The sequence below is a fragment of the Sycon ciliatum genome, chromosome 10, assembly GCF_964019385.1.
Source record: "Sycon ciliatum chromosome 10, ocSycCili1.1, whole genome shotgun sequence".
In the NCBI taxonomy this organism is placed as follows: Eukaryota; Metazoa; Porifera; class Calcarea; order Leucosolenida; family Sycettidae; genus Sycon; species Sycon ciliatum.
The window spans coordinates 5,819,673-5,891,761 of record NC_088652.1 but is presented as its reverse complement, the minus strand read 5'-3'; the positions used below and the strand labels follow the sequence as shown (position 1 = coordinate 5,891,761).

Sequence of the window (72,089 nt, the reverse complement as noted above, 5' to 3'; positions counted from 1 at the left end):
ATGACGATTCCGCTAATGTCCACCGCGTCCCCTAATGTCGAAAATCGATCGTCGCCATTTTTCTGCTGTGTCCGCGAGCTGCACTCAAAACTCGATGACGCAATGTATGCGCAAACACCATGCGCACTGCACGCGCTGAGCTCCCTACTATAGTGCTGCTGAGTATTCCAGGACTATCCAGCCCCAAGCCCTCCCTGTGTTTAAATCTGCAATAAGCAACATTCATTTCTCACGGACACTACCCTATGGGACCTGCTTGCATCTTGCCTATTCATGTACATGTATGCGTCACAATCTTGACACGGGTTCTGCAGTTCTCTGTCCTGGACCCTCACTGCTGGCCTGGGGGCGCAGTGGGGGGAAATGATGTGTCAAACTGTACTGGGCAGCTGTTATTGGCTTTCCTCTAACAGGTCCACACGCTATTGCTTGGAGCGAGCACGGACGCATCTATCTACGTGCAATGGCAAACTACATGCCGGTACAGTACATGGCTTTACGCTCCGGTGACTACCACCTGATTAGCTATGCTGATGGAGAGCTACTCGCAAGGAACGCAGTGTCATCTGAATTGCGCAACCTGCTGCTAGCTGCACCCGTGGATGGTGCAGTCACGCAAACCATTGTCGCATCCGTTGTTTATCAAGCATGATTCACCAATCGTACCTACAAGTAGCTATTGCTTGAATGTGCCACTACTAGAATGGACATGGGACATTGAGGATGGGCAGCTGCTCCTTTGCACACACTACCGGTCAAGGTTCCTGTTCACGGCAGGCTAACCTTTGACCAGTCTCACGTTCGTAGTTATTGTGCTTCACGTCACACATCCTGCGCATAGCAGACGACCTGCTCCATGGTCTTTCTTTGTCACGCTCCATTGACAGCCTAGGACATCTGCAGGTTGAGTCGTGCACGCCAGGTCCTCTGCAGATACCAATGTATGCTAAATCAACACCAAGACTTAGAGTGGGCGAGCAAAAAAGAAGAAAACGGGTAAAAGTAAAAGCGCAGGGCTAGTACTTTGTACGGAATCAAACCAACAGTCACACCAACATTACATGTATTGTGACAAGCGGTGACAGGAACGAATGTAAGCAGCCTGATCTTTTCCGTCCATTTCTGTTGGTACAAAAAACCCAAGCAGGTGATTATAAGCTGTCGACTAGGAAGCTAACCAGAGATGTACTAAAATGTGTACTGTCTACAGTTGTACTAGCAGGTGACAAACAAAGCGGATCACGGAGTGTTGATCACACTGCCTAGTATCACGGACATCGCGAGAAATCCTCACTACGTGCATGTCGCTCGAGTCTCTTTCCAAACCTTGCTACTTTCAACGTCAGGTGCAGGTTACTTCTCTGACCATATGGACGAGTGAACAAGTTTGCAGACATTTCGAACCGAGATACGGATGGCTACATCACAGTCACAGCCGTGGCTGTACATCGTGATTTTAATCTACCTCAATTCTTGGTGTGCGCGAGCGAGCGCCGCGCAACAGGACGGTAAGACATTTTTCTATTAATATTGTATATGTTTCAATGAGTTTGTTGGTAGCCTCAGCAATAACCACTTTGTGTTATACCACATCATCAGGAAAAGGCTACAGAAATAGGAGTGCTAGTTTAAGTACACATCCGTCTAAAAATAGGATATCTTGAGTGCCGCGGACCACCAGCCTGTATGTACTTGCAGAAAGCATGAATGATGGCTAATGATAAAAAAACATTAAAATAATAATGGTTTCTAGTTTAGTTTTTATCAGTTCTGGACGCTGAGCCACACACCCGATAGGTACTCGCCCTGAACATTTGTTGTAACCTCTGTTTTTTTATGAACTTGCCCTGTACGCTAATGAGACGCGGACTGCCATTCTGGTTAGCATTTTTGAACCTCTCTGGACTGCATGCATTGTCGCTTTGTTCAAACTCGTCTGCTTTACCACTCTGAAGTATGCCTCGCGAAGCTTCATTCCGCACAAAATCACTTGTTGGCAGGCAACTCGCCAGCACTCAATCCATCCAGATATTCCAGCGCATCATGTTCTATTTGCGTTCCGTATACAGTCTGTTGTCACATCTTATCAAAGATCCGTCCACTCGAATGAGCAATGCATTCTCACACTTAAATGCAGTGGTTGTTTGAAAACTTCATTTTTAATTTTCGTTATATCCATGTATGCAGTCTATGAACAAGCGTTTCGGAGTTAGCAATTTTAGCATCGCAGACATGAGGAGAAGCTATGCGGCACCCATTACTTATTGACTACGCATGAACTTAACAACATACGAGAGAGATAAGTGTGGGATACAAATGTAAAAGAAAACAGTGTTCAGAAGAGTTTTCCAGACACTTCCATCAGTGAACGTACCTATAAAAGGGTGGAATACTCAGTGAACCATTTATAATGGGACAGATAGCAGCGCAAACCTAAAAGAAAATAGCACTAAATGGGAATTACAGCGAAAAGCATGATGTTATCATAATCGTGAGAATGAGGTTGAAGTCTCCACGGGAGCTGTTCGTATGATGCAGGTATAGATAGAGAAAGGAACAGACATAGAGAGCGAGAGAGACCGACACTACAGAGACAGACCGAAAAGGAAATGAGACAAAGACAGACCAAGAGACAGAAAGAGAGAGAGCGATAAGTGAATGAGAGAGGTGGGAGAGAGAGAGAAAGAGTTGGCGAAATACACGTATAGAAAGAGAAAGAGGTGGGGAGGTATAAGTACATGTATAGAGAGAGAAAGTGTTCTGTAGGCATATAGCCGCATATGACTATGCACAATAGGAAAGAGCGCGGAAGGTAGTCAGGGGTCTATGGCAAGACATCCAACTCAAGCTGGTGGGGATAATGCTGTGCTAAGGCTGCTCATGTGCGACGATGACGCGACGGCATGGCCGGCAGGGGGCACATGGCTGCATCTTCACGTAGACCATCACCAGACATCAGTCTATACAACAGGCGGAGAGCAGAGGCCTTTTGCTGAACAGTACGGCTGGGAAGTTTGGTACCTGGGCCGATGACATTAGGGGCGCGGAACTGGACAGCATCAAGCATGGCCAGGCGTGAGGGTGGTAATCCCATCCCATCGACGAAAGTAGGGGGCGGGGAGGGGGTGGGGGGTGGGGCATATTCCACCATTGGATGGACAAATCCTTTGCAGACAGTCATCCTTAATCATCAGGCAATCTTCTTCTTGGATATCTTCACACGGAGCTTGATTAAGGAGAAGGAGGTTCAAGACTCCAATGCAGCTGTAATTTTGTTGATCAAGTTAACATTACGGTAAGACACACGCCTGTGCACACACTCTCCCTACGCTGCAAAGGCACTGTGGCACAGAGCTTCCCTTCTCCCCACCACCATCAGTTCGCGCCTGGCGCCTAGTCAATCCATGTTTAGTGGTATCTGCCATAGCAGGCTGGTACATCAGGTAGCGCATGGGGAATTGTAGATGACACAGCAATGACATAGCCCGATAAAGACGCACGTTTCGTCCCCGCTGATCCAATCAGGAAATCTTCTTACTGGATGTCTTCACACGGACCTGGACTTGGGACAATAAAGTTGAAGACTCCAATTCAAATGTACTTATGTTGATGAATATGGTGATAAATACACACCGGTCAATATGGCGGTGATTACACGCCTGCCCACACGCCCTCTCTACGCTGCAAAGTTACTCTGGCACAGCTCACCTTCTCCACCAATATCACTTCACGCCTGGCGCCTAGTCGATGAATAGTTAATGGTACTCAATATAGTAGACAGTAAATGATATGTCTACAGTTAGCAAAAAGACATTCATTATAAACCAATCTGAAGAGAAGGAAAACACAACTGAAAAGGCAAAACACATGAAGCACGGAAGTATCTCCCAAGCCAAGCAAGCATGACGTTATGGTGCGAGGTCATACAACTGTGGTACAAATCTAGTACGGGAGTACATGAACTACAGGTCAAATATGGCATGGGGGAATCACGCCCCTTCGAGATAATGCTGAGAAAACAAATCCAGTATTATCTATCAAATCCAAACAAAAAAGAATAAGTATGGCAAGCAACGGCCTAAATCACACGGCGGAACAGACATAGCATGCCACACAAGGATACAGAAAGATACGATATGAGAACAATCCTCAAGAACATGTACACGATGTGTCCAGAACAAATCAAGATGCATAAGACTGTCCACTGGTGGAGGAAATGTTCAAACGAGAGGGTGGTTGGTGTGCTCGTGTGCTGCGACGCAGAGGGGGAGGCATTGCAGGAGCAACGACAACAGACGGCTGTGGTGAAACACATGGTGCTGGTGACGGCACGGGTGGAGAGAACGGACGAAGAAAACGGCGATTTCTCCAATAAACTCGACCACTAGCCAACTTGACGAAATAGTCACGGTGCTGCCCAATGGCCACAATCACGCCACGGGTTGTCCAACGCTTCGTCTTCGGATACTGGACGTCCACAGGAGTGCCGATACGGAGAATGGGAAGAGAGCGGTGGGTGGGAGTACTGGCTGAAACAGGTGTCGAGGGTGGTGACTGTTCTTCACGTTCACTAGTGACGGTCGACCACGAGGAATCAAACTGCGTCCACTCAGCAATGACGAAAGACCGAAGTGGATGCCCGAGAAGATGCTTAGCTGGGCTCTTGCCAGACGGACTGGGCGTATTCCGCCACTCCAGTAGACCACAACGAAATGCATCTGTGTCGAGATTGCCATTTGACGAGGTCTTGAGCAGCAAGCGCTTCATAGCTTTCACTGCGGCTTCCGCATGTCCATTACTTTGGGGATAATGCGGGGAAGAGGATACGCGTTGCACTTGCCAACGGCTACAGAAGTCGGCAAACTTCTTCGATGCAAACTGGGGGCCACCGTCGGTGCACAGTACAGCAGGCACACCCAGATCGGCGAACCAACGACGACAAGCGAGAATGACATCGTGTGATGACGTGGTCCTGCCGGTTCGAACAACGCACGGCCAACCAGTCAGACGGTCGACATATACAAGAAACTCATAGCCTTGGCAAGAGAAAAGATCAGCGGACACAAACTCGAACGGCAGAGTAGGATGACGGTCATTCATCAGTGGTTTGGCTCACTGCGACGACTGGAATTCTCGACACGCGGAACAGGCACGGACAAGGGTGTCTATGTCGGCGGTGAGACCAGGCCAGTACACGAGCTGTCGGGCGCGAGCCTTAGTGCGGACGAGACCTTGATGCGAGGCATGAAAGGTTAGCAAGAACGCGTTGACGCATAGCCAAGGGAACTAGAATGCGTCGGCCTTTCATGACGATGCCCTGGTCCACTGACAGGTGTTCACGTCCATTCCAGAAGGGTTGGAGTGGAGCATCCAAATCACGCTGACGAGCGGGAAAACAATGCAGAACGCACTGGAAAAGAGACTGATATGCAGGATCAGCTGAGGCGGCTGCTCGAAGTTCAACAAACTTCAGGTTGGGGTGAGGACCATCATCACGTAGCATGCACAAACGGATGCTGCGGCAATGAAGAGCAGGGGCTTCGCCGAGTTCATCATCTGAAGACGGGATGCCGACGGGATTGCAAGACAGGGCATCAGCAAACGCGTGATCAGAGCCTTTCGCCAGGAAGCGTGCACTTGAAACGACTGCAGCTTCAGGCGAAGACGAAGAAGGTGAGGATTCTCGATCTGATCTAGAGAATACGCGTTGATAATCGGGATAAACGGACGGTGATCAGTGATCAGATCAAATAGGGTGCCTGATAAGTACAACTTGCACTTGTGCACGGCCCAAACGACGGCGAGCATCTCGAGCTCAACAACAGCATAGCGAGAGTCGGCGTCAGAGAGGTAGCGGGAGCCACACTGGATGATTCGCCACTTATCGTCCTGCTTCTGCCACAGAACGAAGCCGAGATCACGTAGTGCAGGGGCATCAGTCTCCAGACGGAGGTCGTGTCCATGCTGGTAGAAGGCCAGGATATGAGGAGACAGCAGAGTAGACTTGGTCTTCTTGAACGCAACAGTGTGGTTGGCATCCCAGACAAATTCACGGGTCGTCTTCAACAGACCACGAAGCCGAGTGGTGCAGGCGGCGAGGTGTGGTGAGAACTCGCTACACTGGTTCACCAGGCCAAGAAACGAACGCAAATCAGTGCGGTTCGCAGGAATGTCAAAATCGCGAATAGCCGCTGCCTTGTCATCGTCAACAACCCAGCCGTCTCGACTGAAAATGTAGCCACAGAAATGGAGGTGGCGTGACGCAAAGGTGAATTTGGACGGGCTCAGAGTAATGCCATGCTGTCGAGCACACAGCAGGATGTCACGAACATGGATGACATGGGAGGCAAAGTCGTCATCATAGGCCAGGCAATCATCTACAACCTTGGCGAAATTCGGGATGGCATCGAACGCAGCATCAGTGCGGCAGTTGAAAACATCCCCCGCGGAAATCAGGCCTTGACGGTTGCGTAGGAAACGATACCTGCCGTATGGGGTGATGAATGTGGTCATTGGACATGCCTGCTCACTCAGTGGGATTTGCCAGTATCCGTGCCTTGCGTCAAGCTTGGTGAGGAACTGTGCCGATCCAATACCAGAAACCACATCGCGAGCAGTGCGAACAGGGTGGGCTGGTGTCAGGACTTGGTCATTCAGTTGTTTGAAATCGACGGTGAGGCATTTCTCGGAGGTACCTTTCTTGTCGACGAGCACAATTGGGTGACACCATTCACTAGGCCCACTGACAGGCTCGATTATGCCATCGACAACCCTTGTTGTGACTTGACCTGGTCACGAAACGAGTACGGAATCAGGCGTGCGGTATGGACACATGACGGCTTAGCATCTGGCTGAAGTTGGATGTCCATCGGATGACCTGCCATCGCCTTCAAGCCAATGTCGGAAAACACGTCCGAGAACTCCTGCAGTAGCTCATCGCGAACACGAGCGATATCAGCAGAGATAGGATTGACAACATGCTTTGATACAGCACGGAACTTAGGTGGCGCCGCAGCATTAGCAGCAGGGTACTGTGCAGGCCAATCTGACGGGAGGAGCTGGAGTGCACTCAAGGACGAACGTGATAGAAGAGCATCGTCCAGACCCTTGTACACGTGGATTACGGTACTGTGTTGTACTTCGCCAACCGGAAGTGAAGCATGAATACTGCGGACGTTCTGCAACTGCTCTCCAGATGCCGCTAGGACGCACTCTGGGTCATGGTCGAGGTCCTCGGGAAACCCACAAGCAGTTCGAGATGATGCTCGCCAATGGCATCGACGTCACTGCCAGTATCAGGGACCCAGGGTAACGTGACTGCCTCATCCGCAGTGGCCAAACGGTGGACACACGCACTGTAGGCTGCACAGCAAGACGAGTACGCTGCAACTTCAGTTGGCCCACATGCTTAACGTTCCGGTCCGATTGTGACGACGACCTACACATAGCGAGAAAGTGGCCAGTCTTGCCACAGCCATTACATTTCTTGCCGCTGGCAGGGCAACTAGACTTTGTGTGCGGGCTCCAGCCGCAATTGGGGCACTTCTTGTGTGTGTCGCTTCCTGACGAGGGAGCGGATGGAGATGGCAGTACAGGTGCAGACATCTTGCTGCCAGGCTGTCCCTGTCGGGATTGTTGCTTACTGCGTTGGCACGCAGTCCGCCGCACAGCATTGAGCTGGCTGGTGGACGGGATACTGCTGCTCGTCGTGGTAGCCGCTTCCTCGGCCCGGCAAATTGTGACTGCATCGTTCAGGGTCAAGTCCTTGGCAGACAATAGCTTGTGCCGGGTAGCGTCGTCACCAATTCCAATGACAATCCTGTCACGCAGGGTGTAAGCACGCACACGTGTCAGGTTTGTGCGACAGGTACTACATGTGTGTGCTGAACATTGTGAGCACAAAACAACGTCCGGAAAATCACAACTAGTGTGTAATTCTTTCAACGAAGTGTAAAAAGAATCGAAAGACTCGCCTTTCGATTGACACCTGTCGTAAAATGCGATACGATCCAGGAGTGGGTTGCGCTGCCGTCGCAAATATTCCTTGACTGCAGAAATCACATCGTCCGCATCGGGATTCGGTGGAGTCACGATTATACCCTCGCGGAGAAATCTGCGTAGCTCCTCATCTAGAGCTTGCCGCAGCGAGGACACTCTGGTCTCACGGCTCTGGGCTGACAGGTGCTGGCACTCATAATAGTCTCGCCACATTTCCTCCCATGCCGTGAAGTCGGCTAATGTCGAGGACGACAGTAAAATCGGTCGTTCCGCAGAGACAGGCTTTAGAGCTGGTGATGTGGTGTTGGGTTGCACGGGTTGTTGTGTTGGTTGTGTCAGTCGTTGTATAGTTTGTTGGAACAGGTCAGCCATTTTACATTCCCTCTCCTAAGAGGACTTCATTTGTGCCGCCAACATCGCGGTCAGGGAAACAATGTCAGGAGCAGGGTCTGAGTCGGACATCGTGGTCGTAACCTACGCAAATGCTGGTATCACGAACAAACTACAAAAAAATCGGCCAGTGCGCAACACAACGAGGTGCAAACACAAAGCACGAGAAACTAAACACACAGGTGAGTTCTACAAGGAACAAACAGTTCACTGCGCCATGATATGTCTACAGTTAGCAAGAAGACATTTATTATAAAACCAATCTGAAGAGAAGGAAAACACAACTGAAGAGGCAAAACACATGAAGCACGGAAGTATCTCCCAAGCCAACCAAGCACGCCGTTATGGTACGAGGTCATACAACTGTGGTACAAATCTAGTACGGGAGTACATGAACTACAGGTCAAATATGGCATGGGGGAATCCATATACATCAGTAGATAACACAGCAACGACATACTAGTAGCTCGATTGTAAAGCACGTTTCGTCCCCGCTTGACTCATGAGGCAATCTTCTTCTTGAAAGTCTTCGCATGGGGCCTGAAGTGGGAGAATGATACCTCACTGCAGCTGTACTTATGTTGATTATCATCTTGGCGATGGGCCTATGGAAGAACGACCGCGTCTTGCACTACATCGGTATGACGGACATGAACATGGGGCAGCTGACCCAGCAGTTTCCTGATGTAAAGGTGAATCATATAGCGCAATGAGGTCAGTAAGAACCCGCTACGCAGGCACACAATGTGACAGCTTAGCAATGCGGCTGGTCAACCATGGGCCAGCTATCCAGGCCTCTTTTATGGGCAAATTAACACAATCGATTAAAATTCAATAAAGCATACGCTGGAGAAGAAATCAGAAAATGCGTGTGTAAAATAGAGATTTTCATACCCAACCCCAACAAACCTGGGCCAGCTGTCCCTTGTCATCGGGCAATCTACCACGGCTGGTATGAACCCACAAGTTCTCAAGTGTGAAAGGCCTTCTCGATTGTGACATGTTGTTCGTTTCAATGCAGTTGTATCTCGACCCCGCCGTGCCGCTGATGTTTACGATGTGTTAAATTATACTTATAAAAACCTCCATTGATTGTCGTGTAGGGTTAGAAGTTTCTATACTTCATACACACCTGTATAAAAAAACTGCCGGCTATAAAAAACCTGTATAAAAAACCTGCCGGCTATAAAAAAACTGTATAAAAAACCTCTTTTTAGGGGTAGATGAGAACAAGAGATAAGAGTATTCACGAAAACAGTACAAACATATGCAGAGCAAGATCAGAAGAGCACAAATTGAACCGAAAAGGTTAAATAGTCCACTCAAGAATGGTAAGATGAGATACACATACATATGATCAAAAGGAGAGAATTGAGCTACTCACTCAGAGCTTGCGTGGGTCCATTGTGGTCATCCCATCAGCAAAATATTCTTTGATGAGCAGCCAATCGCCATCAGACAAACACTCCTTGCGGCATACAGGAGCCTCGCGGCCTCCTTTTTTCTTGTCCTTGAGGACGGCATCGAGGAGCTTGTTGGCCTAGACAAACACGCCACGCTTCAAATCGAAGCCCGGTCACGGTCATTGACTTCTCTCTGCAAGGCTCCTCTTGCAGCTATTAGACTGGCCCGTTTATATTCCTTCTCGTAATGAGTTCTCACGGAGCAGTAAAACCTTTCGAGGATTTCCGCCAGTACCTTGTCTTCCTTTCTTCTTCAGGAACGGACGCAAAACGTCCAGTAGACGTTGAAGAAGCCATTACACGCGTAAACCAAAATAAACAACACGAGGAGAAAGTTGAAACACGAGGAGTAATTTCGAGCATGCGCCGAAATAGGTACGAAAATCCAAAACGAAAATCGGTTTTATAAGTATAATTTAAATAAAATACATACTTCGTCCTCGTGTTTACTCGAATTATAAAAAACATCCACAAAACCCTCGGCTTCGCCTCGGGTTTTGTGTCCGTTTTTACTTCTCGTAAACACCTCGGACTCAGTATGTATTTTATAAGTATATGCTACATGCGCTACGTGCGATTTGCTGTGTACGCTGTATTTTTATGTTGTACGTGTAAGCTTTTCTGATATATGAAAAGGCGACGAGGGTACAATAACTTTATTAATGCGATTAATAGTATAAGTGAAGCGGACATTACAAAATGATGAATGAGAATACATGTATCTAAAAAGGTTGTTCCTAATCGATTTTCTTGAGACTATCATCAGGGAAAATCGTCTCACAATAGAGGCAATACGGAGAAACAAACTACTTATAGGTTATCGGATAGTGGGAAGTATACAAGGTGAGGTGTGAAAAAAACTAAAGTGGGACAGAAAATATATGCTGCCATTTTCACGCTATAACTGCAAGACGGTTTTAGTGTTAGTTATTAGTTGATCGAAGTGAAAAATACTGTTGAAGAGTAAATAGTTGTCCTCGTGCCGTGTGGTCGTTCGTTCCTGACAATTTAGAGAATCAGAAGGGTTCACAACATTTGACGACTACGCCAGGATTGAAGCAAGCATGGCAGAGGAACAAACTAATTTGGAAGTCAGCTTTATAGCCAAGGAAATTCGGTACGGATTTGAAGGCGATAGGTTGATGGAACACGTGGAGAAGAGGCTCCGAGAGTGCGAGGAGCGTTAAGAGTGCATAGTACAGATGGCAGAATCTCTATTCTAAGTCCGGTAGGCAGTGCTGACGAAATTGGACCATAGCAGAAAACGTTAAAACTCCGGTATAGGGCGAAGACAGGGAGAATCGTGTGGTAACTTCTAGAACATGAACGTGCGGATGTCCTTGCGCTAACGGTTGCAATTTTGTCTTTCTTTACTTTTATCATCTCATTCTATTTCATTTTCAGGAAAGAATCTATAAGAATTATTATGTTTTCGCGCTAAAACTCACCCTGGGCCACATATTTTTGTCCAGTTAAAATGGGGAGCACTATTCAAAAGAGGGTGCTGTTCGAAAGAGTGTACTAAGGAAATCTTCTAAGGGCAGAAGCCTAAGAAAACACCGAGCCGAAATCTTACTGTAAACTAATACGATTCATCGATACGAGAATGAGAGCTGGGATATTGATCCTGAAACTACGGGGGGAGGGGTTGAGGGAGGGAGGGGATTATACCAATCAAGAGAGAGAGAGAGGGAGCTTGGTGTTTTCACTGTCTCTTAGAGATTGGGGCATAACTTGAGAAAGAGTGAACTATCCAAGAGATGGCTCTATTTGCGCGAGTACAGTATATGGAGATGTCTGTTGTATTCACCACAATAAATAACACGCGATCCAAATCCCGTTTCAAGGAGATAAAAGAGTGTAAGGCAGGGAATTCTTAAAGTGAGAATGTTGAGCGCGGAAAAGTGCTTCTTCTGAAAGCATAATCCTAGGTTACGCAAATTGGGGACTCCACCATTGAGTGTACAAGCACAAGTAGCATACACAAAAACAAAATACTTTTATACATCACAGTACCTTGGGTTTCTCACAAATTAATTAAATACTTCCCGGGATCAACAATAATATCGGGATCTGTACAATGTTCGCAATCAACCGAACCCTCCCTCTCCACCCCTGCGCTCACCACCATCATCATCCAATCTTGTTCCATCCTTCATTTAGCTCCTCTTTCTGTTTACACTGCTCCCATATACATATACTTGTGCTTGCTTCTGCATCAATTGTAATTCTGTGTAGTGAAATGGGATGCCTGTCCTCTAACCAGTGCTCGCACGTGGCAAGTCGATTGGACCTTTCAATGTGAACGGAAAACTTGGACAGAAGCAAAAGCAGAATGTCAATCATATGGCGGATCTCTAGCGACTGTGCACACAATGGCTCAGTTGACGTGTGCAAACCTGACAGTGGTTGGAACTACCGCTGTTTGGGTAGGCTTGACTGGTACATGGACAGCTGGAGATTGGAGTGCTTGGAAATGGGAAGTGGCATCGTCCACCCGTACGACGAGACTTCCCTGGTCATCCCAGTATATTAAACTTCCGATTCAAAACTCTAGTTATACTTACGGTTTTTTTGATCCAAACAGGGGCTTAGTGAACTGGATAAACAACTTTCAAGCTAGGTGCCTCTGTCAACGATATGTGCCTAAAGGTAGGTCTATATCCATTGATTAAACTGAAGGAATATCTCTAATGATCTGGATCGGTACGGGCCACTCCTCTGATTAAATTAGACATTCCATTTACTCTTTAAACCACAATTCCCCAAAACGAAGACCGGGGATTAACCTGAATACATTTGAAAGAGAAATAGGGCATTGGATAATGTTCGGTGTTAGCGAATGGTAGGTTCCCGAATGTAACGAGGTGGCAATTTAATACACCATTTCACTCGCACCTGAAAGCAAAGCTTCACTGTACTTGCGTCTAAACTAATGATGCTTGTAAGATCAGAGCGCTCTTATATGTTCATGAATGCAAACCCTTAGTAGACAAAACTGCTCGACACTTAACTCATGCTAATATTCATGTAAAAACAAGGCCAATCTAGGCTGCTCCAGGTGGAGAACTAAACGCACGACAGAGGCGAAAGGCTGTGCAGATGTAACTGTACATTTCACGCATTTCAGCAATCATCAGATAGCAGCATTTACAATCGAATCCTCGACGAGCAGGTCTAGCTATTTTGTGCTAGTGTGGAATAAAGTCTGTATGTGTGAAATGTTGATGTGTCTATGGGAAAGTGCAGTTGAATTATTTATGACAGTTAACGAATAAATATGAGAATAGAGGGAATAACAGGGCAGTGCCACTGAGTAATCGAGGGCGATTGCGACAGTAACGCAATGACATACTGTATCAGGCGTGAAGAGGGAGAGAGAAAGCACCGTGACGCCAAACCTGGTACAGATGGCGCCATGTTGAAAAACCAATAATGTGACTGATGGTGAATTTTTTAGATAAGTAAAACTTGTTTTCGTGTCTACAATTCTAGACCAGCTCCGATCATGTGTTGATATTGACCATTTTGTCTGCATCCAGGAACGCCGAATTGTTAGCCGGGTATAGAGCACGATGGTTTTCTAGTGTGCTCCAGACGCAGTTGTGAGTCGGTCAAGTGTCTAGTCAGTCGGCAGAAAGCAGGAGCTCCTACGTTCAGTGCAGACAATTTCTTCACTTAACTCAACCGATGTTGCAGCATCTTTCGTACCATAATATCCATAATATAATATCCATGTTCAAAGGAAGAGACAAACACAGGACAATAACGTCCCTGACAAACGATGTAGCTGCCGAAAAAAAGCACCGGCTCACTGGACGGGGACCTCCAAAGACGATGCATCGTGTACAAGGCAACAGTACAGCACACAGGAACAGAGCGGCGACACGGGCACCTCGGCTTTTCGAAAACACCCTTTAAGCAGAAATACAACAACCATGCGACCGAGACAAGGCATGAGAGAATGGAAGAAAGCACAAAACTATCCAGAGCATATGAAAGCTCGAGCAAAAGAACACTCCACGGTCTGTCCAATGGGCCGTCGTCCCCCATCATCACGGTCCGGGGCTACTTGGACGCAGTCCACTATGCTGAGAAAATGGAAACACTAGAAGCAGACACGGTAAACATAGACAAAAGTCGTAGTTGGTATCGAAATGCAGACACGAGCACAAGTGTTACCTGTCCAAATTCTATGAATCAGTTCCACGAGTTGTGTGTAAACATGGTGCCACCTGTACCCGGTTTGGCACCGTTGTGCTTTCCCTCTCTCTCTTTCTCTCTCTCTCTCTCTCTCTCTCTCTCTCTCTCTCTCTCTCTCTCTCTCTCTCTCTCTCTCTCTCTCTCGCTCTCACTCTCTCTCTCGCTCTCACTCTTTCTCTCTCTCTCACTATCGCACCCTCTCTCTTCACCCTTTCTATGTTCTTCCACTAATGTCGTTCTTGCCCCTATTGGCCATCTTCATAAGTGGTGAATATTGCTGAATATTCACCGCTTATATTCACCACTTACCTCATATTCACCAATTATATTCACCACTTTTCGATACTTACATGAACTGTAAAGAGAGCAGTACTCGGTGCTGCTCTTGATTCCTCTTCAGTCAGCGCACTGGAGCTGTCGAGTGCCCTAGAAGATTTCTACGCTAACTAATACTTCCGTGGACAGGACTTTTCTGATTACAAACGAAATTCCTGGCTTGCCATTGCCGCTGGATCCGCATGTGACCAAGTGCTGACATTGAGCATCTTTACAGACGGAGCGTTCCAGCAAGCAAACAAGGTTTTGGACGCTCAACATGTCAATGGCCCGAAGATTGCGGATCAAGCGGCAAGCCAGGACATTTCGTTTGTACTCAGAACAGCCCTGTTCAAGGAGGTTAGCGTAGAATTTTCCTAGGGCACACAACAGGTCCGAAGCGCTGCCTAAAAAGAATAGAAGTGAGGGTAGAACTGCTTGGCTTGCTGGCTCGCACTATACATGGTGGCGGTGTCTGCATTTATGTTCATTCTCACTTTGCTGGAACCGTAGTCCAACGATCTACAGGATCCACTGTAGAGATATTAACAGTCCGTTTCCGTATTGCCACCAAGCCACGTGCAACAGACATTAGTGTGTCCACCTTGTATCGCCCACCGTAAGCCACAGTGGTTTTCTGAGACAAGTTGAGCTCTGAACTTGACTAAGCCCTTCAAACTCCGAACGCATTAATCCTAGGCGACTTCATTACTGATGTTCTCCAGCCAACGACTCCAGGATATCGCGTCTACAGCGTGTCTGTGCGGAACATCACCTCAAAATGTTATCACTGAACCCACTCGTTAAGCACGCACTTGCCTAGATCTTGCGCTGGTTACTGACGGCTCCCCTGTAGTCAAAGCGGACGAAGTCTCAATGAACGGTGTTAGTGATCAGAATCTCATCATTGTCCAATGTGCCTTTCAAGACCTTGAGCCCATTCCTGCGCAGACGCACAGACTGATTCGGAAGCCTGCACCCTATTCTATGGATTTCGACCAATGTGGCCAGGAAATCAGTGCAAGTTTCAGAACTTGGGAGTTGCCCACCAGTCTGGACGGTCAAGTGAAGCACTTTTCCAATTGTTTGAGAAATGTTCTGGAAATAAAATCCCTCATCACTCAGCCCAAGGTGTCTGGACTTGGCAGGCCTCGTCGGCAACCATGGGTTACGCCACACTTGAAAAAGCTTCTTCAGCTTCGAATAAACTTGCACAGGAAATTATGAAGGAACCCAGCCGATAGCCCCCTCCTCCAGCAGTACCGGGCAACACGGCGCGAAGGAACCCTCTTGAATAAGAAACTCAAAACAGAATACTGCGTTAAGGCCTTCAACACCCGCAAACGCAAACCCAGAGCCCAGTGGCTAATCCTGGACAAGCTTGCAGGACGAGAAAAAGTTAAATCCTTAGTCCTTACCTAAGGCGACTATATCCGACCTGACAGCCACATTTGCAACCGTAGTTTGTTATCCTTCCAGACCGTCTGAACGTGTTCTACCCAGCCCACCAGTCGACATTCCCACCCTCGACGAGTTTACGCCAGTCACAGTAGAGTATGTTGAAGATGTCTTTAAGTCATTGAACAGCCACAAAGCACAATGTTCCGATGAAATACCACCATGTTTCCTCAAATGATGCCGCACAGACATCGCTGGTCCACTCACCGCAATCATCAATAAGTCTCTGCATACAGGCCAAGTTCCAAGTAGTTTTAAGCATGCACACGTGTGCCCACTCTACAAAGCTGGCGACGCAACAATTGGCTCCAACTACCGACCAGTGTCACTTTTGCCAGTGATATCCAAAGTTCTTGAAAAGGTGGTACACCGACAACTTGTAGCATTCTTCGACAATCATCCGGAACTCGGTGCACTACCGGAGGAGCAGTTTGCTTACAGACGCAATCACAGCTGTGAAGACCTTTTGGCGTATGCAACAAACGATTGGCAGTAGGCCTTGGACAAGAAGCAGCTGTGTGGAGCCTTGTTTGTGGACATGAGCAAGGCCTTTGACCACGTTCAGCATAGCAAGCTCGTGCAGGAACTGGCTTCAGTTGGCGTCGGAGGTGTGGCATTGCGTTGGTTCGCAGACTACCTTACTGGGAGAACCCAGCAGGTCGTTGTCGGGGATGCCCGAGGCAGTACAGAGCCCTGCAAACGTGGTGTACCACGAAGCTCTGTGTTAGACTCCTTACTTTTCTGCATTTATATCCGTCGTACCCCTCAGAAATTTCAACATTGCCCTGCTCTCCTGTTTGCGGACGACATCGCGCTCTACGTCATTGGTCGCAAGGCTTCTACTGTGCTCAAAATGCTGCATTCAGATCTCTTGAATCTGGAGGACTTCCTCAGCAAGCGGGGACTGGTGCGGAAATCCCAAAACGTCTTAGCTACTGCTGCTCAGACGACCTGCTGCGCAACTGGATGTGATCCCAAGCATCACCTGCAAATGCACCGTAATCCCCGAGTCCAGCCATGTTCTGTACCTTGGCTTCCTATTGGACTCGTCGCTCAGCATCGAGAAGCAGATTGAGCGTGTGTGCGCCAAGGCACAGTGCAAGGTTGCCTCATTCCGCCGCGGGCGCCGCGATGTCTCTATGACCGGCCGCCGCATGTTTTACCTGACAATTGTCCAGAGTACCTTGGACTATGCCAGCACATGTTGTGTTCACCGGTTGTCTGCTAAACTCCGAGACAAACTTGAGTCAACCAGTAATAAGTGCCTAAGGTGAGTGTTTGGCCATGATCAGTATACTTCTATCGATTTCATTCTCACCAAATATAACCTGTATACTTTCTCTCGCCGTGTAAACTTGAAGCTGTTTGCGTTTGTTTTTAGGTGTCTATCTCGTTGCACCAGTCCTCTTTTAAGCACGACATTTACCCCTCCGCACTGCATCATGCAGCACAAATGCTGCTACCCGCGGTCAAGCTTCAGCCGCTCTGAACCTACCCAGAGCTACGCTCCGTTAAGGCCTGAATGCTATTTCATTTTTGACAGCAGACAAGTGGAACATGCTTCCACCTGGATGTCGTCAAGCTAAGCCCCTTTCTGCATTTGTCACAAGCACCAAGTCATTCCTAGGGTTCCCAGTAAAAAGGCAACGCCTGTTGGGATTTCCCTAGTAAAATAATAAATTCTACTAATACTACTAGGGGTGGTGTGGGTGGGTGTATGATTGTGTGTGTATTAGTGTGTGCGTGTATGTGTGTATGCGTGTGGGTGTTACTATGTGTGTGCGTGTTAGTATGTGTGTGTGTGGTGTGTGAGCGAGATTAAGCGCGTACGTGTTAGTGCTAGACCTGCGCCTACTGCATCTGCCTCTGAAATAGCCTTTCCCTGTATACATTCACGCGATTACTCCTCTCGCTATCGTATTATCACACCTCTCTCCACTTAGATATACCAGCGCTGTCTCCTATTCCATTATCGTTGTCTAATGATTGGGTCAGCCATGAAACTCTGAGTCGCAACGGAATTAATTTGCCAAGGTTTTCATTTTAGTGTGCCTTTGTGTACTACTACTACACCGTTATGAGTGGTGTAACAGTCACGCCCAGGATGTTTCTTTGTGATAATTGAATACGCAATTGTCTCATAACGTGACGCCTCAGTGTTTGCGGTGCGAAAGCAGTTTTTGTTGTTGTTGTTGTTGATCTTTTTATCTTTAACCCTTTGGAGTCCATGGTTCGATTTCGAACCATGGGCATTTTGTATGCATGTGTGCGCAGTGATGCTGTAACCATTATCTATCCGAGTGATACTTCCCTAGATAAGCAAGCGAGAACCAGACTCCCGCGATTATACCCCACTGGGGAATAGTTGCACTGTCTCAGAGAGTCAGAGAGTAACAATCTCTAAGAGCTAGTGGATAAAAACAAATCCCTCTCTTGAGTTGTGCCCAACTAAGCTCCTGTGAATGTTTGGTTTTCTTTTGCTAACAAAGCGCCTATGCAAGTTTGGTGCTGTTTTGCTAATGGACTTGTCCATGCCATTGCACTGGTGGTTCAAGGATCAAAGTAATTGTTCCCGTTCCTGCTGGTTCAGGAACGCGTACAGAAAACTATATGCTCCGTTTTATGCTGGATGACTCAAATGGATGAGAATTGCGTAATTTCTTGAATAGTGGGATTACGGTTCGTTGTTTTTATATAATTATCGTTTCGAACATAACTTATTATCTCGAATATATGCACAGTCTCCAATAATAGCACGTCTCCAAAGATAGAACACCTTGGGGCGGCATTTAAAAAATAAAGTGCTCAGTCTCCATTATAAGGACACTGTGTAAATTCATTATCTGTACCGGCGAAAAAACAGAAATGGGTGTCTGACATGAATTTGGCCATGGCAACATGCCTCTTAAAAATGAGGTTGAAATAATAAAAGAACAGTCTCCAATAAAAGAACGTCTCCATTAATAGCACGGGGCGGAGGTACATTGAAAAAATAAAGGACCGTGCTTATATTAGAGATAATACGGAAGACATGCAGGGGAGAAACTATGATCCACCTTTCAGTCTCTGACCTTTGCTTGCACGACAGATTCGACAGTTTTTATTTACCACCATGGAGCGGAGTTTTCACATAAATGTGCACGTTAAAATAATGACACAGCCCCACTGCACCAACTCTCCTACAGATACAGTCTAATTGTCAAATCCCAATCCAACACAACAAAGATATTCGCCTTCAAATTATCCGGGCGTTGAAATGTCAGAGTCTGAGTTCTAAATCACTTACCGTCAACAATCAATTCCTATTTTCTTTTTCACCGTCTTACACTCCCTGTGCCACTTTAGCTTAAAAAAATCTCTGCTTCGATAGATTTCAAACACTCAGCCCAAAATGTTAGCCGAGAAAAATACTCGCGCAATAATAGTCGATTCACACCAGCCAAACTTGCAAACAAACAAACGTCAGTTGAAAATGGAAATCTTTGATGGTAACCGCCCAAATTATTATTTGAGACTTCAATTCAGAGTTGAACAACCCCATTCCTCAAGTTTTCCTGCCTGTTGCTTTTGAACTGCGTGGAATTTTGTGTATTGAGCAATCTTTTTCAGGTAGCTCTAATGTTCCTATACATGTATATGTCAAATGTTTCATTATGGCTGTGTCGGAATGCAATCTATGTTTTTGTGAAGATAACTGGTACGTGTGCTCCATGAGCAAATCTCTTGGACTCATGGAGTTACTTTACATTTCAACACCTAAGACATTTGATGAGGCCACCACCGAGTGCGCAGGGAGAGGCAGCATTCTGGCCAATCTCCAGAGCATAAACCATACAGAGTGCGCAAGGTCAGTGCTTGGACCACGAAATGGTCAATGCAACAGTTCCTCAAGCGATAACTGCAGAAATGCCTCTTATGGCTGCGAAACCAATACTTGCAATGTGTGGGTTGCTCTACAACGACCATCTAAAAATTGGACATGGGTGTTGCCTGTTCCATCCACACCGAGTACAATTCCCTGGAAAAATTCAATAACAGGAGTTAGTGGACAGCGAAAATGTGGTTACTTTTCACCTGAAGAAGAGGGTTTCGGAATCGAATCTTGCACAATGAAGCTAAGTTTCTACTGTCAGAGATATACACCAAATGGTAAGGTATACTAGCTTGAACTTCACTAACGTGTAGTTGTCGGTGTAGCGTTAGTAATACTGGTTTAAGAAATACATCCCTGACTTTCAACACTTCGCTCTTTCCCGGACCTACAACACTATAGTATCGAATGCATTCACTGTGTAAAGAAGAAAACAATTCAAAAATTATACTATGGGCAATTGGCAATAAATGGAATTTCGTAAGGGTAATGCACTTTATAAGTAGCCAATCCAATATGTAACTCGGCCCCTGACGTTTACAGCGACCACTACAACCATATTACCTCTATAGTGGTCACCGTGTATTTATCCATCATACCCGGAACAAAGATAAAAGGAGATTTGCGCCACCAAAATGACTTAAACACAGTTCAGATAAGTAAACATAATATATAACCAGAATCAGCTGAAGCGATATGGTACGTGTGTAAAGTGGTGACGGACAAAGAAATCAAATTATAGTAATGTTCACTTTCGTTACGTTTGACAAGGAAATTCTCATTGGTTCCTAACATTAATTCATCTCCATCTTCAAACTTCATGTATCTTGATTCCAGTTTCTAATTCCACTTTCTCGATTTCCCCAGTGAGGGTTTTGACCTGTATTGCCAAGCCGTTTGGCTTACTTTCCGACCGATAATTACGTAATATCAAAGTGAACAATATAGAGGTTCAACAGAATTTTTTCCCGTTACATTGGCAGTTCAAATGGTCCATGCTATGTTTTCTGACATGTATCACCTTCCAACATAGCTGGCGACTCCACCGAAACTGAGATCTTCGCACGTTTAGTGCAGCCACAGATACTTCGGGCATGGATATCTGGATTCTGCTTTGTTGGAATAATTGAGCAGTGGTGCAATATGATGGTACAGCCGATTCTATATTTACTATATGCTCAAGGATCGTGGAGTTCGTGTCCAGCAGAGATTTAGGGCGATAGTTACCATGTTCCTACCTGCTTGACTTGTTCTTAATGTGAGCACAACCACTGCATGATTACTCTCAACAGGATAAACCTCGGGTGATAGAGAATGGTTGATGATAAGAGAGAGGGGTTTTGGGATAGAATATGTTCTAGACTTCTTGGCCTGATGTTTGTTATAGGTTTGCTGAACCAAAATAACCTCACCGAACTATTGGAGACGGGAAAAATGTGTTCCTGCTCGTTACCACACGCTCGTGTGTTCGTTCATCATCTTTCTGTTCAAACCGGTTGCCTGCTGATTCCAAACTCCAATGCTGTTGAATTTCATGAATTCTGTTTAGGACATAAAACTCCACACATTTCGTCATGCCCTCCAAACTTCTTTTGAACACAGTCGGCAGTCCTCTAACCTCTAGAATATTCCGCAATCAAGCAGTAATAAGAGGATTCAAAAAAGTGTTTTACTCTCGATCATCAGAAAACAGTACCTATGGATACTCCGTAACTCTGGATACTGGTTTATATCCTCGAAACCCAAACTTGTAAAATTAATGACAACAGTAGTGAAACATTTCATCGCAGCATGAATTTGAAAAGCGTGAACGACACCAGTGGTGGAAGATACTACAGTCTATACTTCCAGTTGAAACGCTTTGCTTGGTACATTGACCGGTCCAAAGTTACACGTTTTGTTCTTTCCCATGTAGCGCCTTCCAATATAACTCTCAACTCTACGGCAACTGAGATCTCGGCAAGGATATTGCAGCCACACATACTTCGGGAGTGGATAACTGGATTCTGCTTTGCGTACGGGAAAAACAGCACAAATTTCACGACTTCAGTCTGTGACACAAATGTATCCAGAGTTTTCGGAAACCTAAGTTCCAACACGTTGTACCGAGTCCAAGCATTTTACAACACTACGATCGGAATACACAGCAGCGTCTCTCCAGAGGTCTACATTGGAACATTGCCAAAAGGTAAGAGGTACATAACCAAAATCAGAAACGTATTACTAAAAAAGGTCAATTCTGTTACTAGAGGGAGATGAAAGAGGACTGCATTAATCATCCAAGCCCAGTGACCGGAATGTTTGTATCATCACGGCAATGAACGTAAGCATGCCAATTCCTTTGGTCTGATGTTCGCAAAAGATGCTCCATTGAACAATTAAATCATGGGGTTATTTTCTCTATAAATACGTTTAGGCTGACTAATGTAATTATTGACTCGGTTGGAATATAGGGTTACATGAAGTGTCTTGGTCCCTTTTCCTCCCTACAAGTGTAAGCATACGTGGAGATGTAATTAACGCAATAAATAGAGTTAGCTGCGCACTCAGTACAAACACATTTAGCAAAACTTGTTTCTTGGACGTTTTCGTGGCCATCTCTTCAAGAAGATTACTGCCGCATCAAAATAAAATCAAAACTCAATATATATACGCACAATGCAAGAAGTACTTTAGACCTATGTAGCACGAGCACTGAGGGCTGAAAAAATTATAACATTCAACGATATCAGGTGACAAAAAAATGAGATAAATTCACAACCAGAAAGTAACCATGCATTCTTCCGTAACTTCAAAGCTTGTACTGGTTCTGATATTGTTGTAAGGGTGTATGAATATTCTGATGCTACCCCTTTTGTTCAGAATAGTGATGGTCGCTCTAGTTACATGTATACTGATGATTTTTTTTCCGTTTGGTCTCATTAACGTAGTCAAAGATATTCAAAGATACCAAACCGATCTTGTACAAGCAGAAAAAGAATTCGTTTACATTGAATTTTTTTGTGAATTTAGATCAGTAGTTCTCGCTTCTTTTTGGATTGCATTGTTACTTTCTGGTTGTGTATTTATCTCATTCGTTGTCATCTGATATCGTTGGCGAGTATAATGTTCTTTCAGCTCTCAGTGGTCGCGCTAAATAGTGCCAAAGTTCCTACTTGTTTTGTGCATATATATATTGAGTTTTGAATTTATTTTGATTTTCGAGTAATCCCTCTGAAGTAATGGCCACGAAAACTTTCAAGGAACAGGCTTTTATACCAGAAAACAAGTTTTGCTAATGGTATTTATACTGGGTGTGCAGTTTACTCTATTTATTGCGATAAATATGGTTAAGAATGTAAATTTACATTTTGAAAAGTGATGGCGTTCATAGGGATGCGGAAAACTCGGCCTCTAGCCGATATTAGGCAAACCGTGAAATTATTATTAATGCTATTTTTTTCACGTCCAGGATAGTAATCAAATGGTCTGTGGGAGCTGCCCTAGTAAATATTAATATCTATATAATTATCCGAAACTCGGATGTTGAGCCAATAATAAAGGTCGAAAGGAAAGGACATATGGATACGAGTTAAGAGTAACCCTCCATCACTGTAAACAGATACTATATAAAGTCAGAAAGTGCAAAGACTAGGCACAAAACTGACAGAGTACTGAGACATTCGACGTCCTGACACCAAGCTTCAACACATCTCCGTGGCGCTAACCGACAGCCTTCCAACTTGGAAGGTTCAAGGTTATAGAAAGACCAAAGACTAGGCACAAACCTGACAGAGTACATAGATATTTATGACCCACCCAAGTTGAGAGGTGTGCTACTCTACTTTCCTGCTTCGAATTGTAGTTAGACCGTTTTGTCAAATTACCTACTGGTCTCGTAATCGTCAAGTAACAATCGAGACACTTTGTTCCGTTGAGACTGTAGCTTGTGCTCGTTTTCGCTCCGCTGGTCTCTGGTATTTCCATACCCCTGAACCTTCCAAGTTGGAAGGCTGACAGTTAGCGCTACGGAGTTGTGTTGGAGCTAGGTGTCAGGACGTCGAATGTCTCAGTACTCTGTCATTTTTGTGCCAGTCTTTGCACTTTCTGACAGTATATAGTATTTGGTTACAGTGATAGAGAGTTACTCTTAACTCATTTCCATATATCCTTTCCTTTCAAAATATATTTATACATTTTTCCACAAAAGGACGAAACACTTCTGTCCGCAGATTGAGTATTTCGCTCATGCTCTTGTAGCAGTTGAGCACTCTTGCGTGGGGTAGTGCCTTTGCTGTTTGGGTTATGCAGAGCTCACTGACTGCGGACAGGACTGTTTCATCGTTTGTGGACTCGTCAGCGCAGCACAGAGGAAATGAGGCCGAACCTGATAGCAATGGAAATAAATATTTCCAATCAGGCCCGAACGTACCTTGCCAGAGTGCTCAAACTGACAAGTCAGTGAGCCCTGCATAACGCAAACAGCAAAGGCACTACCCCACGCAAGAGTGCTGAACTGCTCCAAGAGCAGGAGCGAAATACTCAATCTGCGGACAGAACTGTTTCATCCTTTGTGGACTCGTCAGCGCAGCACAGGGGAAATGAGGCCGAACCTGATAGCAATGGAAATAAAAATTTCCAATCAGGCCCGAACGTACCTTGCTTATATATATATATATTTACACACAACAACAAGGTTGTAAGTTTCATAACACTAAAAGCTTTTCACCCATTTTCATCAGTAGGTACATGGGAATGAGCAAGAACGAAAACGAAGCCAGAATTTATACTGGGGGTAGAGAATCAGCAAGAATATTCTTACGCGCCTCAAAGTTTGAGGCCAGAGCTGGGTCGACAAAAGAAGCACATCAAAGTGCTGCGGCTGTTCAAGCTGCAACCGGACTGACAACTTTATCACGTGTTTGTTCTGGTACTGCATTCCCTTCATGTGTTGTTTCCCGCATTTTTCCACTGCTCCATACATTCTTATGGTAGTGTAGTGTGAACTTGAGGCGCGTAAGAATATTCTTGCTGATTCTCTACCCCCAGTATAAATTCTGCCTTCGTTTTCGTTCTTGCTCATTCCCATGTACCTACTGATGAAAATGGGTGAAAAGCTTTTAGTGTTATGAAACTTACAACCTTGTTGCTGTGTGTATATAAATTTTGTTCGCCTACCTCTCTATTTAAATATATATATATATATATACTCAATCTGCGGACAGCATGCTGTTTCGTTCTTTTTGAACTCATCAGCGCAGCACAGAGAAAATGAGGCCGAACCTGAAAGCAATGGAAATAAAAAATTCCGATCAGGCCCGAACGAACCTTGCCAGAGTGCTCAAACTGACAAGTCAGTGAGCTCTGCATAACGCAAACAGCAAAGGCACTACCCCACGCAAGAGTGCTCAACTGCTACAAGAGCAGGAGCGAAATACTCAATCTGCGGACAGCATGCTGTTTCGTTCTTTTTGAACTCATCAGCGCAGCACAGAGAAAATGAGGCCGAACCTGAAAGCAATGGAAATAAAAATTTCCGATCAGGCCCGAACGTACCTTGCCAGAGTGCTCAAACTGACAAGTCAGTGAGCTCTGCATAACGCAAACAGCAAAGGCACTACCCCACGCAAGAGTGCTCAACTGCTACAAGAGCAGGAGCGAAATACTCAATCTGCGGACAGCATGCCGTTTCGTTCTTTTTGAACTCATCAGCGCAGCACAGAGAAAATGAGGCCGAACCTGAAAGCAATGGAAATAAAAATTTCCGATCAGGCCCGAACGTACCTTGCCAGAGTGCTCAAACTGACAAGTCAGTGAGCTCTGCATAACGCAAACAGCAAAGGCACTACCCCACGCAAGAGTGCTCAACTGCTACAAGAGCAGGAGCGAAATACCCAATCTGCGGCCAGCATGCTGTTTCGTTCTTTTTGAACTCATCAGCGCAGCACAGAGAAAATGAGGCCGAACCTGAAAGCAATGGAAATAAAAATTTCCGATCAGGCCCGAACGAACCTTGCCAGAGTGCTCAAACTGACAAGTCAGTGAGCTCTGCATAACGCAAACAGCAAAGGCACTACCCCACGCAAGGGTGCTCAACTGCTACAAGAGCAGGAGCGAAATTCTCAATCTGCGGACAGCATGCTGTTTCGTTCTTTTTGAACTCATCAGCGCAGCACAGAGAAAATGAGGCCGAACCTGAAAGCAATGGAAATAAAAATTTCCGATCAGGCCCGAACGTACCTTGCCAGAGTGCTCAAACTGACAAGTCAGTGAGCTCTGCATAACGCAAACAGCAAAGGCACTACCACACGCAAGAGTGCTCAACTGCTACAAGAGCAGGAGTGAAATACTCAATCTGCGGACAGCATGCTGTTTCGTTCTTTTTGAACTCATCAGCGCAGCACAGAGAAAATGAGGCCGAACCTGAAAGCAATGGAAATAAAAATTTCCGATCAGGCCCGAACGTACCTTGCCAGAGTGCTCAAACTTACAAGTCAGTGAGCTCTGCATAACGCAAACAGCAAAGGCACTTCCCCACGCAAGAGTGCTCAACTGCTGAAAGAGCAGGAGCGAAATACTCAATCTGCGGACAGCATGCTGTTTCGTTCTTTTTGAACTCATCAGCGCAGCACAGAGAAAATGAGGCCGAACCTGAAAGCAATGGAAATAAAAATTTCCGATCAGGCCCGAACGTACCTTGCCAGAGTGCTCAAACTGACAAGTCAGTGAGCTCTGCATAACGCAAACAGCAAAGGCACTACCCCACGCAAGAGTGCACAACTGCTACAAGAGCAGGAGTGAAATACTCAATCTGCGGACAGCATGCTGTTTCGTTCTTTTTGAACTCATCAGCGCAGCACAGAGAAAATGAGGCCGAACCTGAAAGCAATGGAAATAAAAATTTCCGATCAGGCCCGAACGTACCTTGCCAGAGTGCTCAAACTGACAAGTCAGTGAGCTCTGCATAACGCAAACAGCAAAGGCACTACCCCGCGCAAGAGTGCTCAACTGCTACAAGAGCAGGAGCGAAATACTCAATCTGCGGACAGCATGCCGTTTCGTTCTTTTTGAACTCATCAGCGCAGCACAGAGAAAATGAGGCCGAACCTGAAAGCAATGGAAATAAAAATTTCCGATCAGGCCCGAACGTACCTTGCCAGAGTGCTCAAACTGACAAGTCAGTGAGCTCTGCATAACGCAAACAGCAAAGGCACTACCCCACGCAAGAGTGCTCAACTGCTACAAGAGCAGGAGCGAAATACCCAATCTGCGGACAGCATGCTGTTTCGTTCTTTTTGAACTCATCAGCGCAGCACAGAGAAAATGAGGCCGAACCTGAAAGCAATGGAAATAAAAATTTCCGATCAGGCCCGAACGTACCTTGCCAGAGTGCTCAAACTGACAAGTCAGTGAGCTCTGCATAACGCAAACAGCAAAGGCACTACCCCACGCAAGAGTGCTCAACTGCTACAAGAGCAGGAGCGAAATTCTCAATCTGCGGACAGCATGCTGTTTCGTTCTTTTTGAACTCATCAGCGCAGCACAGAGAAAATGAGGCCGAACCTGAAAGCAATGGAAATAAAAATTTCCGATCAGGCCCGAACGTACCTTGCCAGAGTGCTCAAACTGACAAGTCAGTGAGCTCTGCATAACGCAAACAGCAAAGGCACTACCCCACGCAAGAGTGCTCAACTGCTACAAGAGCAGGAGTGAAATACTCAATCTGCGGACAGCATGCTGTTTCGTTCTTTTTGAACTCATCAGCGCAGCACAGAGAAAATGAGGCCGAACCTGAAAGCAATGGAAATAAAAATTTCCGATAAGGCCCGAACGTACCTTGCCAGAGTGCTCAAACTTACAAGTCAGTGAGCTCTGCATAACGCAAACAGCAAAGGCACTTCCCCACGCAAGAGTGCTCAACTGCTACAAGAGCAGGAGTGAAATACTCAATCTGCGGACAGCATGCTGTTTCGTTCTTTTTGAACTCATCAGCGGAGCACAGAGAAAATGAGGCCGAACCTGAAAGCAATGGAAATAAAAATTTCCGATCAGGCCCGAACGTACCTTGCCAGAGTGCTCAAACTGACAAGTCAGTGAGCTCTGCATAACGCAAACAGCAAAGGCACTACCCCACGCAAGAGTGCTCAACTGCTACAAGAGCAGGAGCGAAATACTCAATCTGCGGACAGCATGCTGTTTCGTTCTTTTTGAACTCATCAGCGCAGCACAGAGAAAATGAGGCCGAACCTGAAAGCAATGGAAATAAAAATTTCCGATCAGGCCCGAACGTACCTTGCCAGAGTGCTCAAACTGACAAGTCAGTGAGCTCTGCATAACGCAAACAGCAAAGGCACTACCCCACGCAAGAGTGCTCAACTGCTACAAGAGCAGGAGCGAAATTCTCAATCTGCGGACAGCATGCCGTTTCGTTCTTTTTGAACTCATCAGCGCAGCACAGAGAAAATGAGGCCGAACCTGAAAGCAATGGAAATAAAAATTTCCGATCAGGCCCGAACGTACCTTGCCAGAGTGCTCTAACTGACAAGTCAGTGAGCTCTGCATAACGCAAACAGCAAAGGCACTACCCCACGCAAGAGTGCTCAACTGCTACAAGAGCAGGAGCGAAATACTCAATCTGCGGACAGCATGCTGTTTCGTTCTTTTTGAACTCATCAGCGCAGCACAGAGAAAATGAGGCCGAACCTGAAAGCAATGGAAATACTTCCGATCAGGCCCGAACGTACCTTGCCAGAGTGCTCAAACTGACATGTCAGTGAGCTCTGCATAACGCAAACAGCAAAGGCACTACCCCACGCAAGAGTGCTCAACTGCTACAAGAGCAGGAGCGAAATACTCAATCTGCGGACAGCATGCTGTTTCGTTCTTTTTGAACTCATCAGCGCAGCACAGAGAAAATGAGGCCGAACCTGAAAGCAATGGAAATAAAAATTTCCGATCAGGCCCGAACGTACCTTGCCAGAGTGCTCAAACTGACAAGTCAGTGAGCTCTGCATAACGCAAACAGCAAAGGCACTACCCCACGCAAGAGTGCTCAACTGCTACAAGAGCAGGAGTGAAATACTCAATCTGCGGACAGCATGCTGTTTCGTTCTTTTTGAACTCATCAGCGCAGCACAGAGAAAATGAGGCCGAACCTGAAAGCAATGGAAATAAAAATTTCCGATCAGGCCCGAACGTACCTTGCCAGAGTGCTCAAACTTACAAGTCAGTGAGTTCTGCATAACGCAAACAGCAAAGGCACTACCCCGCGCAAGAGTGCTCAACTGCTACAAGAGCAGGAGCGAAATACTCAATCTGCGGACAGCATGCTGTTTCGTTCTTTTTGAACTCATCAGCGCAGCACAGAGAAAATGAGGCCGAACCTGAAAGCAATGGAAATAAAAATTTCCGATCAGGCCCGAACGTACCTTGCCAGAGTGCTCAAACTGACAAGTCAGTGAGCTCTGCATAACGCAAACAGCAAAGGCACTACCCCACGCAAGAGTGCTCAACTGCTACAAGAGCAGGAGCGAAATTCTCAATCTGCGGACAGCATGCCGTTTCGTTCTTTTTGAACTCATCAGCGCAGCACAGAGAAAATGAGGCCGAACCTGAAAGCAATGGAAATAAAAATTTCCGATCAGGCCAGAACGTACCTTGCCAGAGTGCTCTAACTGACAAGTCAGTGAGCTCTGCATAACGCAAACAGCAAAGGCACTACCCCACGCAAGAGTGCTCAACTGCTACAAGAGCAGGAGCGAAATACTCAATCTGCGGACAGCATGCTGTTTCGTTCTTTTTGAACTCATCAGCGCAGCACAGAGAAAATGAGGCCGAACCTGAAAGCAATGGAAATACTTCCGATCAGGCCCGAACGTACCTTGCCAGAGTGCTCAAACTGACATGTCAGTGAGCTCTGCATAACGCAAACAGCAAAGGCACTACCCCACGCAAGAGTGCTCAACTGCTACAAGAGCAGGAGCGAAATACTCAATCTGCGGACAGCATGCTGTTTCGTTCTTTTTGAACTCATCAGCGCAGCACAGAGAAAATGAGGCCGAACCTGAAAGCAATGGAAATAAAAATTTCCGATCAGGCCCGAACGTACCTTGCCAGAGTGCTCAAACTGACAAGTCAGTGAGCTCTGCATAACGCAAACAGCAAAGGCACTACCCCACGCAAGAGTGCTCAACTGCTACAAGAGCAGGAGTGAAATACTCAATCTGCGGACAGCATGCTGTTTCGTTCTTTTTGAACTCATCAGCGCAGCACAGAGAAAATGAGGCCGAACCTGAAAGCAATGGAAATAAAAATTTCCGATCAGGCCCGAACGTACCTTGCCAGAGTGCTCAAACTGACAAGTCAGTGAGCTCTGCATAACGCAAACAGCAAAGGCACTACCCCACGCAAGAGTGCTCAACTGCTACAAGAGCAGGAGCGAAATACTCAATCTGCGGACAGCATGCTGTTTCGTTCTTTTTGAACTCATCAGTGCAGCACAGAGAAAATGAGGCCGAACCTGAAAGCAATGGAAATAAAAATTTCCGATCAGGCCCGAACGTACCTTGCCAGAGTGCTCTAACTGACAAGTCAGTGAGCTCTGCATAACGCAAACAGCAAAGGCACTACCCCAGGCAAGAGTGCTCAACTGCTACAAGAGCAGGAGCGAAATACTCAATCTGCGGACAGCATGCTGTTTCGTTCTTTTTGAACTCATCAGCGCAGCACAGAGAAAATGAGGCCGAACCTGAAAGCAATGGAAATACTTCCGATCAGGCCCGAACGTACCTTGCCAGAGTGCTCAAACTGACATGTCAGTGAGCTCTGCATAACGCAAACAGCAAAGGCACTACCCCACGCAAGAGTGCTCAACTGCTACAAGAGCAGGAGCGAAATACTCAATCTGCGGACAGCATGCTGTTTCGTTCTTTTTGAACTCATCAGCGCAGCACAGAGAAAATGAGGCCGAACCTGAAAGCAATGGAAATAAAAATTTCCGATCAGGCCCGAACGTACCTTGCCAGAGTGCTCAAACTGACAAGTCAGTGAGCTCTGCATAACGCAAACAGCAAAGGCACTACCCCACGCAAGAGTGCTCAACTGCTACAAGAGCAGGAGTGAAATACTCAATCTGCGGACAGCATGCTGTTTCGTTCTTTTTGAACTCATCAGCGCAGCACAGAGAAAATGAGGCCGAACCTGAAAGCAATGGAAATAAAAATTTCCGATCAGGCCCGAACGTACCTTGCCAGAGTGCTCAAACTGACAAGTCAGTGAGCTCTGCATAACGCAAACAGCAAAGGCACTACCCCGCGCAAGAGTGCTCAACTGCTACAAGAGCAGGAGCGAAATACTCAATCTGCGGACAGCATGCTGTTTCGTTCTTTTTGAACTCATCAGCGCAGCACAGAGAAAATGAGGCCGAACCTGAAAGCAATGGAAATAAAAATTTCCGATCAGGCCCGAACGTACCTTGCCAGAGTGCTCAAACTGACAAGTCAGTGAGCTCTGCATAACGCAAACAGCAAAGGCACTACCCCACGCAAGAGTGCTCAACTGCTACAAGAGCAGGAGCGAAATTCTCAATCTGCGAACAGCATGCCGTTTCGTTCTTTTTGAACTCATCAGCGCAGCACAGAGAAAATGAGGCCGAACCTGAAAGCAATGGAAATAAAAATTTCCGATCAGGCCCGAACGTACCTTGCCAGAGTGCTCTAACTGACAAGTCAGTGAGCTCTGCATAACGCAAACAGCAAAGGCACTACCCCACGCAAGAGTGCTCAACTGCTACAAGAGCAGGAGCGAAATACTCAATCTGCGGACAGCATGCTGTTTCGTTCTTTTTGAACTCATCAGCGCAGCACAGAGAAAATGAGGCCGAACCTGAAAGCAATGGAAATACTTCCGATCAGGCCCGAACGTACCTTGCCAGAGTGCTCAAACTGACATGTCAGTGAGCTCTGCATAACGCAAACAGCAAAGGCACTACCCCACGCAAGAGTGCTCAACTGCTACAAGAGCAGGAGCGAAATACTCAATCTGCGGACAGCATGCTGTTTCGTTCTTTTTGAACTCATCAGCGCAGCACAGAGAAAATGAGGCCGAACCTGAAAGCAATGGAAATAAAAATTTCCGATCAGGCCCGAACGTACCTTGCCAGAGTGCTCAAACTGACAAGTCAGTGAGCTCTGCATAACGCAAACAGCAAAGGCACTACCCCACGCAAGAGTGCTCAACTGCTACAAGAGCAGGAGTGAAATACTCAATCTGCGGACAGCATGCTGTTTCGTTCTTTTTGAACTCATCAGCGCAGCACAGAGAAAATGAGGCCGAACCTGAAAGCAATGGAAATAAAAATTTCCGATCAGGCCCGAACGTACCTTGCCAGAGTGCTCAAACTGACAAGTCAGTGAGCTCTGCATAACGCAAACAGCAAAGGCACTACCCCACGCAAGAGTGCTCAACTGCTACAAGAGCAGGAGCGAAATACTCAATCTGCGGACAGCATGCTGTTTCGTTCTTTTTGAACTCATCAGCGCAGCACAGAGAAAATGAGGCCGAACCTGAAAGCAATGGAAATAAAAATTTCCGATCAGGCCCGAACGTACCTTGCCAGAGTGCTCAAACTGACAAGTCAGTGAGCTCTGCATAACGCAAACAGCAAAGGCACTACCCCACGCAAGAGTGCTCAACTGCTACAAGAGCAGGAGCGAAATTCTCAATCTGCGGACAGCATGCCGTTTCGTTCTTTTTGAACTCATCAGCGCAGCACAGAGAAAATGAGGCCGAACCTGAAAGCAATGGAAATAAAAATTTCCGATCAGGCCCGAACGTACCTTGCCAGAGTGCTCTAACTGACAAGTCAGTGAGCTCTGCATAACGCAAACAGCAAAGGCACTACCCCACGCAAGAGTGCTCAACTGCTACAAGAGCAGGAGCGAAATACTCAATCTGCGGACAGCATGCTGTTTCGTTCTTTTTGAACTCATCAGCGCAGCACAGAGAAAATGAGGCCGAACCTGAAAGCAATGGAAATACTTCCGATCAGGCCCGAACGTACCTTGCCAGAGTGCTCAAACTGACATGTCAGTGAGCTCTGCATAACGCAAACAGCAAAGGCACTACCCCACGCAAGAGTGCTCAACTGCTACAAGAGCAGGAGCGAAATACTCAATCTGCGGACAGCATGCTGTTTCGTTCTTTTTGAACTCATCAGCGCAGCACAGAGAAAATGAGGCCGAACCTGAAAGCAATGGAAATAAAAATTTCCGATCAGGCCCGAACGTACCTTGCCAGAGTGCTCAAACTGACAAGTCAGTGAGCTCTGCATAACGCAAACAGCAAAGGCACTACCCCACGCAAGAGTGCTCAACTGCTACAAGAGCAGGAGCGAAATACTCAATCTGCGGACAGCATGCTGTTTCGTTCTTTTTGAACTCATCAGCGCAGCACAGAGAAAATGAGGCCGAACCTGAAAGCAATGGAAATAAAAAATTCCGATCAGGCCCGAACGTACCTTGCCAGAGTGCTCAAACTGACAAGTCATATATATATATATATAAATAGAGAGGTAGGCGAACAAAATTTATATACACACAACAACAAGGTTGTCAGTTTCATAATACTTAAAGCTTTTCATCCATTTTCATCAGTAGTTACATGGGAATGAGCAAGAACGAAAACGAAGCCAGAATTTATACTGGGGGTAGAGAATCAGCAAGAATATTTTTACGCGCCTCAAGTTAACACTACACTACCATAAGGATGTATGGAGCAGTGGAAAAATGCGGGAAACAACACATGAAGGGAATGCAGTACCAGAACAAACACGTGATAAAGTTGTCAGTCCGGTTGCAGCTTGAACAGCCGCAGCACCTTGATGTGCTTCTTTTGTCGACACAGCTCTGGCCTTAAACTGCGAATGTACAGCGCCTCCAGTGTGAATCTGTGCGCGCTGTTCCGGGCTGGTGTGTTTACACTGAAGCTGCTGTTGCGCTCCTGCGGGATGCATTCAGGTTGCGCCTGCAAATGCTACACAAATGCTACATAAGAAAGACGTGCCGCTTCGACCAATTCTGTCCATGATCAATGCTCCCCAACACGAAATGGCAAAGTGGTTAGCTGAATTACTAAAGCCAGTCCTAAATAAATATTCTGCCCACGCAACTAAGGATACCTTCGAGTTCGTGGATGAAGTAAGGGAATTTGGCCAGCAGCAGGCAGAGAACTCTGGATCGCTGTTCCTTTGCTCTTTCGATGTAGTCAGCCTCTTTACAAACGTGCCTCTCAAGGAAACAATAGATATCTGCATACAGTCGCTATACCATGATGATGAAATATCAGCCCCGCAAATACCCCAAGATCTTTTCAAGAAGCTGCTTTTCAAAGCCACATCAGACAAGCCGTTCAGTTTCAATGGCAATATGTACGCACAGAGGGTCGGAGTAGCCATGGGTTCACCCTTGGGCCCCGTGCTAGCCAATATCTTTGTTGGATATTTTGAGAACACAATTCCAGACAGTCATTGGCCCCAATTCTATAGGCGTTATGTGGATGACACATTCGCAGCATTTCACAACCGGAAACTGGCATTGGAATTCTCTGAGCGTTTAAATAATCTTCACGCAGCTCTCCAGTTTACAATGGAGGAGGAGAATAATGGAGAATTGCCGTTTCTTGATGTATTGATTCAGCATTCTTCCACAGAATTGCTCACCACAGTCTATAGAAAGCCGACGTTCACAGGTCTTTACACCCGCTGGGACTCGTTTTGTGACACTAGAAACAAAATCAATTTGATCAGATCATTAACTTTCAGAGCTAAAACCATCTGCTGTCCATCACTATTATCAGGTGAAATTGCTAAGCTAGAGGATATTCTGTGTTCTAACGGTTACCCACTCAAAGTACTCAAGCGAGTCATGACAAGCGTTCTTGAACCTAGCCCAGATACAGCTTCTGCACAACTTGAACCTGCAACGCGTATTATCACAAAATTGCCGTGGAAAGGGCAAAATTGCATTGCCTTCCGCAAAAAGATTAAAGCTGCAATTTTGAACTGCTATCCTACAGTATCCCCCATTGTAATTTATACAACCAGGCCCGCATTCAGGTCTCTCGCGAAGGATGTTTCACCAACTCTTGAAAATAGTAATTTTATTTATAAGTATGCGTGTCGCTGTGAGCGGACGTACGTTGGTGAGACATGTCAGCGATTCTCGGAAAGGATCAAGCAGCATATCCCAGACAAGCTGTACAAGAAGCCGCCTGACAAACGTGTGGCAACAAGTGATAGCGCCATCACAAAGCATTTGCAGGCGCAACCTGAATGCATCCCGCAGGAGCGCAACAGCAGCTTCAGTGTCATCACACCAGCCCGGAACAGCGCGCACAGATTCACACTGGAGGCTCTGTACATTCGAAGTTTGAGGCCAGAGCTATTATTTATTATAATTATTTATTCTTCTTTTACAAGGGAATTCCCAACAGGCGTCAGCGCCTTTTTACAGGGAACCCTAGGTATAATTTGATGGATGAGCGAAATTCAGCTGGTGAACTAGACATGCGGCAAGCCGGTGGAAGTGTATTCCACCTGGCAGCGCCCAAATAAGAAATTGCACTAAAGCCATATCGGGTGCTATCGGGGAGCAGAACAAGAGCAGCAGAGACTTGGCCACGGGTGGTGGCTGCAGTGCGAGCACCATGGGCGCGCAAGGTAAAGCAGTCTCGCAGAAGAGGACTAGCAAGTCCATTCAGGCAGCGGTAAACAAATACATAGGTTTTGAAGTTGAGACGTTTCTCAAGGGCGTACAAGTTAGTATGACTGTATAGAAGAGTGGTGGGAGTCATTCTATCCAACGAAAATATTCTCTTTAATGCTACGCGGCTGGCAGTAAGAAGCTTGTCATATAGGGTTTGTGATAAGCAATGAATATATGCAGTGCTGCCAAACTCAAATGTGGACTGAATGGTCGATAAATAGAAAAGTCGTTTGCCAAAAATGCTGATATTCTGCTTTGCATGGACAAATGCTCCGACCTTCCTATTGACAGTTGCACATACTGCATCCACTTGGGTTGAGAAAGACAGATGTTCGTCAACCAGTATTCCTAAGTACCGAGCGTAAGCAGATGGGGCTATTGAAGTGCCCCGGCAGTTGACTGCGGTGCCAGGTGGCAGCTCCTTGCCCGGTCGCCTGAGCAGGACAAACTGAGTCTTGGACGGGTTTAACACCAGTCCCTTCTGATCTAGGTAGCGATCCAGAGCGGCAAGGTCAGCACTCAGCTGGGTTGTGATGATCTGGATGGACTTGTGCCTGATATAGAGTGTGATATCATCGGCATAAAGTTGATTCAATGCATGTTGGAAGCACTGTGGTGCATCACGGGTGTAAATGCAAAATAGCAGTGGGCCGAGCACGGAGCCTTGTGGGACGCCTCTTGTGCAAGGGCGGGCCCCACCTAGCTCTTGTCCTACTCTTACTCGCTGGACGCGTCTGGTCAGGTAGCTTGCAAACCAAGCAAGTGCAGTGTCAGCAATGCCAAGCATCTTCAACTCGTCAATGAGCTCTTGATGCTTAACTCGGTCAAAAGCTTTGCTCATATCTGCAAACACGATGCCGCAGTACTCGTTGTTATCAAGGGCTTGGAGCCATTCGTCGACCACTAGCGCTAGGCAGTCCTCACATGAGCTGTTGGTAGGGTAGGCAAATTGATTGTCAGGCACGTACATGATGTTGTGTAACTTAAAGAATGCAATCAGCTGCTCCAAGACAACTCGTTCTAATATCTTGCTGCATATGGGCAATAATGAGACTGGTCTGTAATTAGTAGAGCTTTCTGCATCGCCTGATTTGAAAACTGGGCTGACTGTGGCATTCTTGAAAATATCTGGTACGCACCCTGTGCTCAGAGATTTATTGATAATATCAGTGAGAGAAACTGCTATGGAATCCCGACCATGCTTCAGTACGGCTGGTAAGACATTGTCAGAGCCAGGTGACTTACTTGTGTTTGTTGCTTTGAGCAGTGTGGTGATGTGCGCCACAGTTACGGGTCAAAAATGGGACAGTCGAGCAGCAGTAGTTGGCTGTTGGGTGCCTGGGCGTAAACATATGTCAGCAGGCCGGCTTGGATCGTGCACTATGTTAGCAAATGTCTCTGTCAGACTACTGAGAGATGTAATTGGCTGATTTCTTACTTTCCGCCTGCCAGACAGACTGTTAAGAAGAGCCCACTGACCTCTAGGATTTCGTCGGAGTGCCGAGAACTGGTGCATCAGGAAACGGGATTTCAGTCTCCTACTCAGAAGCGTCCCCTCGCGTCTGACAGAACGATACTGTTGCTTAAGAACCATATTCCCAGGCTGCGAAAGGACTCTTCGATGCAGAGTAGTTCTGCGGTGCAGCAGTTTCCGTAACTCTGGTGTTGCCCACGGTTGAGGCTTAGGTTTGGGACAGAGGGGTAAGCTGTGTCGACAAAAGAAGCACATCAAGGTGCTGCGGCTGTTCAAGCTGCAACCGGACTGACAACTTTATCACGTGTTTGTTCTGGTACTGCATTCCCTTCATGTGTTGTTTCCCGCATTTTTCCACTGCTCCATACATTCTTATGGTAGTGTAGTGTGAACTTGAGGCGCGTAAGAATATTCTTGCTGATTCTCTACCCGCAGTATAAATTCTGGCTTCGTTTTCGTTCTTGCTCATTCCCATGTAACTACTGATGAAAATGGGTGAAAAGCTTTTAGTATTATGAAACTGACAACCTTGTTGTTGTGTGTAAATATATATATATATATATATACACACAACAACAAGGTTGTCAGTTTCATAACACTAAAAGCTTTTCACCCATTTTCATCAGTAGGTACATGGGAATGAGCAAGAACGAAAACGAAGCCAGAATTTATACTGGGGGTAGAGAATCAGCAAGAATATTCTTACGCGCCTCAAGTTCACACTACACTACCATAAGAATGTATGGAGCAGTGGAAAAATGCGGGAAACAACACATGAAGGGAATGCAGTACCAGAACAAACACGTGATAAAGTTGTCAGTCCGGTTGCAGCTTGAACAGCCGCAGCACCTTGATGTGCTTCTTTTGTCGACACAGCTCTGGCCTCAAACTGCGAATGTACAGCGCCTCCAGTGTGAATCTGTGCGCGCTGTTCCGGGCTGGTGTGATCACACTGAAGCTGCTGTTGCGTTCCTGCGGGATGCACTCAGGTTGCGCCTGCAAATGCTTTGTGATGGCGCTATCACTTGTCGCCACACGTTTGTCAGGCGGCTTCTTGTACAGCTTGTCCGGGATATGCTGCTTGATCCTTTCCGAGAATCGCTGACATGTCTCACCAACGTACGTCCGCTCACAGCGACACGCATACTTATAAATAAAATTACTATTTTCAAGAGTTGGTGAAACATCCTTCGCGATAGACCTGAATGCGGGCCTGGTTGTATAAATTACAATGGGGGATACTGTAGGATAGCAGTTCAAAATTGCAGCTTTAATCTTTTTGCGGAAGGCAATGCAATTTTGCCCTTTCCACGGCAATTTTGTGATAATACGCGTTGCAGGTTCAAGTTGTGCAGAAGCTGTATCTGGGCTAGGTTCAAGAACGCTTGTCATGACTCGCTTGAGTACTTTGAGTGGGTAACCGTTAGAACACAGAATATCCTCTAGCTTAGCAATTTCAGCTGATAATAGTGATGGTGAGCAGATGGTTTTAGCTCTGAAAGTTAATGATCTGATCAAATTGATTTTGTTTCTAGTGTCACAAAACGAGTCCCAGCGGGTGTAAAGACCTGTGAACGTCGGCTTTCTATAGACTGTGGTGAGCAATTCTGTGGAAGAATACTTAATCAATACATCAAGAAACGGCAATTCTCCATTATTCTCCTCCTCCATTGTAAACTGGAGAGCTGGGTGAAGATTATTTAAACGCTCAGAGAATTCCAATGCCAGTTTCCGGTTGTGAAATGCTGCGAATGTGTCATCCACATAACGCCTATAGAATTGGGGCCAATGACTGTCTGGAATTGTGTTCTCAAAATATCCAACAAAGATATTGGCTAGCACGGGGCCCAAGGGTGAACCCATGGCTACTCCGTCCCTCTGTGCGTACATATTGCCATTGAAACTGAACTGCACGTCTGATGTGGCTTTGAAAAGCAGCTTCTTGAAAAGATCTTGGGGTATTTGCGGGGCTGATATTTCATCATCATGGTATAGCGACTGTATGCAGATATCTATTGTTTCCTTGAGAGGCACGTTTGTAAAGAGGCTGACTACATCGAAAGAGCACAGGAACAGCGATCCAGAGTTCTCTGCCTGCTGCTGGCCAGATTCCCTTACTTCATCCACGAACTCGAAGGTATCCTTAGTTGCGTGGGCGGAATATTTATTGAGGACTGGTTTTAGTAATTCAGCTAACCACTTTGCCATTTCGTGTTGGGGAGCATTGATCATGGACAGGATTGGTCGAAGCGGCACGTCTTTCTTATGTATTTTCGGTACGCCATAGAGCACAGGTCGGCACGAGCCAACGGGTCGGATCCGGTCGTAATCTATATTGAGTATTTTTCCAGCCTTTTTGTATCGCAATAGGTATGCCTGCAAGGCGCGTTCATCCAGGTAAGTGCGGTCATGCGTTTCCGTCGGTCCCAGGAGTTGAAACTTCGATGCATCAGCCAGAATAGCATTCATCTTGTCATTGTAATCACTTCGCTGCATTATCACCACTCCATTCCCTTTGTCCGGCCTGCTGATTATTATATCTTTGTCATTCTTTATTTTCCTGATGGCTGCCATATGCTTGTCGTTGAGGGGATAATCGGTTTTATCTGCATTACTGTTACTAAACTCTTCTGCAAGATTCGCCAACGCTGCTTGACACGTATCCCTCTTGGCATCACTCACTGGTACGCAGCGCTCCAATTGATCATTTGTTAGTTCAAATTCTGCCTGCACAATCTCCTTGTCCATTCTGGAACTAGGGGGGACTCCAAACTTCAAGCCCCTGCACAGTACGTCTTTTTCAATGTTAGTTAGCATAACTCCGGCCAAGTTGAGTAGGTGGGAGTGTTTTAATTCGCTTGAGCCCTTCTCATAGCGCACCTCCCTCCTGAGTGCATCGTCAAACTTACTTTTGATCCGGCATTGTAATCTTGAGGAGGTCTGGTTGATGAGCTTCGCGAACCTGAAGCGGTCCAGCACGCTAAGGCTCCGATTGACTTCTTGAAGAACACGGCGGTACTCGAGGAGAAAGTGTTCCAAGTCAGCGGCGGTCCTCTCCAGTTCGTCCTTGATAAAGGCGCCGTACTGCATTCCCTTCATGTGTTGTTTCCCGCATTTTTCCACTGCTCCAGACATTCTTATGGTAGTGTAGTGTGAACTTGAGGCGCGTAAGAATATTCTTGCTGATTCTCTACCCCCAGTATAAATTCTGGCTTCGTTTTCGTTCTTGCTCATTCCCATGTACCTACTGATGAAAATGGGTGAAAAGCTTTTAGTGTTATGAAACTGACAACCTTGTTGTTGTGTGTATATAAATTTTGTTCGCCTACCTCTCTATTATAATATATATATATATATATATATATATATATATACTCTATATATATATATACTCAATCTGCGGACAGAACTGTTTCGTCCTTTGTGGACTCGTCAGCGCAGCACAGAGGAAATGAGGCCGAACCTGATAGCAATGGAAATAAAAATTTCCAATCAGGCCTCAACGTACCTTGCCAGAGTGCTCAAACTGACAAGTCAGTGAGCTCTGCATATATATATATATATATTTAAATAGAGAGGTAGGCGAACAAAATTTATATACACACAACAACAAGGTTGTCAGTTTCATAATACCAAAAGCTTTTCACCCATTTTCATCAGTGGTTACATGGGAATGAGCAAGAACGAAATTTGAGGCCAGAACTGTGTCGACAAAAGAAGCACATCAAGGTGCTACGGCTGTTCAAGCTGCAACCGGACTGACAACTTTATCACGTGTTTGTTCTGGTACTGCATTCCCCTCATGTGTTGTTTCCCGCATTTTTCCACTGCTCCATACATTCTTATGGTAGTGTAGTGTGAACTTGAGGCGCGTAAGAATATTCTTGCTGATTCTCTACCCCCAGTATAAATTCTGGCTTCGTTTTCGTTCTTGCTCATTCCCATGTAACCACTGATGAAAATGGGTGAAAAGCTTTTGGTATTATGAAACTGACAACCTTGTTGTTGTGTGTATATATATATATATATATATATATATATATCACATGTCAACAAACAATGGATCACTCGTAATATTTCGCTACTCCGAGTTTCATGCACTGTGTGCAATCATCAGGCGAACAATATTCAATGCAGACTGGTCAAAGCATAATGGGAATTTAAGGTGGATGCAGGCGGAAGCAAGTGTAAGGCTTAGCGGGACCCCTGATACGTAATCAATGGGCTAACTTGCCGGCTGAGAAGTGTGTGAAGCTGAGTGTTAGATGACTATAGCATAGTGGGGCAGTGCAATTTGCCAAGGCGCTAGCTGTTGGATGCCTGTACTACAGCAGAGCCAATTTGCAGTGGGGGGGGGGGGGGGGGTGCCAGCTGTTGGATGCCTGTACTACAGCAGAGCCAATTTGCTAAGGCGCTATCTGTTGGATGCCTGTACTACAGCAGAGCCAATTAAGTCCGACGAGTTATAGTTAGGTGCAATGGCGGCACTTGCCTCTTTGGTGGTGTTAGGATTCAGGTGTTGGGTGCTGGATGCCTGTACTACAGCAGAGCCAGTGAAGTCTGAGGAGTTACAGCTGGGTGCGATGGTTGCACTAGTCTTTCAGGTGTGAAGATTCAGGTGCGTGCTGGATGCCTGTACTACAGCAAAGCCAGTGCCACACCAGGACATGCCTTGCTTAGCAAAGCATACTGGATGCCTGTACTACAGCAGAGCCAGTATGCGCTATTTGGCTAAGTCACACCTGAATACTTGCTCAGCTGGTATCTAGTGCTGTGCCGGCATTTGGCGATGAGGTCACACCTTGTGTTCAGGAGGGTTGCTTTGTCGGCCGTGATAATTTCTAGCTTCTCTGTTAGACAGAGGTTACAGCGCTTAGTTGTTGGGCTGTACGACTTGGCTCTGCGCTTGACGTTCCATGACACGTTGTACTCCTGACCCTGGTTTTTGAGCGACCAAACGTAGCTTGACAGCTCGGTGGAGTTGCGGTATTTCTCGTGCCGCATTGAGGTCTTGTGATTGGCGTGACGAAGTTTGAAGGGCGTCTCAGCCGAACCAATGTAGTACTTAGGGTCGTTTGCGCCGCCCACGGCTGCTTCGTACACGACACAATCGGTCTGGCATGCTCCACGCAGCGGGCAGTTGGCCTTGTCACGGCAGTTGCACGGCTTTTCTGGAGGGGTGGGGTGCAGCTTAGCTTGGTTGTGTCCCTTGATGATGGCAGAGACGTTCGGGAGGCAGCTGTAGCTAATCTTGATTGAGTTCTTGTTGAAGATTTTGCCGAGGGGGGAACCTGCAGGGAAATGTCGCTTGATGAGTTTTAGGAAGACTGCCCCAACATTTGTCTTGACATTTTTGCTGTATGGTGGGTTGAACCATATGATGTTTCTCTTTCTCTTCTTTCTCTTCTTCTCCTCGGCCCGTGCCATGCCTTCACCTTCATCAGCGCGGTACTGCATGGCCGGCAGGAATCCACTTTTGGAAAGTGCGGCTGCGTATATTGGTTTGGCCTCTTCAAATATGTCCTCACTGGCCGAGATTGATGTCAGGCGCTTGTTGATCGACTTTGGTAAGTTTGGTAAGTTTGGTAAGCGCCTGACATCAATCTCGGCCAGTGAGGACATATTTGAAGAGGCCAAACCAATATACGCAGCCGCACTTTCCAAAAGTGGATTCCTGCCGGCCATGCAGTACCGCGCTGATGAAGGTGAAGGCATGGCACGGGCCGAGGAGAAGAAGAGAAAGAAGAGAAAGAGAAACATCATATGGTTCAACCCACCATACAGCAAAAATGTCAAGACAAATGTTGGGGCAGTCTTCCTAAAACTCATCAAGCGACATTTCCCTGCAGGTTCCCCCCTCGGCAAAATCTTCAACAAGAACTCAATCAAGATTAGCTACAGCTGCCTCCCGAACGTCTCTGCCATCATCAAGGGACACAACCAAGCTAAGCTGCACCCCACCCCTCCAGAAAAGCCGTGCAACTGCCGTGACAAGGCCAACTGCCCGCTGCGTGGAGCATGCCAGACCGATTGTGTCGTGTACGAAGCAGCCGTGGGCGGCGCAAACGACCCTAAGTACTACATTGGTTCGGCTGAGACGCCCTTCAAACTTCGTCACGCCAATCACAAGACCTCAATGCGGCACGAGAAATACCGCAACTCCACCGAGCTGTCAAGCTACGTTTGGTCGCTCAAAAACCAGGGTCAGGAGTACAACGTGTCATGGAACGTCAAGCGCAGAGCCAAGTCGTACAGCCCAACAACTAAGCGCTGTAACCTCTGTCTAACAGAGAAGCTAGAAATTATCACGGCCGACAAAGCAACCCTCCTGAACACAAGGTGTGACCTCATCGCCAAATGCCGGCACAGCACTAGATACCAGCTGAGCAAGTATTCAGGTGTGACTTAGCCAAATAGCGCATACTGGCTCTGCTGTAGTACAGGCATCCAGTATGCTTTGCTAAGCAAGGCATGTCCTGGTGTGGCACTGGCTCTGCTGTAGTACAGGCATCCAGCACGCACCTGAATCTTCACACCTGAAAGACTAGTGCAACCATCGCACCCAGCTGTAACTCCTCAGACTTCACTGGCTCTGCTGTAGTACAGGCATCCAGCACCCAACACCTGAATCCTTACACCACCAAAGAGGCAAGTGCCGCCATTGCACCTAACTATAACTCGTCGGACTTAATTGGCTCTGCTGTAGTACAGGCATCCAACAGATAGCGCCTTAGCAAATTGGCTCTGCTGTAGTACAGGCATCCAACAGCTGGCACCCCCCCCCCCCCCACTGCAAATTGGCTCTGCTGTAGTACAGGCATCCAACAGCTAGCGCCTTGGCAAATTGCACTGCCCCACTATGCTATAGTCATCTAACACTCAGCTTCACACACTTCTCAGCCGGCAAGTTAGCCCATTGATTACGTATCAGGGGTCCCGCTAAGCCTTACACTTGCTTCCGCCTGCATCCACCTTAAATTCCCATTATGCTTTGACCAGTCTGCATTGAATATTGTTCGCCTGATGATTGCACACAGTGCATGAAACTCGGAGTAGCGAAATATTACGAGTGATCCATTGTTTGTTGACATGTGTCATTGCTCCCCCCAAGAAATTGGATGTTGAGCACTTTTTCTGCAGCTACAGGCATAGTCTTACTAAGTATATATATATATATCTATATCTAGATGTCTTATCATCTCTTCTCAATTCATTCATTTCTCACTCAATTCCGTTAGTTTTTTTGTGATAAACCTTTTTTCATGAGACTTAAGAGAGCATGTCTGAGAATACCAAAGTATGTGTGCAAGTGGATCTCTCCGATTTCGCTCAAAATTTGCAGGTAGGTTGCCTTTGGGGTATGGATCGACTGTGCAAAGCCCTTGAAAAAGTTTCTAAAGGGAACCTTGAAGTTTGCATACCCCTCAAAAATGGCCGAAATATCACATTATTTATGGGTCTAGAAACGAGTCACGCCACAGCGTATACGAACAAGCTATGAACAAAACTCCATCAAGCCAACATTGCCTCACCTTAGAAGAGTTCCTGGAGCAGTACCGCTTAGCCACGCCAGCATCCCAGAAGACGAGGTCCATCACCCCCTGACGCCACAAATGATCGTCTTGAAAATAGCCAATTTACAAGCGCTGGCAAAACAGCCAGCTACGTCCTCAATTGGCCAGAACTATACACCGGCAGATAGTAGAACACCTCTTCTAGCGCCGAGGACATGTCTCCCATCTTCCTTTTGGGGTTTTCTTGAAATAAACTTTTTTGAATTTTTCCACTCGACCATGCTGAAATACGGCCAAAGTCATACCTGCGCAGGAAAGCTCGCCCCTCCGCGACGTCTCCTCAGCAATTTCTACTCCAACACTACTCCCAAGGCCGCAGAACAAAGTATAGTGTTGACTCTGACAAGGAAAAGCAGCGGTGATCACTTGTCACTCCAAACGACAAGCTTCTCCTTGCGCCACCAATAATTTTTTGTGCGACTGTTGATGCAAAAGTGACTGAAGGCCTGAGAGCAGTTTTTGAATTTTATTGCAAGATGCACGGTGAGATCGCGTGCTCTGTGACGTAGGATGACGCTTCCTGCATCACGATACGCGGCCAACGATCGTGAAAGTGCCTGGAACGCTACTCGGAACAGACCATGATGGCAGAGGTAAGATGAGCTTCATTTCCTGCTTGAACTGCTGAGTACCCCAACAAACTGTCCTAGGAGTGTTGCAATGGCAGCAAGCCGTTGAAATATGCCCCGTACAGCATGGAGAGTTATTCGTCTTTCACACTTACCTCCTGCAATCCCGAACATAGTCCAACAGTAAAAGTCCCTTGTTTTCATGTCGATGCTCGACAAAAGCGGCTAGCTCGGTCCCTGTGTTGACTGGCACGCGAGTAGCACTGACTGCACGCACTTGTCGCGTGAACTGCATGAGAGATTTCTTACGTCATAAAGAATGTGATTTCATCATCATTTCACTGGTCTTCGACCTACATGGTCAGGGAAAGTCCCGGTTCGTAGGCCTACAACACTCCCAGGGTGTTCTTGAGCGCAGTAACAACACAAGTGGGATCACTTCCAGACCAACGGGCGTTCAAGGCGAGTAACAAGCGCACTTGACGAAGGTGACTCTGAAATCTCGTGAGCCGTGGGCCACGCGACTTGGCATTCTTGCGTCACAAGGCACGTGATTTCACCGTACATCTTGCAATAAAATTCAAAAACTGCGCTCAGGCCATCAGTCACTTTTGCATCAACAGTCGCACAAAAAATTATTGGTGGCGCAAGGAGAAGCTTGTCGTTTGGAGTGACAAGTGATCACCGCTGCTTTTCCTTGTCAGAGTCAAAACTACACTTTGTTCTGCGGCCTTGGGAGTAGTGTTGGAGTAGAAATTGCTGAGGAGACGTCGCGACGGGGCGAGCTTTCCTGCGCAGGTATGACTTTGGCCGTATTTCAGCATGGTCGAGTGGAAAAATTCAAAAAAGTTTATTTCAAGAAAACCCCAAAAGGAAGATGGGGGACATGTCCTCAGCGCTAGAAGAGGTGTTCTACTATCTGCCGGTGTATAGTTCTGGCCAATTGAGGACGTAGCTGGCTGTTTTGCCAGCGCTTGTAAATTGGCTATTTTCAAGACGATCATTTGTGGCGTCAGGGGGTGATGGACCTCGTCTTCTGGGATGCTGGCGTGGCTAAGCGGTACTGCTCCAGGAACTCTTCTAAGGTGAGGCAATGTTGGCTTGATGGAGTTTTGTTCATAGCTTGTTCGTATACGCTGTGGCGTGACTCGTTTCTAGACCCATAAATAATGTGATATTTCGGCCATTTTTGAGGGGTATGCAAATTTCAAGGTTCCCTTCAGAAACTTTTTCAAGGGCTTTGCACAGTCGATCCACACCCCAAAGGCAACCTACCTGCAAATTTTGAGCGAAATCGGAGAGATCCACTTGCACACATACTTTGGTATTCTCAGACATGCTCTCTTAAACCCTGTCAATACAATCAACTAATGAGCACAATCATGCACCATCATGATGCAAACGATATCGTGCACATTCGTTTGGTAACTGGTTGGACATGGTGGGTGATTGATAGTGCGGGTTTACGTCCGAGCAAGTGTGATTGAGAACAGGGAGAGACTAGTAGATAGAGAGAGATATCAAGACTTCAGCACAGGCTTATGACTGTAAAGGCTGACACGTTTTTCCTGTCACACAATTATTTTATTATACACTCAAAGATCTGAGAAGAAAGGTGCTGCTCTAAACGTTGAAGATCTCTTTTTCTGCTTCCTGACGTCAAAATAAAATGATTCGCGGATTATGCCAATGTCACAACATCATAGCTCGTGTATCCACTGAAAATCACTTCTGGCCAAATGTCTGCTAAAGGTGCAAAATAGGGTGCGGGGCACACGAATGGGTGCTACCTGCTCTATACTGATAGGGAGAAAGACACATTCGAAGTGTGAACCTAACAACACTGTTGGCTCATGATCGCATACAAAACGCATCGGCACCGATTCATTTGTGGAGCAGTTTCAATCTGTGATTATATCATAGCTGGGTGGGGCTACCATCAGACTATGATAACTGAAAAACTTATTTTCACAATAAACACCCTTGTTCCGTGTTAGCAACAAACAAATAATGCAATTAGCTAACGCAACTGTGTGTCACTTGTCAATTTTTCCTGAAATACCGTACATGTTATGTGTTTGTCCACTTTCAGCACCAAAACCGCCTCTCGAAACGAGCATCTTCAGTTCTGCCATCACCGTGCTGCTAAGTCCGATAGAAGTAGGCAACCTTCCCATACTTCATTACTGTGCGGCCGGAAGACCAGCCATTGATCAGAATGGGAAACTGCCGTCGATATCAGCATGCAACGTTTCTAATAGAGTCACCTTAACAGGTTTGACTATAAACACCACCTACATCATCAGTACGTATAATAGCAATGAATACGGAGACAGTGATCAGTCCAAATCCACTCGCATCACCACTTTGCCGCCAGGTAAGTCATTACTTTATTAGGTAATTCTTATATCATATTATGAGGAATTTCCAACAGTCGTCATCACCTTTTTACAGGGAACCCTAGGAATGTCTGAAGAGAGCATTTCTGAAAACACCAAAGTATGTAGGAAAGTGGGTCTCTCCGATTTCGCTCAAACTTTGCAGGTATGTTCCCTTTGGGGTGTAGACCGATTGTGCAAAGCCCTTGAAAATTTTCTGAAGGGAAACTTAAAATTTGCATACCCTAAAAAATGGCCGATATATCAACCTATTGATTTTATGGGTCTACAAACGAGTCACGCCACAGCGTATACGAACAAGCTAGGAACAAAACTCCATCAAGCAAACATTGCCTCACCTTAGGAGAGTTCCTGGAGCAGTACCGCTTAGCCATCCCAGGATTTCAGAAGACGAGGGCCATCACCCCTGACGCCACAAATGATTGTCTTGAAAATAGCTAGTTTACAAGCGCTGGCAAAACAGCCAGCTACGTTCTCAATTGGCAAGAGCTATACACCGACAGATAGTAGAACACCTCTTCTAGTGCTGAGGACATGTCCCCCATCTTCCTTTTGGGGCTTTTTTGAAATAATTTTTTTCATTTTTCCACTCGACCGTGCTGAACTACGGCTAAAGTCATACCTGCGCAGGAAAGCTCGCCCCTCCGCGATGTCTCCTCAGCAATTTCTACTCCAACACTACTCCCAACGCTGCACAACATAGTGTGTTGTTGGAAAAGCAGCGGTGATCACTTGTAACTCCAAACTACAAGCTTATCCTCGAGCCACCAACAATTTGTTGGGTGACTGTTTATGCAAAAGTGACTGAAGTCCTGGGCGTGGTTTTGAATTTTATTTCAAGAGGTAAGATGAGCTGCATTTCCTGCTTGATCTGCTGAGAACACCACACAAACTGTCGTAGGAGTGTTGCAATGGCTGCAAGCCGTTGAAATATCCCCCTGTACAGCATGTAGAGTTATTCATCTTTCACACTTACTTCCTGCAATCCCGAACACAGTCCAACAGTATAATGTCCCTTGTTTTCATGTCGACATTCGACAAAAGCTGCTAGCTCGATCACTTTGTGTTGACTGGAACGCGATCAGCATTGGCTGCACGCACTTGTCGCGTGACCTGCTCGAAAAATTCCTTACGTCCTAAACTGCTAAAGAACGTGATCTCACCATCATTTCACTGGTCTTAGAACTACATGTTCAGGGAAAGTCCCGGTTCATAGGCCTACAACACTGTCAGCATGTTCTTGAGCGCAGTACCATCACGAGAGTGATCACTTCTAGACCAATGGGCGTTCAATCCCTCCTTCCAACCCGGCAAGTATTGTGATTTTGATAAAAACGATTCAAAGCCTCTCAATTATTTTATAATAGTTAATGTATAGATTTAGAAAACACCGCCATTCCGGCAACAGGCTCTCAGCTGCACCAAATAAATAACTTTGCCAATATTTCGCCCATTGGGCATCATCAGGGTAATCACGGTAGAGGAACCCGACCCTCTACCATCGCCAACTCACGAAGCAGGTGAACTGGACTTTGGCGTTCAATGCTAGTAACCAGCGCACGTGACGAAGGTGACTCTGAAATTTCGTGAGCCGTGATCTGCGTGACTTGGCATTCTTGCGTCACAAGGCACGTGATTTCACCGTGCCCATTGTAGTAAAATTCAAGATTTGCGCTCAGGCCTTCAGTCACTTTTGCTTCAACAGTCACACAAATAATTATTGGTGGCGCAAGGAGAAGCTTGTCGTTTGGAGTGGCAAGTGATCAACGCTACTTTTTCTTGTCAGTGTCAACAATACACTTTTTTGCGGCGCTGGGAGTAGTGTTGGAGTAGTAATTGCTGAGGAGACGTGGTGGGTGGAGCTCTCCTGGACAAGTATGACTTTGGCCGTATTTCAGCATGGTCGAGTGTAAAAATTAAAGAAAGGTTTATTTCACGAAAGCCCTATACGGAAGAGGGTGGACTTGGCCTCAGCCCTAGAAGAGGTGTTCTACTATCTGCCGGGGTATAGTTCTTAGTTCTTATAGTTCAAATGAAGACGTAGCTGGCTGTTTTGCCAGCGCTTGTAAATTGGGTATTTTCATGATGATGATATGTGGCGTCAGGGGGTGATGGACCTCGTCTTCTGGGATCCTGACGTGGCTGAGCGGTACTGCTCTAGGAACTCTTTTAAGGTGAGGCAATTTGGGCTTGATGGAGTTTTGTTCGTAGAAGCTGTGGCGTGACTCGTTTCTTGACCGACAAATAATGTGATATTTCGGCCGTTTTTGAGGGATGGGCAAGTTTAAAGGTTCCCTTCAGAAACCTTTTCAAGGGCTTTGCACAATAGATCCATACGTCAAAGGGAACCTACCTGCAAATGTTTAAGTGGAGTCGGAGAGATCCCCTTGCACACATACTATGGTATTTTCAGACATGCTCTCTTAAAGGATGATCGAAATTCTGCAGGTGAATTAGAAAGGCAGTATGCAGGTGGCTGTGTATTCCACCGGTTAGCGCCTACGTAAGAAATTGCACTGAAACCATACCGTGTGCTAGCAGGGGTTAAACCAGCGTCATACGGTGAGCAAGAATAGCTTTGGATCGGGTTTGATGATGAAGATCCGTGGACGGTTGACGGGTAATTCTAAGGGGAGAGTAGCTCCAACTATTTGAAGTAGTAGATCCTTTCGCCTGAATGAATTGGCGTGTGTACTTCTAATTGATTTTAGGCAATGTCCAAAGTTCTTTCTTCGAGCCTCGCCATGGTACCATGTGTAACAGGTAGCCGAGTGGTAGGCGGGGTGAAATCAACAAGAGTTAGTTTTATTCTACTTCTCTCAGGTACACACCTGAGATATAATTACTTCTGTTAGTAAAAGAAGAAGCGGCAAATAAATGACTTTCTCTCCGGTGCACACCTAGAGGTTCACTACTTCTTCTTCGAGTTAGCTTTGTCGTTGCTATAATATCTAATCTAATTAAAACACAAATGCGCAGCAGCTTTAATGCAGCAGACGCCGTACGCTTATATGCGGAGATACACTAAAATGAACATACATAAGTATTGTGAACCCTCTGGTTCTCTAAAGTATCAGGAACGAACGACCCCACACGGCACGAGGACAACTATTTATTCTCAACAGTATATTTCACCTCCATCGACTAATAACAATGAACAATGAATGGCTGAATGAACAACTGAAACTAACTGAAACCACCAGGTAGTTATAGCGTGAAAATTTCAGCGTATATGAGAAAAGCATACACATACAACATACAACTACAGCGCACATAGCAAACCGCACATAGCGCCTGTAGCGTATGCGCCGTCGTTAACATCAGCGGTACGGCGGAGTCGGGATACAGCTGCATCGAAACGAACACAATGTCACAAGCGAGAAGGCCTTCCACTCTCGAGAACTTGTCGTTTCACAACATTCTCCCCACCAAAGGGCTTCTCACCGTCGTACACCAACTCACAAGTCAAACGATTTGGGGCTTACTACGCGTCATTTGCTGCTGCGGTGGTGGCCATGGTAGAATATCACTAATGCCCACCAATTCAGAAAACTCGACATCGCGAAGCTTGCCGCTAGCGCTGTGGACTGTCGCACATGACACTGTCACCGATCCACTTCGACATGGGGCAGACGCTGGACCAGACAACACACAACCGATACTGTCAAAAAGCTCGACGATGTGGCCTGTCACACACGACATGGTCACCGGTACACTGCTTCGACCCGGGGCGGGCGCGGAATCCGAGGACACACATCGGATCTCTGTGTTCCTCACAGTCTCGCCGCTTACTTCTTCCGTGCTAACCAGTAGTATCGCCTTTCTTATTTTCTCGGCTTCTACACCTTGCGCTTCTACGCCTTGCGTTTCTAAGTCTTGCGCCTCTAACTCTTGCGCTTCTAACTCTTGCGCTTCTAACTCTTGCGCTTCTAACTCTTGCGCTTCTAACTCTTGCGCCTCTACGTCTTTGCGCCTCTACGTCTTGCGCCTCTACGTCTTGCGCCTCTACGTCTTGCGCCTCTACGTCTTGCGCCTCTACGTCTTGCGCCTCTACGTCGTTCGGCCGAGACTCCAGCTGCTTCTGAGCGTCTCCGACCGATGTCGCCATGCACTGTACCGACGCGGTGGGCCTTGGAACTGATCCTCCCACTGGCTTCGAATACTCCTCTGACCGCTGCTTGTCTGTAAGCAAAGTCTTACACGCCTTGTCCGGCGTGGTTCTATTTGCGCGAGTACAGTATATGGAGATGTCTGTTGTATTCACCACAATAAATAACACGCGATCAAAATCCCGTTTCAGGGAGATAAAAGAGTGTAAGGCAGGAATTCTTAAAGTGAAAACGTTGAGCGCGCAAAAGTGCTTCTTCTGAATGCATAATCCTGGGTTACGCAAATTGGCGACTCCACCATTGAGTGTACAAGCACAAGTAGCATACACAAAAACACAATACTTTTATACATCACAGTACCTTGGGTTTCTCACGAATTAATTAAATACTTCCCGGGATCAACAATAATATCGGGATGTGTACAATGTTCGCAATCAACAGAACCCTTCCTCTCCACCCCTGCGCTCACCACCATCATCATCCGATCTTGTTCCATCCTTCATTTCGCTCCTTTTTCTGTTTACACTGCTCCCATATACATATACTTGTGCTTCCTTCTGCATAATTTGTAATTCTGTGTAGTGAAATGGGATGCCTGTCCTCTAACCAGTGCTCGCACGTGGCAAGTCGATTGGACCTTTCAATGTGAACGGAAAACTTGGACAGAAGCAAAAGCAGAATGTCAATCATACGGCGGATCTCTAGCGACTGTGCACACAATGGCTCAGTTGACGTGTGCAAACTTGACAGTAAAGGGAACTAGCCCTGTTTGGGTAGGCTTGACTGGTACATGGACAGCTGGAAATTGGAGTGCTTGGAAATGGGAAGTGGCATCGTCCACCCGTACGACGAGACTTCCCTGGTCATCCCAGTATACACTTCCGGTTAAAAATTCTAGTTATACTTACGGGTTTTTGGATCCAAACAAGGGCTTAGTGAACTGGATAAACAACTTTCAAACTGGGTTCCTCTGTCAACGATATGTGCCTAAAGGTAGGTCTATATCCATTGATTAAACTGAAGGAATATCTCTATTGATCTAGATCGGTACGGGCCACTCCTCCGATTAAATTGGACATTCCATTTACTCTTTAAACCACAATTCCCAAAAACGAAGACCGGGGATATACCTGAACATATTTGAAAGAGAAAGAGGGCACGGTATAGTGTTCTTCGGTGTTGGCGAATGGCAGGTTTCCGAATGTAACGAGGTGGCAATTTAATACACCATTTCACTCGCACCTGAAAGCAAAGCTTCACTGTACTTGCGCCTAAACTAATGATGCTTGTAAAATCAGAGCGCTCTATATATGTTCATGAATGCAAACCCTAAATAGACAACACTGCTCGACACTTGACTCATGCTTATATGCATGTACAAACAAGGCCAATCTAGGCTGCTTCAGGTGGAGAACTCAACGCACGACAGAGGCGAAAGGCTGTGCAGATGTAACTTTACGTTTCAGCAATCATCAGATAGCAGCATTTACAATCGAATCCTCGACGAGCAGGTCTAGCTATTTTGTGCTAGTGTGGAATAAAGTCTGTATGTGTGAAGTGTAGATGTGTCTATGGCAAAGTGCTGTTGAATTATTTATGACAGTTAACGAATATAGATGAGAATAGAGGGGATAACAGGGCAGTGCCACTGAGTAATCGAGGGCGATTGCGACAGTAACGCAAAGACATGCTGTATCGAGAGGGAGAGAGAAAGCACCGTGACGCCAAACCTGGTACAGGTGGCACCATGTTGAAAAGCCAATCATGTAACTGATGGTGAATATTTTAGACAAGTAAAACTTGTTTTCGTGTCTACAATTCGAGACCAGCTCCGATCTTGTGTTGATATTGACCATTTTGTCTGCATCCAGGTTCGCCGAATTGTTAGCCGGGTATAGTGCACGATGGGTTTCTAGGGTCCTCCAGACGCAGTCGTGAGTCGGTTAAGTGTCTTGTCAGTCCGCAGGAAGCAGGAGTTCCTACGTTCAGAGCAGACAATGTCTTCACTGTTGCAGCGTCTTTCGTGCCATAATATCCATGTTCAACGGAAGAGACAAACACAGGACAAGAACGTCCCTGACAAACGATGTAGCTGCCGACAAAAAGCAAATGCTAACTGGGACCTCCAAGTACGATGCATCGTGCACAAGACAGCAATACAGTACACAGGAAGAGAGCAGCGACACAGGTACCTCGGCTTTGCGGAAACACCCTTTAAGTAGAGATACAACAACCACGCGACCGAGACAAGGCATGAGAGAATGGAATAAAGCACGAAACTATCCAGGAGCATATGAAAGGTCGAGCAAAAGAACACTCTGTCAAATGGGCCGTCGTCCCCCATCATCACGGTCCGGGGCTACTTGAACGCTGTCCACTATGCTGAGAAGTTGGAGACACTAGCAGCAGACACGGTGAACATCGACAAAAAGTCGAAGTTGGTATCGAAATACAGACACGAGCACAAGTGTTACCTGTCCAGATTCTATGACTCAGTTACACGAGTTGTGTGTCAACATGGTGCCACCTGTACCCAGTTTGGCGCCGTTGTGCTTTCCTTCTCTCTCTCTCGCTCTCACTCTTTCTCTCTCTCACTCTCTCACTCTCGCTCTCTCTCTCTCTCTTCACCCCTTCTATGTTCTTCCACTACTGCCGTTCTTGCCCTCGATGACTTGATAGCTCTGCCGTTCTCTCGTTTTTATTCTAATCTACATCCGTTGCCTCTCACCAACAACTTAATAGCAATGTCCCATTGCCACATCTACACACACACTAACTTTCAAACTAGCACCAAGTATCCACGCCTGCTCGAATAGCATCCCATAGTAAATGCCGCTGTCTGATGATTGTTGAAATGCGTGAAACTAAAAGTTACAGAAACACGGCCTTTCACCTCTTTTGTGTGTATATGTATGTGTAATGGTAGCCGAGTGGTAGGCGCGGTGCATTTAACACGAGTGATCTTTTATTATTATTCTCTTAGGTACACACCTAGGATATATTAGAAGTTAAAGAAGAAGCGGCAAATAAATGACTTTCCCTCCGGTGCACACCTAGAGGTTGACTACTTCTTCTTCGAGTTAGCTTTGTTGTTGGTATCTAATCTCATCTCATTAAAACAGAAAAGCGCAGCCGCTTTAATGCAGCAGACGCCGTACGCTTACATACGAAAATACACTAAATATACATCAGGCAAAGCTCCGTATTAGTTCCGTACTACTTCCGTATTGGTCGGGCACGGATACTACATATGTATACATTTTCCAAAAGTTCTGTCAGGAAAATGGTTATGAAATGATTACATGGTTATGTGGATGCGTCAGGCCCAGAATGGTTCGTTGTGGTGACTATTACCGTCATCAGAAAGGTTTCGCGAGGCTGTTCGCGTGCGTGACGCGTGCATGCGTGACGCGCCTGAGAAGAGCTTTCGCAGCAGGTAAACCTGCACACCCGACGCCCACCAAACCTGCTCATCGAGTTCAGGGTTTTCCGTGCATTGAGATGATCCCGTTTTGAACGAGAGAGCTTAGAAGCTCAGGGCCCTACGCTATGCTTTTTTTGCCTTGATGACCTAGGCAAAAAAGGATAGGGATGTTATAAATTCTTTAAAAAATTCCTTTTTTAACCTGGGATTCGAACTCGCACTATCGCGCGCCCTGCATGCATCCCCCGATACACTTCGCATACATACTAATTCTTCCAAGTTGCTTCACGTTATGATCTTGCATTTGAAAGCCCTACTTCAATTATGCATTGTGGCCAGCCGTCTTTGATGGTACGGTACGGGATAGGTACGGGACAGGTACGATCGAGGGCAACACGACACGGTCTACCGCCTTGATGACGGCAAAAAAAGCATAGGGATTTTATACATTTTTCAATTCTCCTATTTCTTTTAAGGCATATCCTGGGATTCGAACCCGCACAATCGCCCTACATGCATTCCCCCATAAACTTCGCCTGCATACCCATTCTTCAAAGTTGCTTCACGTTACGATCTGGCGTTTGAAAGCTCTATTTGAATATTGCTGTCAGCTGTATGTTGCCAGCTGTGTTTGATGGTACGTTACGGTACGGGACAGATACGGGATAGCGCAAGGCGTGACACAAACACACAAACAAACACACAAATACCAAATTAAAGCTGTGTGGACCCTGGCTAGCGCCAGACGTTACTGAAGTAACGTCTTCTGCATAAATACGGGAATAAAATACAGTGATGAAGTTGGTTGCTCCAACGAGGAGCGCACGCTTCTTGCCGAACTTGACACTTGACTGACTCACGACTGCCATCCGGAGCACACTAGCGTGTGCTCCTCGTTGGAGCAACCAACGTCATGACTATTACCGCCGAAGTTGCAACTTCTAAGTACGTAAAATACAGTGAGTTATACAAAACGACTTCCTGATTTTTCTTGCTCTGTGCTGAAGACCGACTACTAAGTTCACGAAGCACGTCCGTTCTTCGGTCTGGGCATTTCTGCCTTTGACTCTTTGCTCATACATTTAATTTTCCCATTTGCATCTTTCGTCGTAGAACCTGACTCACATTATGCCATGTTGATGCCACGATGGTATGCTTTGAAAGAAGAATCGTTTGGACAAGAATGTTATTGTTTTTTTGCTGCTCTTGACGACGATAATTACTATAGTGGTAAAGACACATCTGGCGATATGGCTTTAAATACACGTCTGCCAACATATCCTCGCCAGGCTGGATAGTTCTGGCACAGAGCTCTCCTTCTGACCCTAACCAACATCATATCGCGCTTGGTGCCTAGTCGATGCATGTTTTGAGGTATCAGACATGCCATGCTGGTATGTCAGTTAGCGCATGGCATAATAGATGACACAGCAACAGCGTAATTCGATTGGGACGTACGTTTCGTCCTCGCTGGACTCATCAGGCAATCGTCTTCTTGGATGTCTTCAAATGGAGCTTGACTCCTGAGAAGGAATTTGAAGACAACACGGCAGTTGTACTTATCGTCTATTAATATGGTGGTAAACACATACCTAGTCATATGGCAGTAAATACATGCCAGTCCACACCCGCTGTGGCACATAGCTCTCCTTCTTACGAGAGACGTGTTTGATGTGTTGTTTCCCGGCGTTGTCGAGAAGGAGGATTATGTCAGCGTTCCGGCAAAGAACGCATACTCCTTTCAGATTGGACCACCATGCCTTGTCGCGAACTTAGCCGCAGGTACGTCGGGTCCTAAAGTGCCGTTACATCTCCAGCCTGGATTGTTGAGGTGTAGAGATAACAAGGGTAAGAGAGTCGGCGGAGGATTGCTTCTTGGCGCCATTGGCAAAATAGTGTCGCCATTTGCTCCATTCTCTGTCCTTAATACGCATCATTTATGTGCAATCAGGAGAACACACACTACTTGGGATTAGAATAGCGGGTTGCGAGAGATTGATGGATAATGAACTGTTCCATGTCTGCAGCGATGGTAATAGTAACTTTTAGGCAAGCCAACTCTGCATCGTGGGTGATACTGAAGGCCCAATGGACGGCCTTGAGGTGTGCTCCGAGTCACCCTCAGCCAGGACGCTCTTAACGCCACACAGTTAGCGTAGTGGTCTGTCCCCGGCTTGTTGAAATGGTCAGGAATTTATCTTATTGAGTTCCATGTTTGTAGCGACCCAAAGGTTCAAGTATTTTCGGGCTGATGGATTTTGGAAAGTCGACAGAATGAGGTTTAGTGGGGTGGCACCTCAAGCGGGCTCTCGAAAAAGTTTCGTTAGCTCGTGCGTGACACAAAGATCCTCAAGGCTATCCCCCAGAGGGTTTGATTTTTCGCTACCAAGCTAATATTAACAATGCACGTTGAAATCCCCCGCTAGAACTCCGTTTGGGGACAGTTCTTTGGCCTAAGGTAGCGTTTCGCCACGTGAATTGATGAGACAGAGGTTGGTGGGGCTACAGGAGTAGGTGAGGTACACAGAACCGATCACCAAACTTGCAACACATAGCCCAAAGTGTTGTATGTTCAGCGGACTGGAGTTAGTCTAGATTATCAGAAGCAAAGGAGGACTTGATCAATACATCGATACCACCTACGTGCTCGTTTAGGTCTCTGCCATATAAGAATCCTTGTCCAAGGATGTGAGATTCAAGGTTAGTTATTGCATCAGCAGAGAATACAGCTTCAATGATAATTATTACATCTATGTCGTGCTTGATGAGTGCATACCTCAGGACGTCCAGTTGAAGGTGTCAACTGGAGCTGCCAAACAACCAAGCCCAATGGAGGAGACCAGCGTCGAAAATTACAAAGTCGTCCATCAATCATCATTAATATTTTTGTAGTGCAGTGCTAGTTGTCGGAAGTTGTAGCGTGAATCTATATTAAGATTAAACTTGTGGAAGCTTACACCTTTCTGTGTTAGAAGCGCTGTGTATTCCTAACATAGATCCAGGACTATGTATATAGAAGGAGGGTGTGTTATCTTTGCAGATGCTTGGTGGCACACCTAGCTCAGGAAAGTGTGCCCAGTATTTCCTGATGTGTTGGCCATGTCTGCCTATAACTTGCAGGTTCCGTTTTTGGAGTTTTAGCACATTAATCATTTTTCAATTAGGTTAGAGTGTTTCCTTTTTTCTTTCTTTCCTTATTAAAAACTTTATGTAGTTACATTTTTTCCAAATTACCAACATTCCCTGTACTATCTTGATGATTAGTGAGGGAAAACGTTGTATAGATGAAAGGAAATGCCTACTTGATAGTGTCGATTTGCGTCTCTGCATGCGAAGGTATAGATTGCGAAAATATATGGGGTGAATAGTTTTGTTCTAAAGTATGTAGTGCCACTCTCAAAACATCTGTTCCGATTTTCCCTGTCTGGTGACCACTGTCATGCCTGAAAATTCTCTTTGCACCTGATCTTGGCGCTTTTCCTGATATTTCTCTGCACATTGGTCTGTTTAGCACTCTAGTCGAGGTGCCTCCACCTTTTGTGGACATATACATGGAGTGGTTCCATTGGTTTATTGGATCATATCAATGTCTTTATAATCACGCTTTTTTTAACACAAACTGTCAATTCTGCAGATAACTGGTACTTTTGCTCACAGGACCAAGAAGCATCGGGAAGCCTCGAAACACTTTACGTTCCCACACCTAAGACATACGATGATGCGTTTGCTGAGTGTGCCAGGAGAGGTAGCATTCTAGCGAATATCCAGAATAGATTTCATGGAGAGTGTGCAGGAGACCTGCTTGGACCCCGAAACGGTCAGTGCAACAGTTCTTCCAGTGATAACTGCACGACTTCCTCGTACTTCTTCAAAACCAATACATGCAATGTGTGGGTTGCTCTTCAACGAACATCTGGATCCAAAACCTGGACATGGACGCTACCAGTTCCACTCGCTGCAAACAATGTTTCTTGGATTACTGCACCATTACAAGGAGGAGGTGGACAAAACGAATGCGGGTATTATTCTCCAGAGAAGGAGACCTTCGGATTCGAATCTTGCTCAATGAAGCTAAGTTCCTATTGCCAAAGATATACACCACACGGTAGGGATCTCATAGATAATATTTTAGACATCCATCTGGCTACTCCTATACTTACCAAAATAGCCCTGCTGTATTCACCTACATATGCAGTAAAGGGGCTAATAGCCACCGTTAATTTGCAAACAAAGTGTCATACGTCCCCAGACACAACGGACAACTGAAACTGGTAGTTGGGAAGACATTTATTAAAGACGAAGAGACGGAGACAAAACGAACTACAAGGACTACATTATGGGAAAGAGAGAGAGAGATGGAGACAGAGAGAGAGAGAGAGAAATGGAGCCAGGGCGGCAAGATAATTGGCCTGGGTAGCTAGTATGGCAAATATGGGCGGAAAAGTAGCTATCCAGACCAACGCAACAAAGTATGACAAAAAATGAGACAAAAGTTGAGCGCGAGGGTGAATGCTGGCCAGCTTTGACACGATTTTAAGCACTTTAGTTGAAAGTCGAAAGCACATAGCCCAATCTAAGTAGGCATGGGCGGTAAATGCTAGTTATCTGCCGCGATAATGCTAAAGGCATTGCTCATAATCATGAGGATATAATGCCACTGAAAATGCTCACACTACTCCATAATGCCAGTTTGAAAGTTGGAAAAGTCGATTTAAGAAGGCTGTCTTAAATCAAGGCCAAAGTGTACAAGAACAAAACTTAAGCAGCAGTGAGCATATTGTCTGAAAAATCCACTATGAATGTTGATTTGCAACGTCAAGTCTCCGGACGAAGGCGGACGGGTTCATATGCACGATTTTCGGAAGTGGACCTAGCCAGCTTCATGCATGACACCGTTGCCGACCGGCAATTATGCTTATAATTCCAATTTTGCATGCAAGATGGTGTTATAATGCCAGCATTATGCCACCTGGAAAAATGGACTGTATTGCCAGCCATAATGCTAGCATTACCCGCCCATGGCTAAATCCATGATCATTACCACTTCTACCATAATTATTACAAAGACCGTGATTTATGTACACTCCCGCTTTCAAAACTTTAGGCAGCCAATGACCACTTTGCGGTCAGAATGCAGGGATTTATAGCCAGCTTCGGGAGCAGGAACATTTTTTAGAAAATCGAAAAAGGAAAAAGAACTAGTTGAGAACTTGTGGCAGGGGCACGTGGATGCTGCTAATGGGGTTTCTCCGTCACGCGCTTCATCTGCCGCTAGGGTCTAATGGGTGTCCTGCCGTCTTGACCTCCAGTTGGAAACGGACACGATAATTTACTTTCTTATGCACGAAAGACTTGGGCAATTTGATGTTCTTAAGAGAGCATGTCTGAGAAAACCCGAACATATGTGCAAGTCGATCTCTCAGATTTCGCTCAAATTTTGCAGGTAGGTTTGCTTTGGGGTGTAGATCGACATTCCAAAGCCACCGCAAAATCCTTTGAAGGGAACTATGAAATTGGCAGACCCCTCAATATTGGCCAATATTGGCACGATTTATGTGTCTACAAACGAGCCACGGCACAGCGTACAAGAACAAGCTACGAACAAAACTCCATCAAGCCAACATTACCTCACCTTAGAAGAGTTCTTGGGGAAGCACCACTTAGCCACGCCAGCATCCCAGAAGACGAGGGCAATCATCCCTTGACGCTCCATAGCTGGCTATCTTCTTATCTTGACGGCCGTTCACTCCAGTGCTTAGTCGGCGGTCAGATTTCTTCTCTCTAACCAATCTCTGCAGGGGTGCCCCAAGGCAGTATTTTGGGCCCTACGCTGTTTCTAATATACGTGAATGACGCTGCCGATGTTGTTAATGGCAATGCTCAGCTTGAGGCCTACGCGGACGATACGACACTATACAGTCTAGTATCCTCAGCTCAGTGCCCTCGGGACGCCGCACACTCCTTGCAGGTATCCACAAACCGCCTGCATGAGTGAGGTTGCCAATGGAAAGTGTCTTTCGAGCCCATCAAGTCACAGGCTATGACTGCTACCCTCCGACGCACCGACCAAGACCTGCCCCAAATCCTGTTTGGTGGTACCCCTGTACCGGAGGAAACCAGCATATCACTGCTTGGTGTTCGATTTGACTCCAAATTGTCCTTCGCTAGTCACCTCAGGACCGTGACCATCCACGCCCAGCAGCGCCTCGGCTTTCTCCGACGAGCGGGCCACATTTTAACGCCAGCTGGCCGAACGACTGTCTACAAGGCATTCGTGAGGCCCCTGATGGAGTATGCCCCCTTGTGTGGATGGGCGCGCCAGCCAGCCACATCCAACGTCTGGATAATGTTCAACGCCGCGCACTGCGCATCATTGGCCCTGGTGCAATTCTCCCCAGTTTGGCTGTCCGCCGGACTGTTGCTGCTCTCTCGTGCATGTACAAATTGCATTTCATTACTCGTCCTCCTCAGCTACTTGCTGTATTGCCACTGCATCGCGTTTCTCCAGCCAACCCCAGAACCAGGAACCAGCACAATAATGCCACTACAGAATTGTTGCTGTGCTATCGTGACTTTTTTTAAAGCAATGTGTCTCTTTCATTCAGCAGTTACCTTTATTACTGTCTCCCAGCCGAGGTCACACACACACACATACACACTTGTTCCAGCAATACAGTTATGGTAACAAGGGATTCACAGGTAACACGAGAATACAGGTAAAACAAAGTGGAAGTCGGATAAGCTTGAGCCGAACGCTCTCTCTACTCAAAGTCCTCAAGAAGCTTCGCCCCAAATCAACATCCGCGGGCAGCTCGACTCAGATCAGTTCGTGCATGCATTTCAAGCATTGGCATGGTAGTACACCAGAACAGAGTAATAATATTATAACACCAAATGACTTCGACAAAATAAGAAACAACTAATCTGGGAAACCCACAGCGCTCACATCTCTCCCCCTCTTTAGAGAGCTCACAGATCCATAACAGTTCTGGGCTTTTGAGTACGTGTCGACTTCCATATCGTACTGGATGCAGACAATGGGGGTGTAGGCCGGGAGTCTTGGGAACTGGCAGGCCTGCAAATGGTCTGGTCTGTAGTGTGGTCAGCCGATGTGTCGGGCGTAGGGGTAGCCGCTGAATCGGCCGATGGTTCAAGGTTGCTCGGTGCTGGTCGTACGGTGTCCAGATGGCGGCGTCGTATGGATCCATCATCACCTTCTAACACCACCTCATGCGGCGTTGCAGACACCACAGTGGCTTGTCGTTAATCCGTAATTTGTCTCCTGAACTATGTGTTCAGAAGGAAAATGTTTTGTCTCGTCAGTTGTTTGGCGCTAATCCTCGTGAAAGTGTCAGGAGTGCTTCTCCCCACTGATGTTGTCTTTGTGTTTTAGTCATTTGGATCAAGGCACAGATGCAGCTCCTAAGCGGTGGTAGGTGAGTAGATCAGACCTACCACAAAGTGGTCAAAGACCGAAATCCCATTCACTGCATCCATGTTTCCCTCGTGCCAGGCCACGAGTTCCCAATTAACTGTGGGTCGCAGCACGGCTGGAAAAAATCCTTCCGCTTCCAAGCAGGACTTGAACCTGCTACCCTCTGTTTCTCAATCATGGTCTTAGACCATCCCACTATGCCTGGCTGCCTGATCCAAGAGGGTGGTGGCGTTCTTGCGGATGCGGAAAACTGGGCCTTTGGCCGAGTCTCACGCGAACCGTGAAATATTAAATACAAATAATCTACGTGGAGATGAAAGTTTAATAATAGCTATGAAAAGTATGAATGCCGCAGACATCACCACACAACATGACAATTTGTTCAAGGTTTTGTTTTGTGTGTTTCCAAAATCGATTTTCAAGCTCCGATCATTAGTGGAAATACGGAACTAAAGTGATCAAGGGAAAAACAAAGGTTAAAAATCCAAAGAAGTGTGACACATGACGGGAAACTTGTGGTAAGTATTACAAAAAGTGAGAACTTAGATAAAGAGTAAGTGTGACAAATGGGCATGAACAGTGCAGAAACAACTCATAAACGCGGGGTGCAAACTCACGAGAATAACCTAAGTGCTAAAACATGTTCTTCTTGCTTACACGAATCGGGCTTATGCGTAAGAATACAAACAGCTTCAAGGACCTTCAACTGCTGGACATAACGAGCACGACACAGAACAGAGAAGTGGGAATCATCATACACACTCAAACAATCGGGACGAGATAACAAATGCAAGTACACAGCTGTTTTCTTACGAATTTCACCCTAATCAGCTCCATCACCTTCCCTGCCACCTAACTCCTCCTCGTCCGTTTTATCACCATCACCACCAGCCGTCTCATCGTCATCCGTCTCGTCGTCATCCACCGCCTCGTCATCACCCGCCTCGTCGTCACCTGTATCCTCGCCCTCATCCGCCTCGTCGTCATCTGTATCCTCGTCATTTGACCTGTTCTGCTGAATTATTTTTTTCCACACGTATAGCGTGAGGTTCTCGATCTATGCTTTTGCGGTAGCTCTATAAATTGCTTTATTTTGCATTTTTCCATTATTCCCTGTACTTACCCATGATTCGAAGAGAACGAAAACGTTCGGCAAATCGGCTTACTTCACTGTGTGGATTGCGTCGGTGCGGACACATTTTCTTTCAAAAATTGGATACGCCTCCAATTTGTCCTTAATGAAAATAATTTTTTATATTCTTGTATGACTTGCACTACTACGATGCATGTACAGGTAGTATCACTGTTGCCAATCACTGGCAAGTTGTAGTTGCTGTGTGGTCACCAGGAACAGAGCTGAGCATTGGCTCAATTTCCTTCGGGCATTATCCGCCAGGTACCTCATGTATACTGGCACTGATTCATCTTTAGCCACTGGAAGGTGTAATAAAAATAATAATATTAACTGGTTTGAGGGAAAGAGACAAACGGGAAAAGTCTGAAGAAAAAATTGACTGTCACCACCAGGACTCGAACCAGCGACCAACGCTTGTAGCCAACGATGCTCTAACCACTGAGCTATGGTGTAGTCGTCGTCCCAGCAGAGACCGTTCAAAGTTTTCTTCAGACTTCGAAACTCACACTTCCTGTGAATCCACACAGGCGGGTGGGACGCAAATAATAATAATAATAATTTCAAATTTGTACTTAAATAATCGACGCGGAGACAACAATTTTACAATAGCTATAAAGAGAACAAGTTATGCTGTCATCGCCACACTACAACGAAGTCATGAAGGTTTACCAAAATCGATTTTCTTGTCACAATCATCAGTGGAAAGCCGTGACTGAAGAATAACCAAGCCAAATCAATAATTTATATACATTCAATAATGTGTTACAAGACAAAACAAAGTGCTAAAAATAGAATGAGGGAAGGTGAGACAATAAAAGTAAAGTGAGAGCTAAGTGCAACAGGGGGTGAGGAACGAATTGCAACGCTAGAACTGTGTAGTGAGACAAACAATCATGCTGTGCACCTACGAAAACAATCTTAACGCAAGTACATGTTTCTTCTGCTTACAAAGATCAGGCTTATGCAAACGAATACAAACAGCCTCAAGTACTTTCAACTGACTAGAGTACCGTGCACGACAAAGAACAGAAAAACTAAAATCATCATACACCTGCAGACACTTAGGGTGAGACAACAGATGAAGAAAAACGGCAGACTTCTTACGATCACAATCACCATCCGATTCCTCACCGGTGTAGACACTGGGAACAGAAGATTTAGCAACAACAGGAACAACAACAATGACAACAACAGCAATAGTAACAAATTACCATCAAGATCAAAGAAGGAGTCAACGAACAGAGGTTCAGCAAAGTGAAGCGAGCCTGGGACCGATCGGTGGTGATGAGGAGAATGACACGGAGAACGACACTGAGGAAGAGTTGGAAGATGAGACGGGGGACGAGGTTGCGGTTGGTAGAGACGAGGAATCGGATGGTGATTATGATCGTAAGAAGTCTGCCGTTTTTCTTCGTCTGTTGTCTCACCCTAAGTGTCTGCAGGTGTATGATGATTTTAGTTTTTCTGTTCTCTGTCGTGCACGGTACGCTAGTCAGTTGAAAGTACTGGAGGCTGTTTGTATTCGTTTGCATAATCCTGATCTTTGTAAGCAGAAGAAACACTCAACCTGCGGACAGAACTGTTTCGTCCTTTGTGGACTCGTCAGCGCAGCACAGAGGAAATGAGGCCGAACCTGATAGCAATGGAAATAAAAATTTCCAATCAGGTCCAAACGTACCTTGCCAGAGTGCTCAAACTGACAAGTCAGTGAGCTCTGCATAACGCAAACAGCAAAGGCACTACCCTACGCAAGAGTGCTCAACAGCTACAAGAGCAGGAGCGGAATACTCAAACTGCGGACAGAACTGTTTCGTCCTTTGTGGACTCGTCAGCGCAGCACAGAGGAAATGAGGCCGAACCTGATAGCAATGGAAATAAAAATCAGAAGAAACATGTAGTCGCGTTAAGATTGTTTTCGTACGTGCACAACATGATTGTTTGTCTCACTACACAGTTCTGGCGTCGCAATTAGTTCCTCACCCCTGTTGCACTTTGCTCCCACTTTACTTCTATTGTCTCACCTTCCCTCATTCTATTTTTAGCACTTTGTTTTGTTCTTGTAACACATTATTGAATGTATATAAATTATTGATTTGACATGGTTATTCTTCAGTCACGGCTTTCCACTGATGATTGTGACAAGAAAATCGATTTTGGTAAACCTTCATGACTTTGTTGTAGTGTGGCGATGACAGCAGAATTTGTTCTCTTTAAAGCTTTTATAAAATTTGTACTTACCGGAGAATTTCAAAGTTTTTAGGAAAATAGAGGCCACATGCCACGTACTGTATTTTTCTCGCCGAAACTCAACACTTGCAAGCCAGGTATGAAAGAAAGAAAAAATCATCAGTCACACCACCGGGACTTGAACCAGGGGCCTTGCTATTCGCAAGCAATGCTCTAGCCAACCGAGCTCCAGTATGACTCTTATCCACAGTGATGGTAAATCTATCCGTCTGCGATCAATTCATATCTGGCTTGCATTATGCTGGCAACTCCCACCAATCATAAGGGCCCTGGGACATTCGCTTGATATCCTGGGGAGCGCATCAAACTATGTCCACTGCGGGAAAATACAAATTGCAATTTCAAATTTGGACTTCACGGAGAATTTCAAAGTTGTTAGCAAATTAGAGACCACGTGCCACGCACTGCTTTTCTCTCCGAAGCTCAACACTTGCAAGCCAGATATGAAAGAAAGAAAAAATCATCAGTCACACCACCGGGACTCCAAGCAGGGGCCTTGCTATTCGCGAGCAATGGCCTAACCAACTGAGCTACAGAATGCCTCTTATCCATAGTGATGGTAAATCTAACCTTCTTCGATCAATTCATATCTGGTTTGCATTATGCTGGAAACTGACACCAATCAAGAGGGCCCTCCGCCATTCGCTTGATATCATGGGGAGCGCATCAAACTATGTCCACTGCGAGCAAATACAAATTGCAATTTCAAATGTGGACTTCACGGAGAATTTTTCACTGATGATTTTTTTTCTTTCATATCTGACTTGCAAGTGTTGAGTTTCGGAGAGAAAAGAGCAGTACGTGGCATGTGGCCTCTAATTTGCTAGCAACTTTGAAATTCTTCGTGAAGTCCAAATTTGAAATTGCAATTTGTATTTGCTCGCAGTGGACATAGTTTGATGCGCTCCCCATGATATCAAGCCATTGGCCCAGGGCCCTCTTGATAGGTCCGAGTTGCCAGCATGATGCAAGCCAGATACGAATTGATCGAAGACGGATAGATTTACCATCACTGTGGATAAGAGTCATACTGTAGCTCAGTTGGTTAGAGCATTGCTCGCGAATAGCAAGGCCCCTGGTTCGAGTCCCGGTGGTGTGCTCTTTTGTACTCTATATTCTAGTCTTCTACCTCTTCTCCCCTATGAACATACTTTCTCATTTTCCATATTTAGTTAGGAGACTCCCTTCGATATGCATCTGTCTGCCTCTGGAGGATCCGTGAAATTAAAATCAAGAAATCAATGATGGGGCGTTGATGGATCTGCCGCCTGAGGTCTCCGCAGCACGGCCAGATACACGCTGTTATAAAGGTATCATTCGCAAAGGGAAAAAAACATGTATGTACATGTAGATGTATTGTTCAGTGGCATTCTGTGCGTGCTTCACTGTATTATGTGCGTGCTTCACTGTGTTCTCTGCTTTATAGCGCCCTCAGGCATAGCTGTCAACTCAACGGACACTGGAATATATGCACGCATATTGCAGCCACAGATACTACGAGATTGGGTACCAGAATTCTGCTTTGTGTACGACAAAAATGACACTGTGGCTAAGCCAACTGTAGTTTGTAACAATAACGAGTCAATCGTGTTGTCGGGCCTGGAAACCAATACTTTGTACAGGGTCAGAGCATTCTTCAAAACTACGATCGGACACAATAGTAGCATGTCCCTTGTAGTCAGCATTGGAACAGTGCCTAAAGGTAAGGGATATCATTACATCAAACACCGACCACGAACAGGGGTGAAGAATTTTGTGAGATTCGTGTTGTACCTCGCACATTCCTTTTTGCATGGTCTCTTTCCCCAAATGACGTTCATATGTCAATTGCATGATTCTCAGGTCAAGCATTGCTGAATCAGGTTAGGGATTAGTTACCCGTGTGCCCAATTCATTTGGTTGATGGTGCAGTGATCAAAGGGAAGAAGTTAAGAAATGAAAAAAACATTTCTTCTCAATTATCCCATGGGAGATTTCCTTCTCCACAAATATGCATTGGAATATTAACAGGCCTTTTTAATGCAGACCGCAAATACTATGTACGTATGAACAATTTACTGATACATACGTGATCTGAATATGTTTTTATTAGCGCCAACATCGCCTGACAATTACGTCCTCTCAAGTACTTCCATCACTGTCTTTATAGGCCGAACAGAAGGCAAAAACCTTCCCATACTCCAGTATTGTGTGTACGGAAGGCCTGCAAATGATATATCTGGGAATATGACATCGATACCAGTGTGCAACGCGTCTGAAAATGTTACCTTGATTGGCCTGGCTCCAGGCATGACCTATAATGTCACCACCTATGTAAGCAATGCCTATGGAGACAGTGCTCAATCGACCTCCACTCGCATCACCACGTTGCATCAAGGTTGGCACATTTGTTGCACATGTGTAGCCTCGAGTTGGCATGAATTTAACCCCTCAATAGATGGTGGAATGTTTCGTTCGAATCGTTCAAAACCCAAAAACGTTACCGATTCTCCTCCTTCATACGTCTTGCTGTTCTCATATATCAATTGAGTTAACTTCTCTTTATGATTCTACCTGTAACAGATTGGATTTTATGGTTACTCTATAACACGTTATGTTCGGTGGAACTGTATTTTCGGTATTTCCGTTAGGGGAATCTGGCTACTAAAAAGGTACTAGAATAGTCACTGTATGTAAAGAAAATGTTGGTCACCTACATCTACATTTCACCAGAAAACGATATGGTTCCTCGCACCAAAAATACTTATTAGATTATATGTTGTCCAGAATCTGTTCTTGGTGATGTTTTCCCTTTTTTCATAGCACCAACAACTGATCAAGTCGACGCAACCAGTGGCTACCAAGCTAGCGCAAGCGGCTCCAAATCTGCAGTGATAATTGCGGGAGGGTCTGGCGCAGGACTGCTGGTGCTGGCTGCGACGGTTTTCCTGCTATGGAAATTAAAGTTGACACCCGCGAAACCTGATCCTGGTACGTAAAGTCCAGATTTGAAGCTTCTGAATAGTAATAGGGTTCCTTTTCCTTCTTTTCTGGAAAAGAGCGAAATTGATACATTCAGAGGTTTCAAAACTTTACCAAATGGTACTACGGCATTCATCTTACAATTCCAAGAGTGATGTTCTGGACACGTTTCTTAGAAATACTTTACCATCGAAAAATGATAACGTTACCGCTTCAGTCTGGCCTCTCTAACTCGAAATTCCTGTGTGGAAAAATAATACATGCATTCCTACAGGCCTCAGTGCATTGTGCATCATGGGCAGATACCATCATAAACTTTATATACATCATCGATCATGAAAATAATGTCTCGCGATATATCGCTTAAATAGATTTTTGGTTGGAGGAAAGCAAATACGCACACGAAGAACAGAAGCCATATTATTATTTGTAATAGCACTTGAAAAATAGCGCTAGTGGCGCCAACAGCATATTTAGCGGTCAGAGCATAGACCAAATAGCACTTTAAAGACAGCGCTAGTGGCGCCAAGTACACAGTGAGACAATGAATATTACCAGTATCAGACAACAGTGGGGACAACGGTACTACAATGTCAAAACAGTGACAACTTTCGCGCATACTTCTTTTGCACGCACAGTTCAGGCTTCAGCTTGGCAATGTACATTGCCTCCAGCACAGCAAGGTGGGATTTGTTGCGCGCACTCGCTTGAATGGTAAAGTGAGAGTGGGTGCCACTAGCGCTATTTTTCAGGTGCTATTTTTGTCAATGCTCTGCCCGCCAAAAGTGCCGGGTATAAGTACTTGCTTACTACCTTGTCAATCATCATTGTATTCGACCTGAAGAGTAATGGAATGAAAGGCCTAGTCGAAAACATTATATGGCTTCTGTGCTTCGTGTGCTGATATATTGTTTACCGCTGGCAACTGGGCATCATGTGTGCTTGTAGAACTCAATCACACCCCCAGAAGTCCATATTTAGCACTATAGACCTGCCCTTCATCTTACACACTTATACAATCGGAAGTGTGCATGATTTTCAGAAAGTTGAGGTTAACCGTACAACGGGAGTGAAAACATGCAACTCTATTTGCATTACCGAAAGGTGACACAAAGTTCATAGTTGGTATCTCATCCACGTATCCATCGTTCTGACAATATTATGTTTTCCTCTTTCAGTGCTGACTACCTGCCAACTGGACGTAAGAACTCAATCTGTTTCCCATGATGATGAACTTGATTTGGTTCAGAACACGCGCACTAGTATGGAAACCAATGAGGCGTACGAGAGCTGGATCCTGGCTAGGAATGATGCATATGGCTGTGTGGATTTGCGCGAGAATGATGTTCTTCGTGCCGGATGCGGAGCTGGGCGTGCAGAGGAAGGGGGACCGGCCACAGAAGAACAGCATTTTTATGTCAGCATCCAATAACGCCAAATGTTTTTCACAATTTTGACCGACTGATACATATCCTCAACGAAATGCAAATGATACAGTAGCATTTAACTCTGTTGTTGAGCCAATAGTAATATGTAAAGCGAAAAAGGACCTTTAAAATACTAGCTATGACTAACAGTCCACAAAGGTACAGAGATAATATAAAGCCAGGTGAAGTGTCAGATCAGTGTCATGTCGTTAAATGTCTCAATATACTTGTCAGTCTTGTGCCGTGCTGTCTCACTATCTGATGTTATAATTATTAACTCGTTACCTTGGCGGACAGTTAATTATAACTAGTAACTTATAGGGCCTTTTTTCTCTTTGCACAAAACTGTATCATGGTATACTTTTTCATGGCAAGCACGCGATATGTTGCAGTCTTTCTGAGTTTTTTCTTCATATCTCTCTGCCTCTAACTCCAGTAGCGCATGCATTTATCACTGATATACTCTCAAATATTTATTGCAGCTCTTGTGTCCTGATGTCACGCATCAGTATGGATATCATTTGTAACTTTCACAAGTAAGTTCAGTGCTAAACCGTTCGGAGCGAGGTCTTTGAAGTAATTTGCTATACATGTATGTTGACGGTGATTCGTAACCGAATCTCAATATCTTTATCACCGGAAGAATTACCATTGACATTATATATCCCACCTGTGCATTTAATCCCTGTCAGTAAATCCATTGCATAGCAGAAAATTGCAGCTCGTTCGTTATAAACTTGCAGCAGGTGTATTTTTTTTGCTTATTTTTATGATTCAAAAGTCGCTAGAATTTTATTCACACTATGTTTCTTTTTGGTAGCACTTCTCTCTAAATTTCGTATGCATAATCAGTATATCCGTTCACTGTGGTTATGGATTGTTTTATAAACATGTGCATAACAGTAGTGGTACTAGTGACGTGGATGGTATGAATATTGAGAAAGTGTTCGGGGCACTTCTCTCTGGTTTCCTCGGCCCTTATCTGACCCAGCTAGTGTTACCAAATTCCTATGTATAGTATTGGAATTTTGTACTCAGGAAAATGTGAGGACCACTTTCCTAGGGAGCATGTGTCTTGCATCAACTCCTACGAAATATCACTGGCCCAGAGCTGTATGTGAGAAGTGCGAGTCTTCTTTGCCCACCATTCAAAATGGAGATTGTTTCGGCTTTGAGTTATCAGGATCATTTCCAGGTATGCATGCATTATCCAGCAGCACTCGGTCGAAGGCTGGAGATTGGCACCCATCCGACTAGCATCCAGCTGGCAAATGTGGCGACATGATACGGATATTGTATAATAATGATTGTAGGTAAACAACAGAGAACCACACAAACCTTTTATTTTAATTTTTATTATTTTTATATTTCACGATGTCGTGACGCCAAGACGATTGATAAGTGTGATAAAAATGGTAGCGGTGATCACTTGTCACTCCAAACCACAACCCCAAAAGGATGATGGGGGACATTTCCTCAGTGCTAGAAGAGGTGTTTTTCTATCTCTCGGTGTATAGTGTTTGCTGATTGAGGACGTAGCTCGCTGTTTTATCAGCGCTTGTAATTTGGCTATTTTCAAGACGATCATTTGTGGCGTCAAGGGATTATTGCCCTCGTCTTCTGGGATGCTAGCGTGGCTAAGTAGTGCTGCCCCGAGAACTCTTCTAAGATGAGGTAATGTTGGCTTGATGGAGCTTGTTCTTCTACGCTGTGCCGTGGCAAGTTTGTAAACCCATACATCGTGCCCATAGTGGGCCAATATGGAGGGGCATGCCAATACAATGGTTCGCTTCAAAAGATTTTGCGCGGGCTTTGAAATGTCCATCTACATCCCAAAGCAAGCCTACCTGCATAATTTGAGCGAAATCTGAGAGATCTACTTGCACATGTGTTCTGC

At 45.9% G+C, this 72,089-nt stretch overlaps 1 long non-coding RNA gene across 2 annotated transcripts; it reads left to right on the top strand.

Moving 5' to 3' along the window:
* The first annotated feature begins 12,415 nt into the window (after nucleotides 1–12,415).
* On the top strand, nucleotides 12,416–71,110 carry LOC135825820 (uncharacterized). 2 transcript variants are annotated; one of them, XR_010555148.1, is made up of 5 exons: nucleotides 12,416–12,503; nucleotides 19,518–19,976; nucleotides 67,231–68,181; nucleotides 68,607–68,774; nucleotides 69,944–71,110. It is a non-coding gene; the product is annotated as an uncharacterized LOC135825820 (long non-coding RNA). The 2 variants fall into 2 exon arrangements; XR_010555149.1 differs by lacking the exons at nucleotides 12,416–12,503; nucleotides 19,518–19,976 and adding an exon at nucleotides 58,658–59,092.
* The last annotated feature ends 979 nt before the right edge of the window (nucleotides 71,111–72,089 follow it).